This window comes from Mustela nivalis (genome assembly GCF_964662115.1).
Source record: "Mustela nivalis genome assembly, chromosome: 2".
NCBI lineage: Eukaryota > Metazoa > Chordata > Mammalia > Carnivora > Mustelidae > Mustela > Mustela nivalis.
The window spans coordinates 76,274,912-76,346,740 of NC_139021.1; the positions used below are offsets into that span (position 1 = coordinate 76,274,912).

At 39.7% G+C, this 71,829-nt stretch overlaps 2 protein-coding genes and 1 long non-coding RNA gene across 6 annotated transcripts in view; all 3 read left to right on the plus strand.

Annotated features, from left to right (window-relative positions):
- Positions 1–1,107: 1,107 nt before the first annotated feature.
- TTPA (alpha tocopherol transfer protein) lies at positions 1,108–19,919 on the plus strand. Of its 2 annotated transcripts, XM_082714008.1 has the most exons (5): positions 1,146–1,524; positions 8,120–8,273; positions 13,160–13,353; positions 15,456–15,566; positions 17,722–19,919. In XM_082714008.1, exons 1-5 carry the CDS (start codon positions 1,321–1,323, stop codon positions 17,893–17,895), a joined length of 837 nt encoding a protein of 278 aa, XP_082570134.1. In that variant the 5' UTR covers positions 1,146–1,320; the 3' UTR covers positions 17,896–19,919. The 2 variants fall into 2 exon arrangements, with proteins under 2 accessions (XP_082570135.1, XP_082570134.1); XM_082714009.1 differs by lacking the exons at positions 13,160–13,353; positions 15,456–15,566 and having other exon boundaries at positions 1,108–1,524.
- A 15,396-nt stretch (positions 19,920–35,315) lies between these two features.
- On the plus strand, positions 35,316–57,518 carry GGH (gamma-glutamyl hydrolase). The gene is made up of 9 exons (XM_082713994.1): positions 35,316–35,564; positions 38,867–38,981; positions 43,595–43,645; positions 46,629–46,713; positions 49,520–49,661; positions 51,839–51,945; positions 52,027–52,117; positions 55,278–55,415; positions 57,080–57,518. The coding sequence occupies exons 1-9, from the start codon at positions 35,462–35,464 to the stop codon at positions 57,199–57,201; spliced, it is 954 nt and encodes a 317-aa protein (XP_082570120.1). The 5' UTR covers positions 35,316–35,461; the 3' UTR covers positions 57,202–57,518.
- Positions 57,519–62,835: 5,317 nt separating this feature from the next.
- Positions 62,836–71,829, plus strand: part of LOC309854655 — an 11,968-nt gene continuing 2,974 nt past the window's right edge. The window contains exons 1-2 of one of the 3 annotated variants that reach the window (XR_014306328.1): positions 62,836–63,093; positions 63,482–63,651. This is a non-coding gene — a long non-coding RNA (uncharacterized lncRNA). The other 2 variants (XR_014306330.1, XR_014306329.1) reach the window with 2 other exon arrangements.

The following is a 71,829-nucleotide window of genomic DNA, read 5'->3' on the forward strand; positions in this document are numbered from 1 at the left end:
TTGCGCAATTCTAGCATTTACCTGGTACATGGTTATCTATTTAAGAGTTAGTAAGAATTAGTCCCATGGATTCCCCGGGGGACCCAGGTCAATTCTAGGATAGCTGCAGTGGGTAGAGAAAAGCCCAATTTGACATCCCTTCTGGTTTCCACATCATTTCCCTGATTCCTCATTACCTGGAATGACTTAGATGAGACCATACATCTTTAGATTGTCAATCGAAAGACTAGACCCAGTGGTACATAGTAATGGAGGTAGTACATGGTGTTTGCAACCTTTCTTTTCTTTTCTTTTCTTTTTTTTTGGGGGGGGGACGCACTCGCTAAACATTCATTTGTATATGTCACTAACAGAATAAAATGGCAAGAACTGAGAAGACTGAATTCGGAGGAAGGGGCCGAGATTATTGACTTTTTTTTTTTTTAAGAGTTCATTTTTTTTTTTTTAAGATTTTATTTATTTATTTGTCAGAGAGAGAGCGCGAGAGCACAGGCAGACAGAGTGGAAGGCAGAGTCAGAGGGAGAAGCAGGCTCCCTGTGGAGCAAGGAGCCCGATGTGGGACTCGATCCCAGGACGCTGGGATCATGACCTGAGCCGAAGGCAGCTGCTTAACCAACTGAGCCACCCAGGCGTCCCGAGATTATTGACTTTTTTAAGGTGGCTTTATGGAATGTGTATTTTAGAAGCCGCTGTGGCAACAGTTTGGGGTGAGAAGTCAGCTTGGAGCATTAATAAGAGTAAGGAGTGCTCAGTAATGAGTGGGCCACAGTGCCATTAAAAGGTTGTCTTAAGACTCCTGGCAGCTTCAAGATGAAAAACGGAAGGAAGGAAGGAAGGAAGGAAGGAAGGAAGGAAGGAAGGAAGGAAAGGGAGGCTGGGGAGAAAAATACAGAAACAATTTTTCTAGCAGAGAGAGACAGAGAGAGAGAGGGAGAGTGTGTGAGTGTGTGTGTGTGTGTGAGAGAGAGAGAGAGAGAGAGAGACAGAAAAATGCCCCAGCTAATCTCTATCAGTGTACGCAAACAAACTTTCTGACATCTTCCCCTTGGCAGTGAACACCAGGACTTCCCTCAACCGGAGAAAGCAAGGTTCGGCTTAACCACCCAGGGTTTCCAGAAGGAGTAGCACCGCGGCGATCCCGCGTGGCTCCAGGCGCCCGCCCACCCACTCGCGGGTGTGAGAGGCGGGTCGCGGCCGGGCGGGGCGGGAGCGGGGGTGTGCGCTGGGCAGCTTCCAGCGGAGGAGGGGCCGGAGGGTGGCGCGGAGTCCCCGCTTTTCCCCGGCGCCCCGATGAGGGCGGCCGACAGCGCGGGACCGGCATGGCAGAGATGCGGCCGGGAACGGCGACGGGGCTGCAGCTCAGCGCGCTGCCCGACCACTCCCCGCTGCTGCAGCCCAGCCTGGCCGAGCTGCGGCGCCGGGCCCGGGCGGCGGGCGCTCCGCCGACGCCTCTGCCACTCACCGACTCCTTCCTGCTGCGGTTCCTGCGCGCCCGGGACTTCGACCTCGACCTGGCCTGGCGGGTGAGCGCGGTTCCCCGCGGCATTTTCCCCGCGCGCCGGCAGGGCTGGGGACCAGAGGCATGACCAGACCTCTGTGAAATGCCGAGTTGCCTGCCGCCCCTGGGGAGGGTACGCGCGCCTAACGCACCGGGCGCTGGGCGGTGGCTGCAGGTGTTCGGAGAAATCCCGCGCCGGTCCTTCCACTTTCTCTGAGCCATGGAAACGCGAAACCTGGAAAAAGCTGGAGCGCTCTGGGCTGATGGCCCAGTTGACCCCAAACACTGGAACTGTGCTCTAGATGGATCTCCCGAACCTATCCAGTTGGGGGTGGGGGGCGGGGGATCCCTTTTCCCGTCCCTGGCGCAAAGCCAGTGATATGAAACAAAGTGACAGCTGCGAAGTAGGAAACCCAGATTTATCACGTCGTAGCAGATCACTCCACGTGTGGTGGAGAAAACAGAGTTGCCAGAAAAACTGACGTCCTGAAGCCAAATTCTAGCGAAATAGTGCCATTGTTAAGAATAATACCTAAGTGTCGGGACGGTAAAGCGGTCCAGAATATTTTGAGTGCAAAGGTGGGAGATGAGGTGGTCTTGGTACAGATGGTTGAAGAAGATGGGAAGACAGGAATCAAAAAAGAGGGATGAAACCTTGAGTTGTGTCGCTTTGGGCTGAGCATCCTGTTCTGTTAAGTAATGGTGAAAAAGCCTACCTACCCCACTGATTTCGAGGCTTGAACATTCACCAATTTAACAGAACAAGGCATACCCAGCACAGAGGTTGACGATATATATATAGTAAGCACTCAGCCATTGAACCTGATCTAGCCCTTCTGCCAACTGGCTTCCGCAGTGTCATATTAGGAGGTGGGAGGCATGGGAAGTAGAATAGTGCAGAAGAGCAACATGACCTAGTTTGAGTTTGTTGATGCTGTTAACTGATTTTTAATTGAAAAAATGAAGAGCGTGAGTGATTTAAAAAATCATAAACAGTAAAGGGTGCAAAGTAAATTTCTAAAAGAACTTAATAAAGGAGAGAAGTTCCCCACCCCAAACCTTCATTGTGCTGGTCATCTACCCAGAAGCAATTACTGTACCTGTTGATCTTTCTAGATTAGTCTGTGTTCACACAAGCATATATATGTGTTTTACATTTGGCCTTGTTTATCTGTTTTTTGTTTTTACCTAATTTATCATAGAGACGAACTTAGTTCAGTATGTGGGCATACATCTTATTCTTTTTGGGGGGGGGTGTACTATTCCAGTGTGTGGATTTATTATATCAAAATGTATTAACCAGTCCCCCATTATTAGATAGAAGAGTTATCCTCACCAATGGCAATGCCCATATATGCTGTTCATTCCTTCGTTCAATGATTATTTTTTGAACTCTTAAAATTTGCCTGGCAGTACACAAGATACAGTAAACAAGACAAGTGGGGCTTCTTCTATTACTGACTAGATATTGTTAGATATTGTTAGATATTGTAGTGTGTATACATTTGTCTTTGTGCAAAAATAGGATTATATCCCTCTAAGTTCAACTTGTGAAGTTCCTGGATGAAGTGAGGTATGCATTTTCAGGGGTGATGAATATAACTCTCCTTCAAAGTGCTTGCACTAATTTTATCACTTTTGTATTACAAAATGGTGCCCTTTCCTCCATATTATCACCTACACTGTACTGTCAGACCTTATGATCTGTGTCAACCCGCTTGGCAAGAAATTGGTTCTCATTACAATATGCATTTGTTTGATTGTTTAATTATAAGTGAGGTTAATCATCTTCCATATTTTTTAAAAATATATTTTAAATTATTTTCCAGTTCGCTGTTTTTACCATTTGTTAATTTTCTTCCATTTTGTTCACAAAAATATACATACATGTTTTTTATTCATAAAGTATCTTTATGTATTAAATAAGCCTTTGCCCTACTTGGATATCTTTTGACATTGTTTGTACTTTGTTTTTTCTGTGCAGAATTTAAACATTTTTATGTAATCACATATATCGATTAGATTGTTCTTTGATGGTTTCTGATTGTTTTAAAAGCCTTTCTCCTCCAAAATTTTCTCTAGTAATTTATGACTTCTCTTTTGAATGTTGGAGTTGCTAACCTACTGAGATTTATTTTGATGTTAGGAATGAAATAGGAATCTGGCTTTATTTTTGTTTTGTCAAATGGTTACTCAGGTATCCCAGCATCATGAGTAATAAACTAATATTTACCCAGCAACTACTGAATATAAAGACAATCTTAGGTCCTATGAGGAGTGCAGTTTAAATGAAACATATTAATGCGTAGAGATCACTAATAATAAAAAAGTGTGATTTGCTGCTTTCATTTTAGCTGCTTTTCAAAAGAAATGTCTAAACACAAGAAGGAATAAAATTTACCTCCAGAAGCTGTTATATATATATTGTTTTCTGTATTCTTTGTTTTCCTGAATTGTTTTCATTTCACCATGTCCTTGAGGAATTGGCTATCAAGACGGTCTAAATCCCCTGGATAGGGATCAAGTTTCTGTCTGTGAACTCTTTGCCTTACTTTCCTGCCAAGTGGAAAGGAAAAGGAAAGGCTTAGAGGGTGAAACTATTTTTTTTTAATTTCCTCCATAAAGGCAGATAATTCAATTCAAACTCCCTTATTTATAATAGAAAAGTCCTATAGTTTTAGTATGTGAAGAAAGCTTGATAAGCCCCTCAGTTACAATGCAATTTCTCATTCGAGTTTTTGTGTTTGAAGTTATAGTGAATTAATGAAGTTTTTATGATTCTAAAAGTTTATAGAGCACCAAGTATTGTGTAAATAGTGTTTGCGTGGATTAGCTAATTATTGTCTCATTTTAGAAGAAACTGAGATGTGGTTTCTAGTCCAAAATTAGGTAATAAGTGTAAAGGTGGGATTTGAACTTAGGTTGAACTCTGCAAAGCCTGTGCTCACAAGTATACTGTACTTGCTCTTCCATTCAAAACAATGAACATAAAACTGCCAATGTTAACCTCAGTGTGTCCTACAGATTCCTGTGAATATCTGTCTTTTATAAGTGTGTAGTTCAGTTCCCTATGTTTTTGCTCCATGTGGCGAGTTTTTTTGTTTTTTTTTAATCCTGTAAGTATTTTTACGGTTTCCCTGAAGTCTTGGAAGCTTTAAAAAATCTGACTCTTCCTGTAGCTTCTTTTGTAAAATTTATCATATCACTTGTCAGTTTCAGCGACTGTGTCAGTTTCAGTGCAAAATTGATCATATCACCTGTCAGTCCCAGGGACCCTGCTCCTGAGAGTTACTGCTCTTAAACAAGTGTGTAACTTCTCTGAGCTTTAGTAGTCTCATCCATAAAATGGAGTAACAATCATTACCTCTCAGACTGGTTGTGAGAAGGAACTGAAATGACGCCACTAAACCCTGTAAAGGCAGTACAGCTATAGTTGTTATTTTGTTTAAAAGTACATGAAAAATGTGAGAAGAGACTGACTCTATTACAAAGCATAGTTAAAACAAATCCTAACTTTTTACATTTATTTATTCCTAATTATGGCAAAAACAGGTGCCTTCCAGTAAAGAATGTTCACTTGCTGCCATTTTTTTTGTAGTTGTGGACTTTTGATGATCTGTTTGAGAATTGCTCAGTAGCAATTTATGTCATTTATATAACTTATGTCAGCCGAATTTTGAGTTTATCTGCCCGCAGAAAAATAATGATCAAAGATCCAGGTTTAGGTATTTCAATTTGCGAAAGTTAAATGTCAAAGGCAGGAGAGTGATTTGTGCATCTTTAAGGAAAAGCCAGTTTTTCAAGTATGTGAATTTGACTGGTTTACTCATGCGTTAGTTTATTCTTTCATTCAATACTTGTACCTATCTTCTGGGTGCCCAGCATTCTGCAGAGATGAACAAGTTTAGGACCCCACTTGTCACCTAAAAGATCCCTTTTAATGAAGCTCCGACTTGTATGATTCCATGGGAAATTAAAATCGTTACTTTTATATAAGAGCTAATATGCTGCTTCTAGCATTTTGCTTGGATCAGAATTAAAAAGACTTTTCATATCTGAGGGAACTATCAAAGTAATGAGCACTGTAACATTCGTTTAACACTTATTCTGATGCCCTCTAAGACAGGAGGAGGAGGAGAAACTCATAGAATGAATATATCAGAATCTACAATGTGCCTTTTGTTCTTTCTCCTTTTGGAAATTGCTATTTAGGTCACCAATTACTTCTTTGTTGGCTAATATGGGGACTTTTTTCTTTCCTACCTTGCAGTTTTATTTAACCCATGGCAACATTCTCTTTTTAAAAAAAGTTCAGAGAAGTTTATTAAATGAAGAAATGAGAGGGAGAAAACAGAGATAGAGAAAGTTAGACAACACTGGGGAGAGAGAGAGGAGAGGGAGCAGGCGGCACAAATAACTTTTTCGTCCCTTCTGTGCACCATGGTGTCGCTGCTCCTCCAGTCCAGTCAGCTTTTCTCTTTCTTCAGGCCATTACCGGTGTCCCACGTTTGGAATTTCACCCTCTGCTTGCCTTTTAAAATTTGCATTTGTAGTTTCTCCTCCGGGTCATTACGACTTTGTGATTACACCTGTTATGTTTATTTCAGTGAGTCTCAAATATGAAATTCTTCCCTTCCTTTCATCTAAACTTCCATTCCCCATTGCTAGTAGACCTCTTTTTTTTTTTTTAAAGATTTTATTTACTTATTTGACAGGCAGAGATTACAAGTAGACAGAGAGAGAGAGAGAAGAGGAAGCAGGCTCCCCACTGAGCAGAGAGCCGGATACGGGGCTCGATCCCAGGACCCTGGGATCATGACCTGAGCCAAAGGCAGAGGCTCAACCCACTGAGCCACCCAGGCGCCCCACTAGTAGACCTCTTTGAACTCAAAATAGACATATTGTTGGGGCACCTGGAAGGCATTGTCAGTTAAGTGTCTGACACTGGTTTCGGCTCAGGTCTTTATCTCAGGATTGTGAGATGGAGGACTCCCTCAGGCTCTGCCCTTAGTGTGGAGTTTGCTGGAGATTCTCTTTCCTTCTCCCTCTGCCCCTCCCTCTTGCTTGTGCTCTCTCTCTCAAAATAATTAAATAAATCTTTAAAACAAAACAAAAAAACCCTCAAACATATTGTCATGTTACAAAAATTGAGAATGATAAATATTTTGAAGAGGAAAATTAAACCATAATAGACTTTAAATGCATAATTTGATTATAGTATTCTCTAAGATACTGGCAATATCTGTATTACTTGTAAATGCAGAGTAACCATTATTGGTGGTTCTTTCAGAATGAAAAGACAAGAAGATTCCTTCAGACCATACTTTACCAAGACCTACTATCCGGGCATACTGTTCCACTCGGAATGCATACCACAACTAACAAACTTGGTTTCTGTTGTTTTCCTATTAGTAGAAAGAATAGCAATGGTACAGAGATGTTCTTTTGCATCTTTGATTTAGCTCTTTTTTGTAGGAAAGAAAATGAAACAAAAAAAAATTCTAGTTCTCCTCAACATAAACCTGCGCTAAGATACACAGATGAGCAATAAACCCAAATAACCTTCCTATTACAGCAATAGCAGTGGTAACCACTCATTATGCCCACGGATGCTTTATGCTTAACCCCACAAGGCAGATGGGGGGAAATAAGACACAAAGGAGTTAAATATCTACCCAACATCACACAGGTGATATGTGGTAGAGTCCAGGCTTTTCTGACGAAGCAGCCTGGTGATTTAACTTTTCATTACATAACATGACCTGGGTGACCCAGTTGTCACCAGCGGGTCAGCCCCAATGAGAACAGGCATTTTATTCTGCTCATGGCTGTAACCCAAGTGCCTACCCAGTGTATAGAACATTGTAGATGCTCCAAAAATATTTGTAGAGCTAATTTGTTTGATTTCTATTTTTCCTTATTTCAGAACAGACTAAAGGTGGAAGTTTCAGTTTTCTATTAGTAACAAATCACCCCCAAATTTAGTGGCTTAAACCACAACTATTTATTTGTCTGTGATTCTCTCATTTGGTCAGGGCTGAGTGGGGATGGCTCATCTGTGATCCACATTGCATCAGATTGGAACTTGGCAGAGAGCAGACTAAGATGTGCTCTGGTTGTCCAGTGCCTCTTTCCACACAGATTAATTAGTAATCTTATTCTTAGGTGGTTTCTGGGTCCCCAAAAGCAAAGGCAGAAAGTCCCAGCCTTCCTACACTAGCAAAGTGTCACTTCTGCTGAAGCAAAATGTAAGGCCGGCCAAATTCTGAGGGGAGGAATCAACTGAATCCCATCTGTAACGGGACGAATGGCATGTGTCTATCAGGAGGGGGAGGTATTATTGGTAGCTATCTTTGGAGACTACCAACCATAGGGGACAAATCAAAATTACTTAGCTTTGAATTTGTGATGAAGTCTTAGCACCTGAGATCGTTGCTGAAGGGAACTTAAGTTTTTACAACTAAAAAAAAAAAAAAAAAGGAAAGAAAAAAAAATACCCCAGATTAAAATCCTGACATAACAGATGGTAAGGGCCCTTTGTAATGCCAGAGATTTGCTTCCATTTTTATAAGTGCTTACCATGTATGTCCTATGTAGACAATTTTTATTTTATTTTCCAGTTACTGAAAAACTATAATAAGTGGAGAGCAGAATGTCCAGAAATAAGTGCAGATCTGTGCCCTCGAAGTATTCTTGGTCTTCTGAAGGCTGGTTATCTTGGAGTCCTGCGAGCCAGAGACCCCACTGGCAGCAAAGTTCTTATTTACAGAATTGGTAAGTCATATACAGCGCTGCTTACCTTTTTCTTTCTTTTTTTGGATGCCATATTGAAAGGTCTAGGTGTTCATATTTAAGAATTTGGCTTTTCAGGTTTTAACTTATATTTAATTTAGATTATAATGTCCCTCAAAAAAATGAAATGGCAATTGTGAGAAAATTAGAAACCAATGAAAATCTTGCTTCCATTCTTCCACACAGTCAGCTGTATAAAATAAGAGAGAAAGAAAACAGAGTAGAGAAATATAGGCGGGGGGGAGGGAGGTGAAAAAGATCAAGGTGAAGTCTTTAGAAAATGCTTGGTAGGAAACCAGTATGAATTCTGACCCATAATAACACAAGCTCCACGAGAGCATGGATTTTGTCTGTTCTGTTCACTGTATCCTAACACTGAAACCAGGACCTAGCACATGGTCTAGGTATCTAGTAAATATTTCTGGAGTGAGTGAGGGCTAGTGGGATAAGACCCAGGACTGAGGAGCCAGGGGCTCATTCTCTGGAATGGGGGAAGGTCCAGTGGGAAAGCAGCATCCCTGGGTAGTGCCAAAGACACTGTATTCCACATACCCCTCTTGTCACAGCTTCCTCTTTTCACCATTAGGCCTTTTTAGTGTTTCCTATAGGTTGGTGACTGCCCCTTCCCTCAGCCTGAGTGTGATTAAAAATGGCGTGTAATGAAGAAGAACTCACGCTGCTCCCAGCATCTTCTTGTGGCCTAGCGGAAAGGACAAAGATAACTATCTTTGTAAATTTACAAAGATGTAAATTTACATTTACATCTGTAAATATTCCAGGGAGCTTTAGAATATTTATAGATTTACTTTTCCTACCTGGATTATAGATAAGATACATGCCTCTAACTCAACTCTTTATGTCCTTGCCAGGAGGCTCTGCATTTATTTCTTTAGGGTACCAGAAGACCAAGTAGAATGATTCCTGTTGTTTGCTTCAGCTTATGTGTCAAGTACAATTAGGTCAGTCATGAAGTCATTGTCCATAAAACAGACAACACAATGTCTGCCCTATCCTTTCGTTGCCCTATCAGTCTTCCAGGATGATGAACGAGGTTCCCCAAGTTCTTTAGAGGAAGAGTGGCCAGAGGAAAGATAGTATGTATGTTTTATGTAGTGAGTAAACATAGATTGTATGACAATATGGTATGTCCAGCTTGAATTTGAATTTCAGATAAACAGGGTATAATTTTTCAGTGTAAGTATGCCCCATGCATACTAAAAAATTATTTGTTGTTTATCTGAAATTCAGCTGTAGCAGGGCATCTTATATTTTATCTGGGCTACTGGAAGTTTCCGGGAACATAAAACTAAAACCATCAGGGGACTCTTTCTGCAAGTGTCCTGGCTCTGTACTGGCTGGCTGGAGTTTTTTCAAGCTTGTTCATAAATTACCTGGGGCAAGTTAAGAAGTAAAAGTGATACCTGGACAGTGAAAGAGCAAACATGCTCCTTTGATCATAAATTCCTTAACACTGGGGGCACCTGGCCAGCTCAGACAGAGAAATGTGTGATTCTTGATCTCAGGGTTGTGAGTTTGAGCCCCACATTGGGTATAGAGAGTATTTAAAAATAAAAGCTTTATGAATAAGTAAATAAATAAATAAATACATACATATCTTAACACTGCATCAATTGTCTTCTATTGCTTAGAGAGAAGGTTTCTTGTGGTACATTAGCATTTAAGTATACCCTTTAACTAAAAGAGATTTTAAAATCAAGAAAACATGTAGGTTGGGGTGCCTGGGTGGCTCAGTCGGTTATGCTTCTGCCTTCAGCTCTGGTCATGATCCCAGGGTCCAGAGATCGAGCTCCACATTAGGCTTCTTGATTGGCGGAGAGTCTGCTTCTCCCTCTCCCTCTGCCTGCCACTCCCTCTGCTTGTGCTTTCTCTCTCTCTGTCAAATAAATAAAATCTTAAATTAAAAGAAAAAAGAAAACACATAGGTTAGTGATGGTTAGAACAGAAGGGCATGCAGCAAATTTCCTGTGTGTTATGTAGAATAAGATATTATTCTAGGATGAAAAGGGAAAACTCAGAAGATGTTTAGGAGTAAAAGGAAAGGGTAGGATTAAGATTCATTAATTTTCTAAATGTGATTGAATTAAAGGCAAAACTAAAAGAAGGAAATCTGTGGTAGAGCTTCCCGGTGGAATGTTAGCATAACCACCTTTCCCTAGGTACCATCTCTTTAGTGAAAGCAAAGAGAAAATGCACAGAGACCTTTTCTCTGGCTCATCAGGACAACACAAGTTGAAACTCAGTTTTTGCTATTATTTGCCTACAAGCCAGAGGATATAATTTTATGCCTTTTGAGACTATTATACTGCAGCAGCAAAAATAAAATTTAACAGTGAGTCTTAAGCTTTGACTCTGGCTTAGTTCTTAGGAATACAAGTTCTACACTCGGGTTGGAACTGCAGCTCTGCTCTGTTCTAGCTACATGGGCAGCTAGGTAACTGTAACCCCAGTTTCTCCTCTATCAAACAGGCATAGTAAAAACCTATCTCATTGGGTTACTGTGAGCATTACATCGTGGGATACAAATGAAATAAGAGCATTACCTGATGTATGATAAGCACTCAATAAATATTAAATAGATGCTGGAAAAGGAATTAAGAAGTTAAGGCATGTTTTTCTTTTGCCTTAAAGGAGCTTTGAGTCTAGACCTGTGCTATCCAATGGAATTTTCCATGATGATGAAACTGTTCTCCAATAGCCATTAGTTATGGGTGGCTGTTGAGCACTTGAAATGTGGCTTTTGCAACTAAGAAATTGAATTTTTAATTTTATTTAATGTTAATTAGTTTAAATTTTAATAGCCACACATGGCTAATGGCTCCCCCATCAGACAGCACACGTCTAGACAGCTATGTTGGTGAGCTTAGGAATTTAGGCCAGTAGCTATTTTCTTGACTGCAGGTTTTCAATTGTTCTGTTCATATTTTTCACCATTGTAGCTTTCTGCCAAGGTCTGAAGTAGTATAGTATATTTGAGCTGCGTTATCCATGAATTGATTACTCAAATTTTTACAGGCAGCTGACGCTCTTAAAAAGCAAAGGGCAAACCCATTGTGCCTTTCTGGGAATACTTCTGATTCTGGAAATACTTCTGATTCTTTTCCATCTTCAATTTTTTCCTCACCAGTAGACACTCCCCAACAACATTTAAATCTATTAAGGGTCAGAGTCTCCTTTGTCGGCATCACCACTATTGCATCTACCACATCTACCACTATTGCAATTCTGAAATTCTTTGCCGCACTGGTCTCAGCTTTCTCTCTCATGCTACTTTCTATATAGACCTAAAATAATCCCAGTCGCAGGCTGTCATACAAGCACAAACAACTCTCAGATTTCTGTCTTCACCCTACCATCTCCTGCCCCCAGGGATCCATGCGAGCAGCACCCTATTCCAACTGTGTCCAACTGGGTGTCTCTCAGTCACCATTTATACATGTCCAAAACTACTTATGATCTTTTCCTCCCACTGTTTCCTTCCACTGTTTCCTATCTCAGTAAGTGGTACCTCCATTCTACCCAGTTGTCCAAGCCAGAAACTTTGGTATTTTGAAACTTTATCATTACTTAATCATGAATCTTTTTTTTTTTTTCCTTTCACATTGTCTCCTTAGGCACTCCTTGGAACCTCCAGCATGAAGACTTGCATTTTTTTCAGCTCTGGAACATTTTTCTCTACTGTTATTCCTCTTTCCCCTCTTCCCTATTCTCTGCATTATTACCTTTCAGAACTCTAATTATTTGGATGTTGAAACTCTGGTTTCTACATGTCTCTAGCTGCATGAGTCTTTTGATGCATACTTACCAACTCCTGGCTCTTTTCAGAGAATTCCTCAGCTTGGTATTCCAAACCATTACACAATCATTGGTTATGTCTTTTCTGGGTTTGTCCCATTGACTGAGATTTGCTTGAATTATCATCTTTTTTTTTTCCCCCCAAATCTCAACTGATTCTTTTAAATAATAACCAGTTCTTATAATAATAGCCTACATTACCTTTTTTTTCCCCTCATTGAAACTATTTTGCTTCTTTTTAATGTCTCTTGCTGTATTAACTGTTCTCTTAGGTTTTAGCGCCTTTGTGTGTTGAGTGCAGTTCCCCACTTCTTTGTAATTTTTAAAATGTTATAATACTTAGTGCATGTGTATCTTCTTTTAAGATCACCTGTTTGCCTGTCCGTTCCTGTCATTTCTGCTTGCCCTGGCCTGTCCAGGGATGGTGAGGGGAGGGGAGATGACAGGTATGTCACTAGTCTTTTGTTTCTCCTGGCTATGGGCAACTTCCGGAGTGCTTCCCTGGCTCTTTGCCAAAGCCCACACTTGCTTTTTCTGGCCTGTACAGACATGGCAGCTCTGTGCTATTGCCACGGAGGGGTGTCTGACACATGAGCCTGCCAATTTGTTCTTCATGCATTTCCCTTAGCAACCTCTTTGGTTACTAGAGGGCCCTAGTCACTCTTTATAATCCTTTATCATCCAAAAGCCCTTGCTTTTCCCATTTCTAACACCTCCGAGCTGGGAGCATACGTGGGGACATTTTCATCTTTAGCCATATCCCTCTCCTGAATGTTATGGGCTGTAGCTTCATCTGGCAATCAAATCCAGTTTGCATTCAATCTCTTCTCCCTGATGCTCTTACAAATCTGTTCTTCGCTAGGGATCTGAGGATGGAGGGAAAAGCAGGAACATGTTTTTGGACCACCAATTTAATCCATTATTGAATCCATGATCTTTGTACATGTTTTTATTTCTACTGATCTTTTAAGTCTCAAAAGAGAGAGTTTCCTATTGTAAATCTTCCTGAATCTTTACACTATACTGAGATATGTTATTTTTAAATTTTTTTTTAGCACAATGGGATCCAAAAGTTTTCACAGCTTATGATGTTTTTCGTGTAAGTCTAATCACATCCGAGCTTATTGTACAGGAGATAGAAACTCAGCGGAATGGTATCAAGGCTATCTTTGATCTAGAAGGCTGGCAGTTTTCTCATGCTTTTCAAATTACCCCATCTGTAGCCAAGAAGATTGCTGCTGTTCTTACAGTAAGTGTATATTTTAACTCTTTGGGATACTAATTCCAAATAGTAGATTTAAATTTAGTTATATATTCAACAAGGCAAGAGAATAGTACATTAATTAGAAAATTAAATAATTTTAAAATGATACACAGAATTCAGTAATGCTAAGAGAAACTAAAGTGTTGTTTTTTTTTTTTTAATTAACATATGTGTTATTTGCTTCAGGTATTCCCAGGTCTGGGAATCATCAGTCTTACACAATTCACCGCACTCACCATAGCACATACCCTCCCCAATGTCCATAACTCAACCATCCTGTCCCCCCCACCCCAGTAACCCTCTGCTTTGTGAGATTAAGAATCTCTCGTGGTTTGTCTCCCTCCCTGATCCCATCTTGTTTCATTTTTTCCCTCCCTATCCTCCACAATCCCCCCCGCCTCGTATCAGAGAGATCATAATTGTTGAGAAACTAAAATATTATTAATTCATAAAAGAAAGAATGTTGCAAGAAACTGAAAATATGTTCAAAATTAGTAGCCAAATAATTTATACATTTAAATAATAACATGGTATCTTTCTCTTTCTATTACTTAAATTTTCTTCCTAAATTAAAAAATTGACTCAAAACAATATTTATAGCTATGGTATAATAAAATGTTACATTCTTGGTATAATAAAATGTTACATTCATACAGTTCTTTCAGAAATTCAAAGGTTTTTTTTAAGATGGCCATCATCTTTGATCCAGTAGTGATCCAGATCTACTTCAGGGACCTAACCAGCGAATAAGCTGAAATACAGTAAAGACTTCATATATAATGACAATAGTAGCTGACTATGTGCCAGATACTTCACTAAGTATCTCAAGTACATTACCATTTAATGGCCAAACAAACCTATGGCTATTATATTTCCCATTTTACAGATTAACTATGTCATAGGGATGACATAGCAATGCCCAAGCACATGCATTTTGTAGTGAATCAAGAATTCAGGTCAGGTCATCTGAATGTAAGAGTTGTGTTTATAACCACAATTGCCTCGGATAAATACAGTTACTTATAGCATCAATTTTTATAGATGAAAATTAGAAATAGCTTATTTATCCAGAAATAGGAAAATTATGGTATATCCATTTGATAGATTATCACAATAGTAAGACTCATGATATGGAGGCTACTGGGTGGCTCAGTTGGTTAAACGGCTGCCCTCCGCGCGGGTCATGATTCCAGGTCCTGAGATTGAGCCCCGCCTCGGGCTCCCTGCTCAGCAGAGAGCCTGCTTCTCTCTCTCCCTCTGCCTGCAGTTGTGCTTACTTGTGCTCTCTATCTCTCTGTCAAATAAATAAATAAAACTCATGATATGTACAAAAATTGTATTATGTTACTGAAACAAAACAGGGTGAAAATTATTTAGAAAGCATATTGGCAATTATGTTTAAAATAAAATTATTCATAGAAAGAACCTGGAAGGATAATCTCCAAATTAATAACACATCTGTAAAAACTATGCATAGGGGGAAAAAAAAAGAATTTTGCATGAAAGAAATTTGGCAGGAGAAATCTGTATGTTAACACATTTTGGATAAGAAAACTTTTGATGATGTGCTTTTTTTTTTTTTAACTCTTAACTTTTTAAAGTTTCTAAATAAATCAATATTACTTTGATGTGACAGACCTATCTATACCTGTGCTGAAAGTTGAAAGTTTAAAATTGTGTGTTTACTATTCCTTCAACTTCCATGAAATTTTAATTTTTTACTCAAAATTAAAATTAGGGAAATTTGTTAAATATAAATGTCCAAATGACTCATTGGTTCTTTGAAAGAACATTTATGTGTGATTGGAAAATATATTTTCTGTGTTTTACTTACAAAGATGCAAGTGTTTCTTAAAATACTTTGCCTAAGCTATAAGGTGAAACCTTTTTTTAGAGATCTTTCCTTAATCTAATTACTGTGAACTGCAAAGCAGGCTATTGTGTTGATGGAATAGATAATTCTGAAAATAAAATCCCACTTTAGGTCTGCACTAAGTGTAGCAAGTGTTTAGAGAAGGGACTGGTCAAAAGGAATATATATTGATTTATGCTTTGTTATTAGCAATTTTTTTCTTTATTTTCAAAAGGATTCCTTTCCATTAAAAGTCCGTGGTATCCATTTGATAAATGAGCCAATAATTTTCCATGCTGTCTTTTCCATGATTAAACCATTCCTGACCGAAAAAATTAAGGAACGGGTAAGTAAAACATATTCAAGTCATTATTCTTCTGTACCAAATGCTCCAATCCTTCTTATTTAATAATTGAATTATTACCTCCCCTCCCCAGTGTTTTAAGTATTTATCTAACAAACCATTTTTATAAATTAAAATTCCTTTTTAATTTTGAAAAATTAAGTTAAGCTGTGGGGGGAAACAACATCTCATTCATTGAGGTGAAAGTGCAAAATGGTCTATTCCCTATAAAGGGCAGTGTGCTAATAGTTATCAAAATTACAGCCTTCGCACTTCTGGGATTTTATCCCAGAGCTATACAAGCACATAAACAAAAATTACAGATACAAGAGGATTCATTGCAGCAAAAGACTAGAAACCACCAAGTGTTCGTCATTAGGGAACTTGTTAAATAAACAGATACATCAACACAATGGAATACAGTAAGATTTTCATGATGGCTTGTAAAGTGAAATAAAAAAAGGAAGAACAGTCTTTATGGCATGCTACCTTATGTATAAAAAGGGGAGAAGTTAGAATCTCTAGTTATATTTGCATTGAATAGATATACAAGAAAGCAACCTAACTTATGTAATAGAGTAGAGGTGTGGATGAGTTTTGAGTAGGGACCAAGGCATTTCATTGTTTATCTTTTATCTTGTTTTGATTTCTAGCTATATAAATGTATTATCTGTGCAAATAAAAAAATGTATTTAAATTAGACATGCATAACTGAAAACCACAGTACCCAAGGTATGTGACTTAATGTCACATTAATTAAAGCAAAGCTTGTGGAGCCTTATTTCAGGTGAATATCTAATATCTCTTAGGATTTTTCAAGTATTAAAAATAAAATTTAAATTCCCAAGAATGGCAACCACTTTTCTACGTTAATCTATAAAAGATAATTTGTAGAGTTACCCAGTAGGAATTTCTATCCGTATTCAAGAAGAACCACACCTGTGAAGAAGGCTACTTTTCATGTTAGTATTTTTAGAAAAGTCAATTTTGGGGGGCTCATTTTTGTCTTCCCTCAGTGTAGATTGATAATAGCTGACACATTTTGTTTAACTCTGAAAGATCTAAAAATAGGTATTTCTATATTGAGTTGTATTCTGGACAAACAAAAACAAAACCAAAAAAACTGAACCTAATGAGTAGGAGAATATGAGCAAAAAAGAAAGAGAAATTTAAAAATTGAGAAGGTAGGTGGAGTATTTCAGGGAAAGGTAATTGACATGAAACAGACTTGCCAAAGTAAGAGAGATGAGGACCCAATCAAGCCATTCTCCTCCCTTTCCCAACTTTTTGGCACTATCCTGTGAATGTTTTACTTTCCCCCTTCTGAGGAAATCATAGAATTTTCATTAGCTGATGATATTTTAAACGTTTCAGAAGAAATCAAGAATTGGAACTGTGAGGTTCCCGAGTATAAGAAACTTGTTTCATTCGTTTTTCGGTTCTCATATCCTAGCATATAGTAGCTGCTTTTAAATGATCATTGACTGTATAGATGAACAGTTTACCCTATGAGGTGGAAAAAGGAACTTATTTATTTTTAGCAAGATGTGCTTTTAATTGACGGATCTAAGTCTTTATATTAATTTCATAGTATCATATGGTCACTTTTTATAGTTTAACTATTTGAAAACTTAAGGTACTCAACCATCAACAATTGTCTCTTAATTCTGTACTAGCCAAGAGTATCCATCAACTGTACCACGTAAAATACTCCCCATATACGTAGCTGTGTGCACTGATAAATGCTTCTAATTCATGTGAACTAATACCAGGTAATATAGTTTTATCATCTCTAAAACAGATATTTTGCTAAGAATCACCTATACATTAGGAAATAGAACGTATAAAATGATTTTATTTGGAGTTTTAAAAATCTATTTTTGAAAGAGGACAGAATCTATTTTTATAAATCTTATATATGCAAATACAAATACATATTTAAAAAAAATAAGATGGTCAGACTCCTAAGCAGCACAATAGAAATTTAAGTATAATTCTTACATAAGCAGAGAAATAAAGGGCATAGCATTTATACATGCTCTCCTATCTTGAAAGTCATTAGAATACCTTATTTTATGGTGTTGATTTTACATTTGAAATATATGTAATCTAGTGAGAGACTGAGGGCATATCTTCTAAAACATTTTGGCTATTTCAGATTCACCTGCACGGGAACAATTACAAACAAAGCTTACTTCAGCATTTCCCAGACATTCTTCCTCTGGAATATGGTGGTGCAGAATTCTCCATGGAGGACATTTGTCAGGAGTGGACAAATTTTATAATGAAGTCTGAAAATTATCTCAGCAGCATTTCACAGATCAATCAGTGAGAAGAAGTTATTTAATGTGAATGACTTCCTAATTATAAATACATGAGTGAGATCCTACCTGGTTATATGAATGAAAGAAAAAAATCCTTTAAGCTAATTAGTACTTGTCTGATTGACCTTTTAAATTGTAAAACTCTTCTGACATGAGCAACATGGATATTTGGGAAACTTCTTGACTTTTTAAATGCACTTTCTTCATCTTTCAAGTAGTTAAATGTTTGTATACCTTAAAAGCTTAGAAGGGATTCCTGATTTTTATACTTGAATTTATCTCCTAAAGTAGCTGTTTCTGAAGTTTCACAAGTTATCTGACTACATTGGTTGAGTAATAAATGTATAAATAGTCCACAGAAAAGAAGTATTAGTACAAATCAACTGATGATAAAAATCTGTTAATACCCATCTTGGGTGAATGTCAGATTAGATTATAATTCAGATTAAAATCTGAACACAGTTTTACAGAGTTTTTTCTATGGGACAGCAAGATAGTTCATCTCAGGGAAGTTCTATTTCAGCACACGTGCACAACAGAAACTTTTGATTGAAGAGTATGTGCACCATAAAGTATTATATGTAGCATCTAGAGGTCTTCATGAAATTACTCATGTTGCTACAATTGATAATCAAAAATAATTTAGGAAATATTTCAGGCATAGCTGATAGTTTTTAAATACTTTTCCTGCATTTTCAAATAAATCAAGAATGTAATTGTGACATCAGTTTTTGGTTATTCTTATCATGACTACATAGAGAATTAGAAATGGAATAATATTTAATTGTCATACAGACATGACTCTATTTTTAATTGAACAATAACACAACTACACAAAGGAAAGGAAATGTTTACATTTAAAAAATCAGTCAGCTACACCTGGAACTTTTCATATTATGTATGATATAATTTGACGTTTACTACATATCAGAATATTTTAGCCAAATTCTATAATTAATGTGTACTTTAAAAAAACAGTAGTTAAAATGTGATGTTTCTATTATAGTTTATGTCAAAGAATATTTTGCTTATTAAGAAAGATACAATGTCAATATGGCTTTCAGTTTATGACTTTTTATAGTGTTTCATAATTTTTTAATTTTAAGACTTAAAATAAAAAAAACACAGGGTGCAAAATTTGTTAAATATTGTTTAGCTTAGTTGGGTTTCAACATTAATCATACAACAATAGCATCTTTGTGAAAGGATATATGAAGAGCATTTTTCTTTATAAGAAAATTATTCTAATCAGGTGAGCTGATACTTGTGATTCTCCGTCTATGAAAAAATTGAGAGCACTTGTGAATGTTCTTTAGAGAACATATTTAATTTTGACTTGGCATTGGGAAGCTAACTTTACATTATAATTTTTATTAAAAAATTACATCATGCTTGTTTTCTAAAAAAATTACATCATGCTGTTTTCTATAAAAACTATAAAAAATAAAAAATTATAAAAAAATTTTGTACCTTCCTTTAAAAATCATACAATTCACAACATTGTATAATTAGAAATAATAGCACAATAAAATCATTGAAAAGAATAAACAATAAAAACAAAAAGCTCTGGTTTACCCAACTTTTATTCCACTGTAAAAAAGGTTTATATCTGAGTTCCACTTCATTTACGTTTGGGTACTTAAAACACTTTCTTATGACACTGTGAAGTGTACGAATAAAGGGTAATATTTAAAAATGTCTCTTAGATGTGATTCACTGGCGATGTTATTAACAGTAAAAAAAAATGAAAATACGTCAATTAACAGAAGTACATTTCATGATGGGACTGACTTTTTTTAAATGCAACAATTCTTTGAAGCAAACTGAAAGAACAATGTGAAATGAGCAATATTATAAGGTTGTAAGATGAATAACTATCAAATTGTCTCTATTACTTTACCGTGATTGTGCCAGAAGTGCCTTTTATTTATAAAGTTAACGCTAACATGCGCTCATTGTGTTAGTGAACTGCACAATAATTTATATGTTTTAATATTTCTCAAAAGAAAATAAAGATCTTTCACGTAAACAATACCTGTTTCTTTTTCATTTTTAAATACAATATAAATATTAGGCATTTATTTGCAATAATTGCTTTTCTTTACAGATAAGTTTAAGAAAAACTTATCACATTTGTTAAGTTTTGTATATTAATAAGATTGACTTGGGTACATTCACAAATGCTAATTTTTCCTCTGTAAGTTTTCATTACAGGCTGGTTTTCCAGGCTGCTGAATTCAACACCATCTTCCTCTAGTGTCTTTTGCTATGCTTAAAAGGACCATGAACTCATTTCATGAAACTAAGCCATGCAGATTTACTAAGTTAAAACTTCTAAGTGAAAAAAGAGTTTGCTACTTAATCAGATAATTTAATTTTGAAACAATCTGCAGTTAACCTAGATTGTGATTTTATATTTATATTATGTATTTTAATATATTTATGTGTTAAATATATTAGTAATTAACATTAATATATGTTAATATATTAAACATATAGTATAAATATTAAGTATTTTTATACAGTATATAATATACTTATATACTTAAATATATATGATATTTATACTATGTATTTTTCTTACAGAAATAACACGAAGAACTAGAGCAAATACTGTCTTTGCCGCTCATCTAAGTTAAGCCTATATTTCACAAAACAGGTCAAACCTACGAACTAACGGAAAACTTAGTATACTAGTAGGACTGTGTTGTCTGAAACACTGTTTACTGGCCTTATACATTGAATTTTGCCACTCTTAGATGCCATGGAGAAACTGTGATTTACAAAGGCAGAACTAGAAATGGGGGTAATAAAATTAGGATTGGCAGCAATACCTCTCCACTGATTTCCTTATTAGCAAGGACACATGGCATCTTCCTCCTGTCCTCACAGCTAGTATTTCCTTGACTGCTCTCTTTTCTACCCAAGTCAATCATATTAATCTATAAAATGTCTACTTTAAAAAAAAAGATTTTATTTATTTATTTGTCAGAGAGAGAAAGAGCATAAGCAAGAGGAGTGGCAGGCCAGGCTGAGGGTGAAGTTGGCCCCCTGCTGAGCAGGGAGCCTTATGTGGGACTCAATTCCAGGATCCTGGGATCACGACCTGAGCCGAAGGCAGATGCTTAGCCACTTACGCAACCCAAATGTCTACTTTTGATAACACCATACACTGAATTAAATACTACAGTGACTGGAAAAATTAACTAGATGCTGCCTAGAAGAGAGAAAATATTTACCTAAAATAGCCAGGTAAAGTGCAGTATAGTGTACAGGTCATTAGAATGGTTCCAATAGAATGCTTTGGAAGGAAAGCTAATTTCCACATGGGATAACTGAGAATGTGTTCTGAGAAGAGGTACAATTTGAAGCAGAGCCTTTAAGGTGAATGGACTGCCCTAGAGAACAATGAGAACTGAGGAGGGGAAGGATATTCCAAGAAAAGAAATAGCATGAGCAAAGACAGGGACAAGAGAGAACAGGCCATGTCTGAGAAACAGTAAAGAGTCCTACAATTTTTGGAGGGAGGAAGGGGTACAAGAGGTAAGACTTTCCCTAGAAAGATGCACAGGAAACAAAAACTGTGGGAGGCACTGAACACCTGACGAAGGGCACTCGAACCATGGACTACTTACTCTGTGCCAGAACTTAGGTTCACATACGTTGTGTCGTTCAATCTTGGCTGAAAAAAAAAAAAAAAGGTAAATGGCATTATGCCCATTTTTACAGAAGAGACCTGAACTTTGAATGTGTCTGTTTCTGGCTCAGGGTCACAGAGCTAGTGAATGCCAGCATCAGACTGAACTCGGCAGTTCTGGCTATAAAATCCACACCCCCACACCACCACCGCGCTCCTCCCAGAGAGTTCCATGGGCCACCAGATTCCACCAGTCCTACTTGGAAATGTCTGACCTCAGCCTATTTCTAAGACTAGTCATCTCTCATCAGACCTGCTATAATGGCTTCCACATTAGATACAGTGTCTCATCATTCTTGTCCTTACCTCCCCCTTCCACCACTGCCGGAGTTCTGTTTCTGCAAGTTTTTATTCCCCTGAACTTGGAGGAAGCCGCACTGCATGTGTGGTAAACTGCTAATTGGCATGTGAGGCCCTTTACAACCAGGCCCAACCTGTTCTTCTATCCTCACTTTGCAGGACTCTGAACCCCACCTACATTCTAGGCACTCAACATTTTCACCCCCCTCCACGCAAGACATCTCAGAATCAGTAGCAAGGGAGGGGTGAGGGGAGGGAGGGGAAATGCGTGTACTGTGTCCTCTGAACCTTTCTCTTACTGTTTTCTTGGTTCCATGTCCTTTCTTGCTTTCTCCGGCTGCTTGTCTGCAGAGTCCTGCTCACTTGTCACATCTGGGAAAACTCTAACCCTCCAGAAAATTCCTTGATCCTACTTGGGAATCCTCTGTGTGGAGGTATTAAACAATCCTTACGTCACTGAATTTATTTTTTTTTATAATAATAGCTTTTATTTATTGTTTACCTGCCTGTCTCCCTGCTGGAAAGTGATCTTAAATGCAGATATTTGTTTTCACCTGTGTATAATCCATATCTAACCAGCAACTAGCACAGGGTCAATACTCACAGGATGCAGTCCTCAGTAGCATCCTTACAAACCCTCAGACTAAACCTTCTCTCTCTCCTTTTTTTCTCTCTCTCATCCCAAATGTTAGCTGTGTTACAGCAATAAGGTTCTATCCTGCTGGGCTTTATTTCTGTCTCAGACTTCAGTCCATTTCTCTATTTTAAGGAATTTAAATAATTGGGCTTCAAGCTCTTGCCCAAAAGGGACACAACATCTCTAAACATCAAACAACAGCCCATAAGTGCTATCTCATGATATCCTCCCTGAAATAGAGACTCTATTTCTAAAAAAAAGTTAACACCATTATCAATTTCCCTCTCCCCAACACCAAAAGATGACTCCCAAGGATTTCTATAATTAGTTGACTATCGCCAGAATCGATGCCCTAACTTTTCTGCCACTGCCTTTCCCTTATACATCATGGCTAAAGAGATGTCCCTGACCTCCTTGATTGGGTTCTGTGCCTGCAACTCAAAATCTCAAATCTTCTCCATCTTCTCACGCTGTTAAAGTCCCTAGTTACTGATAGCTTGCCCCTATATGAAAGGGGTAGAGACACTTCGGGGGGTGGTCCTCAACCAAAATACACTGTCTGCCTTTCCACCAAAACTACTCCAAAACAAAGAATACAACCTTGGATTCACATTACACAACTTAAATAAATAAATAAATAAATAAATAAATAAATAAATAAAAGCCAAATAGAAATCCACCTCAACAAGAAACCTTAAATTGAAGGTCTTTGGCGAGGCCTGCAGAAGCAGATGATGATGTAGGTGACAGAATATGCCACCCCCACTCCAAATATGTCAATTTGACATAAGGATTATTTTGAGCTGAAGGCAATTGAGAAGCAGATACAAGAAAAGCTCTCCACCCTCCCCCATTTACCTAAAAACAGGACATAAATGTCCCCTTTCTTCTACCAGGAACAACAAAAGTTAATCATTGGAGACAACTGCAGATCCTTATCAGTCCCAAAGAATCTATATAGTAAACTTTATTAGCCCTTACCTTCCACTAATTTTGCATATATTTTATTTGCGTTCCCACAATTTACCACTCCTAGAAACTTGAATCCCTCTTCCTTTTCCAATGTAATTTAAGCCCAAGTTCTAACCAACCCTTTGAGTTACTCTTCATTGAGATTTCTCTCACACAATGTACATTGTATAAATTGTTTTCCTTTTGTTAATCTATCTTTTGTCAGGGAACAGACAGAGTAGAAGGAAAAAAAGGAAATTTTCCTCCCCTATAATGACATGGAGTAGACTGCTTTCTCAAGAACTGTGTGATACCATAAAGTGGTCAGCTTCTAGCCAACACACCAGAATAAGATCATCCACAGGTGTTATAAAAAATATATACATATTTTCTCCTTTATAGTTCTTGTTATCCTCCTTCAATTTTTCTATTACTGACTTGCATCAAAACTTCCTTAAACCATGTCTTTCTTTTTTGCCCTGCTATACCTTCTTCTCTATTCCTTACTTTACCTATATTCAGGACCCCTAAAACCTTTGGATGGCTGTTGCAAAACTGAGATTACTCAACCTTAACATCTTTCTTTAAATTGTTGCCTTTGTCCACCCTTTCCTTCATTTTTCTTCAAATTCTTCTTCCCACCCTTAAAACTACAGCTTAGCTGTTTCCCCACACAATGCTAGGGCATTCTTCCTATATTTTGTACCAGTTAAACAAATAACCAAATCCAATCTGGACCACTTTTAGAAAAGTCATGTTTATTTCTCTGGCAATTCCACAAACAAGAATTTTCTAGGTTCCAGTTTATGTCTGGACAGTTGGCCTTGAACAAAAGGGCTTGAACTGCATGGGTCCACCTATATGCAGATTTTTTATAGTATAATACTATAAATGTATTTTTTCTAACCATATGATTTTTGTAATAACATTTCCTTTTCTCTGGCTTCATTTGTGACAAATACACAGTCTATAATACATATAACACACAAACTATGTATTAACCAACTGTTCATGTTATTGTTCTTGTCAACGGTAGGCTTTAGTAACTAAGTTTTTGGGGAGTCTAAATTACATGAGGATTTTCAGCTATGCAGAGGGTTGATGCCTCATACCCCTGTGCTGCTCACGGGCCAACTATACATCTCTTACTCTGACTACTGATAGTACTTGTAGCTATTCTTTATTTTCCTGAAGAAAATGCAATTTTATTTTTTAAAGATTTTATTTAGTTATTTGACAGTGATAGACACAGTGAGAGAGGGAACACAAGCAAGGGGAGTGGGAGAGGAGAAGTGGGTCCCCCCACCAAGGAGGAAGCCTGATGAGGGGCTTGATCCCAGGACCCTGAGATTACCACCTGGGCTGAGAACAGACGCTTAACAACTGAGCCACCCAGACACCCCAAGAAAATGCAACTTTAAATCAAACAACTCCAGCATGGGTGCTGCCATCTGGAGGCACTGAAGTTTTATGTATGGAAAAGTCCCAATCAGGATAGTCTCCTTATAGCCATACCTTTTCTCGGCTTCTATATCACAAAAATAAAATTGCCCCATTTTCTTTGGTTATTTCAAAAGACACCTATTTCGTTTATGGGAGCAGACCTATTGATATCTCCTAGCACTGGGCAGGCTCATTATTACCTAGTCAGTCTTGTGAGTCCTTACAGATATGTAGCCCAACCACTTCCTTAAAGTATTTAAATTCCTCTTTGTCCTCTTCAATGACTATCATTGATCTGGACAGTCTACCAGTAATTATGTTTCCTTAAAATGCAAAGGCTGACCCAAAATGTTACTATATTCTTCCTCTCTCTCCTGGACCTGACGACACCCTTGAAATGGAAGCCAAGAGCTTGGCAGGAGATCTTGAGGACTTGGATGCTGTGCCTGACCACATTTGAGCCACCTTTTTGTCTGGAGCATCTCCACTGTGGGCTACTCAAGAATTGAGTCAAAACACTCACATCTTGGGGTGCCTGGGTGTGTCATTTGGTTAAACATCTGCCTTGGGCTCAGGTCATGATCCCAGGGCCCTGGGATCCATCCCTGCATTGGTCTCCCTGTTCAGGAGGGAGTATGCTTCTCCCTCTCTCTCTGCCCATTCCCCTGCTCATCCTCTCTCTCAAATAAATAAATAAAATCTTAAAAAGAAAAACTCTCACATCTTCCATGTCCTGCTACAGGAGATAGCCATCACTGCAAATGATGTGATAAAGAACATTGAACTTCTTGGCCAAGAACTTCAAAAGACTCAACACACAGTGCTCCACAACTGACTGGCACTCAGTCTGATCTTTGCACCCAGAGGGGAGACATGTGCTTTTTGAAGTGACTGCTGCATATGTGTTCCCCCAAATTTCTCTGACATTTAGGACATAAACAAGAACATTCAAGTTGCTAATGAAGAAATGTACCCCATTGCCACCACAGTCCTGACCCCACTGTCAAAGGACTTTCCAACACTAATTTTCTGGAATCCACTTGAATGGTCTCTAGTCTTGTTTTTGTTCCTTAACACAATCTCTAATATTTTTTTCTAATCTTATATGTATTCCACCCCCAGCACCCCAATCATGTGCTTTTGTCCAGAATCCTTCTCAGTTCTAGACTACTGTCAGAGCACCACAGGTGGTTTGGCTCTTTCTCCAAGAACAGTGCCAACACAAAATGCTGACTTTGTGGTCCATTTACCAAACTTTGACCAAAATTCTACACGAATTAATCTCTAAGGTTGTTTTGAGACAAACTATATTTTACAAACCCAACAAACACAGACCTTTCTCTTTTGCCCAAACCTGCTGACAAAGCCAGGCACAGACCCTCCAGTTTCCCATTCTTTGTCTCATTATTGATTAATTAAGATTAGAACTATTTGTCATGATTGATTCGCTAAGATCAAAACTCTTGGTCTTTCTGAAACTTGCTAACTACAGAGAAAAATATTTCCTGTTCAGGTATCTGAGGTTTCTGCTTGCAAACAACACCCACTGTAAACCTCCTAAATGCCATGTGTTCATTTCTTTCCACAAAAATCTAAGGCAAAGCCACCACTGAGACACGGATATTCAGATTTGGGTTACACTCCAAATTGCAATAGTCAGAACAAAATAAACCTCTTTGCTTGTCCAGTTTTTGTCTCTGATGTAAGCCATGGAAACATTCTCCAATAGTCAAGAAGAGGTCTGTTTAGAATTAATGGAGGATTTCCGGGGAAGATTGTGAGCTACAATTTTTTTTTCATGGTCTCATGGATATTTATTTTACGTTTTGGATTTTAAATCAATGCTACCTTATTTATTTTGTTTTTCAAATTGTTCTAGACTTGGCCATTGGGAGCTCTTTTAGGTTGAGTCTTATATCCCGCCCTTTTTAAAGTAATGTATAATGTATTTTTTGTTTCAGGGATACAGGTCTGTGCACCATAGTACATACCGTGAATTACAATTTTTACCTCTGCTTTACTAAGCCCTTTGCTACATGAATGCTTTATACAGATTCAGAGATGTAACTGGGCCTCCTTTAGCTAACTCAGCTCTCATTCAGTTGCTGTGTTAAGATAAACTTCTCATCTGGCACAGACACACAAAACAGACAATAAAACATTAATAAATAATGTAGACTTCTAGTAAAGATTCCACTTAGAAGTGGTAAAAAGGACAAAAATTGCAGATCACACAGCAAAACCACAATGCACCTTTGAAGAGTCTTTCTCTTTAGTTTGTTGTCTTTCTCCTCTCTCCACCCCCCCCTTTCCCCTCCTCCTTTCTCTTTACCTCTCTTCCCTTCCTCTTTTTCTCCCTCATCCCTCATTATGTCCCATTTCTGGCCTCCTTTGGGGCTTCTCTAAATCCATAACGACCCCTCTCCCTTAGCAAAACAAAAGATCTCTTCTAGAATCTGTTTTTCTTAGAAAGCATGGAAATAGTGTGGGATGGATTGGGGACAACTCTTTACCTTATTTTTGAAGTTTTAATTCTAGTCTTATGCTTTTTTTTTTTCTTAAAAAAAAAAAAAAAAAAAGACTTTAAGTAATCGCTACACCAAAATGTGGCTTAAACTCACAAGCCCAAAATCGAGAGTTGCATGCTCCACCAACTGAGCCAACCACACACCCTTAGTCTCATGCTTCAAAAAAAATTAAAAAATACAAAAAAATCCATGTGGGAAGGCTAGCTCATTTAAAATCTTTTAAAAATTTTTATAGTAGACATACATTTTTTTTTTAAATTTGTCAGAGAGAGAGAGAGAGAGAGAGAGAGAGAGCAAATGCAGGCAGAGGCAGAGAGAGAAGCAGGCTCCCTGCTGAGCAAGGAGCCCAATACAGGACTCTATCCCAGGACCCCGGGATCATGATCTGAGCTGAAGGCAGTGGCTTAACTGACTAAGCCACCCAGGTGCCCAAACATACATTTTCAAGTTAAAATTAATTCAGTTTTCCCCTTTTCAACCACTTTTAAACTTTTTGTTCTCATACATGTGTTCCCACTGAGTTCTTGGCAAGCTACATTAATTTCCTGCCATCTAGAGGATATCACAATGACTCGAAAGACTTGCAAAGAAATTCCTCTTCTTTACTTTAGTGAACAAACACTTGGTTTCAAACATTCCTATACACTTTCATAAGAGAGATAGAGAGATAGAGCTAAATTCTGTTCACTCTGATTCTGTCATCTTACTAAGCTCTAGGATGGTTTATTTCTCCTTCCCAGCAGGGTCATAAAAGAAAACTCTTGAGGTTTCCTCCTGTCAGCTTCCCTCTACCCTCCTCTAAACCAAAAACTATCTAGTACAGGGTTTAGCTAAAGGCCATAGTTGTTCCTCTGGTTGGTGGTTCTAAGTCTTTGGATCCTGTTTCCAGTGGAGTCCTACTTAGGAAGATACTAGAGAAGAGTCCTTTCTTTTGTGAATAATAAACCATTGCCTGCCCCCAGAGATGTATATCCTGTTCTACTGAACTTACTGGTTTCACTAAAAGTAAACAGATGCCTAAGGAGTGACTGGATTCAACTTCTGGATGTACGTCACACTGATAATATTCCTAACTTTATCCTGTTATTCCCTCCTCGTCTTTCTTCCCTTCCCCTTCTTCTTCTAGTGGCTTGTTGAGTTCCTTAGTGGGGCCTCACTAAGTGGGTTGCTCTCCCCTTTGAAGAGATAAGCCATCTGAGATCTCCTCAAACACTCTTTGGACTAAAGAGTGAGACTAGTGCAGTTATGATGAGACCTGTTAGCCACTTCCCAGTCCTACCGAAGACTAGTGCTGGAGTATTTCTTTCTATACCACCACTACTCTTTCGGATGTCAAGGTGTATGAAGAACAGTAGAAGAGGGGGAGTGTTAAAACAAGGTATTTCAGAAGAGGCTAGGCAAATTCTAGGGTGCAGCCAGACACACTACTACTGATAGATAATTCACACGTGATCTGCAGGTAGTTGATGACTGGAGACCTATGTCATAGCTTTTAGATGAGCAGCACCTAGGACTCTGTTTTAGTGACAGTCAGTGGTACTTGTAACAACAAGTGATCTACAGGTATGTGTAGTCAAATATTGTTGGTGATTTTCTCTAGAGGCAATAAAGAATGTAAAAGTGGCTAGTAGCAAAACCTGCTCTGACTCTTAAGAAAAAACTGGTTTGAGAAACTCAGACATGAATTTTGTTTTGTAAGTAAATGATGTAAAATTAGGGTGGAATATCAAGTTACCTAATACATCTAAGCTTAGAAGTGAACAAAGGGTTGTCCCTTTCAGAGGTGGACAAAAATATATCCTCGGGCCAGTTAGATGGGATAATGTTATTATAAATGTTTAAGAAAAACATGTTACTAATAATAAACATTATCATTTCAAACCATCCCTAAGCAGATCTGAGGGAAAAAGGTAATTTTGGAGATTTTACTTATCACATCTAAATACAAATACAGTGGGGGAAAAAGTAAATACATACATACCAGCACAGTGGGAAGACAAGGTATCAGTTTTACTTCTGTTTTGTGTGTTAGCTCCAGTGGTCTGTTTTATTCTTTGACAATCCAGTGGTGATTTCTGTTGTGCTGTCTTCCTGATTTTGAAGAAAAATTCAATTTTACTCTAGGTGCCTACTTTTGATTTTTGCTTTATATTATATGTATTAAACTTACTAAGGCTTTTGTTTAGCTGTTTTTGTTAGATTACTTACAGTGCTTACAGTCTTAGGAACACACATACTAATAAAATAAGATCCATTGTTGATGTTATGTCTGTCTTGCAGTTAAAATTGTTATACAAAACAAGTAGGGGCACCTGGGTGGCTCGGTCTGTTGGGTGTCTGCCTTCGGCTCAGGTCATGATCCTGGGGTCCTGGGATTAAGACCTGTGTAGGGCTCCCTGCTCAGTGGGGAGCTTGCTTTTCCTTCTCCCACTCCCCCTGCTTGTGCTCTTTCTCTGTCAAATAAATAAATAAAATTTTTAAAACAAAACAAAACAAAGAGATATTATTCTTTAGACAAAATAATTAAAAATTCTTTTCTATACATTCTAATTTTCTGCTGAAAACTTTTCACCCATTTTTGCCTATATTTTTCCCCATTTTATTTAAAGTTAATCATATTTTATATAAAATAAAAGCTTTGTCTTCTAATTGCAATATCAGGATCATCTATGGGCCTTTGATTTTACTTTTCTTTTTGTATTACTATTATGTATTTCTGCTTCTTCATATTTTTTAAAAAATTTTATTGTATGTGGGACATTGCATTTAACTGTAGAGGCTACAGATGATATTTTCCATTAGCAATTATTTTCTCTTTTCTTTGTCAGATAGAATGAAAAACTAGTCAATCCAATCAGATCTTATGCTGGATTGCTAATTTAATAACATTTAGTCCATCTCTGGTTCATCCCCATTCTTCATGATTGTTCCTCTTGGGCTTATTAAGTAAGTAAGTAAGTAATTTTTGAGAGGGGGTGGGGCATGAAAGCAGAGGAAGAGGTAGAGGTAGAGGGAGAGAGATAATCCCAAGCAGGCTCCATGTTCAGCATGGAGCCCAATGCAGGGCTCTATCTCAGGACCTTGAGAACAGGATCTGAGCCAAAATTAATTCAGTCCTCAACCAAATGAGCCACCCAGGTGCCCTGGTTCTCTTGGGCTTTTGATTGATACCCTGCATATTCTCTTTCTTTCTCAGCCCTGAAAGGTCTACGTTTGGCAGATTTTAAACTTAGTGCCCATCTTTCACAGGTTAAAAATGTGGTAAATGCCCTGAAGCATCTATTGTGGGTTTGCTGAAGGCTCCCTCCCTCTGATGGAAGTTTGTTTCCAAAGCTCTACAAGACAAGTGAATATTTCACTCTGCCTTTCCCACTCAATCTTCCTCAGTTTCTGCTACCATCCCAGAATTCAGCACATGTCCCACGGGGACATCCAACCATGTATTTTATATTTTCCAATTTTTTTTCTTCAGTCTATATAACTACCAAAAAAAAAAAAAATCCACTACTTTCTCTTTTCCAGCTAGGATTTATCTACCTTGTATCTATGTGCATAGGTATAATTAATTATACAACTTTTATCATGCTCTTTGTTCTTTTCTTAACTTTTTCTATCTGGTTGGTGAGATTTAAATGGCACCTTTTGACTCCCACCAATACCTATACATGGTGATTTTATTTTAGTTTTCCTTTCCTCTCTCCCCCTTCCCCTAATTTTTTGACTTGCATTCTTCCTGTTGGGCAGAATATATGTTTATATTCTACTCTTTGACCCATGCCCCTACTCTTATTTTAGTATTAGCACTACAATTAAGTATATTAAATGCTCACCATCAGTTATTTTGATATATTTTCCAAGTCATTTTTTGTTTAGATGCAATTCATCTTCTAAATGGTTTTCCAAGAAAGGTGTTTGAGAACAGTTATGTGTTTCTATAGCCCTCATACTTCAGCTGCATACAGAAATCTAAGAATTTATGTGAATTTTTCTTAAAATAATGCTCCATTATTTATTGCACTGATTTTTATGTTGCTCTTGAAAAGTGTGAGGTCATGCCAATATTCTTATCCACATTAGTAAACTGGTTATTTTGCCCAGGGGCCTTCATGATTTCTTCTTTTTCCTTGACATCCAATAGTTTTACTAGGAAAAGTCCCAGAGTTGTTCATTTCAATTTTACCATTTTTCTCTTATTTACAGAAAGTCTCTTGGATTGTAGTGATGAATACTGCTTTTGTTCCATTGCTTTGCTTTCTTCTTCTTCCAGGGCTCCAATAATACATATGTTGAATCTTCTTTGCCTTCCATTTTAAGCATTTTTTTCTCAGACCTGTTCATGTCATTTTCATTCCTTTAGTTGTTTCCTTCTTTTCTTCACTGATATCTATTAAAATTCTGCTTGAATTTTTCCTGCCTTAGTGGTAATTTGTTCCTCATTTGTGAGACACTTTTGTCTTTTCCTTCAAATTTTTCCTGATTAGATCAACTCTTGTGGCTTTCCTTCCTGTTTCTGCCCACTGCTGTTCTTAGGTTGTGAACTAGACTTTCTACATACACATATATGCATATATCTAATGCTTGTTTGAGAATATTTTAGTTTGGAGCTTGGTCTTACAGTTTTGTGTGTTTTGAGGGATAATTTTAATTTCATTTTACCTTTTTTGTTTCATTTTAGAATAGTTTTGCATTGTGTTGGTCTGATTTTTAAAAATAAGTCTTTTGTGGACGATTTCCTATGTGAAAAGTATTTTATTCCATCAGTATAGTGAAGTACAATTCCTTTAACAAATAATGTTTTTGTGGTGACAGTTTTATGTAGGTAGGGGTGAGGTGGGGTGACTGGCATGACTTATTTCTCCTGTTTCTGTAGAATCCTTAATTTCCCCCCTTCTTTCTTTCCTTTCATTGCCATGTCTTTAAAAGACACTACCCACTTGTCAGTGTAGCTGATTCTTCCTCAAAAGTAATGCTTTCTGAAGTTTCCACTTCTGGTCTCTTCTTTTTAAGTTCCATCTTGACAGCCAGTGCTATAACTTACCAAGACCCAGGCTGTGTTCAGTATGTTGGTACTTAATGTTTGATATCTTCTTTCAAGGTTTGATTTTGCCTATAATTTGCTTAATCATCCATTCCCTTTTTTATTTTCCAAACATTCTCTGAAGCCCTGCCTCTTCCACTCTCAGCATCTAGATGTCTTGCAGGAGTGGAGGATGCTTTTTATTTTATTTTTTTAAGATGTTTTATTTATTTATTTGACAGAGATCACAAGTAGGCAGAGAAGCAGGTAGAGAGAGATGGAGGGAAGCTGGCTCCCACCGAGCAGAGAGCCCGATGTGGGGCTCGATCCCAGGACCCTGGGATCATGACCTGAGCCGAAGGCAGAGGCTTTAACCCACTGAGCTACCCAGGCGCCCTGGAGGATGCTTTTTAAAATTCAATTTTCTAATAATTGGATGTTTGTGGTACCCTCTGTCTCCTGATATTGCTAAAGGCTTGAATCACATATAATTATATTTGCGCTGGTTGTACATAATATTTTTTTGAAAATGTGTGGAGAGTTTCTAGTTCAGGTGGTTGACATTATCCTCTAGACCCAAGTATAACTTATCTCTGTTCTCTCTTAACAATACAGATTTATATTTGTTCATAAGCAACTCGAATTCATTCATTTTCATGCTTTCTAATAGTCTATCAATTCTTCAATTTATTACCAATTCTTATAGGTCATTTAGATTGCATTTAAGATTTCACTATTACCCAAAAAATGCTACAAAGAACATACTTATGTCTATTTCTTTGTTCACACATCCAAGCATTTCCCTAGGGTATATGTGTATGTCTGAAAAGTGCTGTCTTAGAAAATATGTGCATTTTTAAGAAGATTTTATTTATTTATTTGAAAGCAAGAAAGAGAGAGCGGGGTGTGGAAAGGAGGCAGCAGAGGAAGAGGGAGAAGCAGGCCCCCACCTGAGCAAGGAGCCAGGCACAGGGCAGAGGGCTCAATTCCAGGACCCCGATATCATGATCCGAGCTAAAGGCAGATGTTTTACAACGGAGCCACCCAGGTACCTCAAGAATACATGCATCTTCACTTTTACCAGGTATTCTCTAACTGCTTTCAATAATAGTTGTAATAAGTTACAATTCTACTAGCAGTGTTAAGGAATTCCCATTTTCTACATACTTCAATTATTATTTTCAAGGTTTACATTTTTGTCAGTCTGATGGATGTGATGACTATTGAAGGTCTGATTTGTCTTTTCATAGTCTTTGCCTAGTTTTATTTTGGGATGTTGTCCTTTCTTAGTAAGTCCTTTGTATATTCTAGAAATAAACTTTTAAAATTCTGTATTTTGTAAATATATTTTCCAAGTTTGTGCCGTATCTTTAACTTTCTTAAAAGTTATACAGAAGTTTCAAAACTATAGCACTGTCAAATCCATTATATTTCTCCAATAACATCTATATCTTTTTACACAATGCTTTATAAAATCCTTCCAACCACCAATGTCATGAACACGTACTACTATATTTTCTTATTGGAATATATTTTGTTATTACATCTTTATTTAAATGGAGTTTATTTTTGTGTAAAATGCCAGGTAATGGTTTTTTCCTCTGCAGATAGATATCTGCTCCAACGCCACAAATTCATATTTACCGAGGCTCTTCCTCTGTTCAATTATGCTCAGAACCAGCTGAGCACTTAAGGCCTTTCATAATATCTTTAACCACCTCCTTCGGGCTTATCTCTCACCACACCCTTCTACAGTAGCATTATTTTCTTGTCAAACCAGACTACTTAATGCATTCACTCTTCTTGAATAACAAAACTCTATTCTTGCTCTCTCCACAAGTCAAGTTCTCTTCCTGTCTTTTCTTACTAAATTATAAACTTTTTCCCAAAAGACGTTGTCCAATTCACCTCTGTATCCTCAATTATTCGGCACTGATTGAACGGACTTCCAATACTTGTCCAGGATTTTTATTCTTAATTTAATTTGGCCTTTGTAGGTGGGCACTTCCACCTAGTACAAGCCATCATCTATGTATCTCTAGATTTTCACACAGAAAGAAAAAGGTTTCTTTTATCTACCTCCCCACCCAAATATGCCTAGTTATTCCAAAGCTTTTTTTACAGTTTTAAAACAGAGCCCTCAAAATACTTCTAACGCCCAGGCACCAAAGTTTTCCTTTCTGCTCCCAAGTGTAGGGCAGGTTAAGTCTGTGGTTGAGGCCAACAGTAAAGGGGACGTCTCCTCTGTAGGGGATGCCGCGAGTTCACCTCCTCGACCCACTTTGGAAGTGAGGCCGCGCGCCCGAGAACGTGTTCACATCCGCGAATGTTTCCTCTTCCCTGCGTTTCCTCCGGCTGCCTCGACCCTGACAACAAACAACGGGAGGTGGAATTACCTCTGAAGTCACTGTCTATCCTGCCGTGGAACGCTGGAGTGCCCAACTCGGCTCTCAGCATTCCTAATAACACGGTCTGGCCTTTCAGGCGGGAGCTACAGTTGGCGCCAAGTTCTCAGGCGACTTCTGGAATCTCTCACGAGCCGCGCTTGCTGCCTGGTTACAAGATCCGGTCAGGCCGGGACCCAGGGGTTCCCCTTCCAGAACCTGGGCTCCGTTAGGAGTGACTGAGGTCACCTCCATAGAACTGTGGAAAGGGAAGCTTCCGCCCACCCCACGCCCACCCAGAAGTTTGCGGTTTTCTCCGCACGGGCCGCCGGGCAGAGGCAGCGGCCATGGGGTCACGGGCGGCCGACTGAGGGCCTAAGCGATGGGGCAGGAGAGGCGTCTGCGTCCCCAGAACAGCCGGCTCCCGCCCCGAGACAGCCGCGCGCGCCGGAACTGCATTTCCCACAGGCCCCCGCGGCGGAGCGCCGCCCCAGCCGGCCGCCCCCGCGCGGCCCGGAGACCGCGTACGGCGCCGCCGCCGCCTCCGCCGCCGCTGCAGCAGGCCAGGGTGCCCTGCCAGCTGTGCCTTTGAAAGGCGGCGGGAGGCGGCGAGCACGATGGCGAGACTGGAGCGCCTCCTGTGTGTGCTGGGCCTGGTTCTGTGCGGGGCGGCGAGCCCCGGGCTGTGCGCTTCTCTCGCCTCCAAGAATCCCATCATCGGTAAGGAGGCTGGGTGGGGGCCGCGGGCCTGAGGCCGGGTGTCCGTCCTGGGCACTGCCGGCTGCTGGGCTCCAGCTGCTCCGTCCGGCCTTGGAAATACCCGAGTCCGGGGTTGCCGTCTGTGCCTTCATTTGTAGCACGAGCAAGAGCCGAGCACCATTTCGATTGTGCCGAAATAGAGCTAATGCCTGGTGGTTTCCTCAGATTCATTTGGCCCTTGAAGTTGGCAGGGAGCAGGGTGCGCAGGGGAGAAGCCTGCGGATTGTTTTCTTCTTAAGCTGGGAATTTTCTTCGGAGCTAGGAATTTCCACGAACTCGCCAAACTCTGGACATACGTTAGGTTTATTAAAATTTCATGGAGCGAGGGCGTACTTTAAGACACATTGTATTATCCCTATAAAAACCGAATTGACCAAAATCAAGAAATTATGGTATACTTTGGCTGTTGTCATCTTCAGCACCGGAGGGCAGAAGTGTCTAGTATAATCCTAATGTCAGGTCTACGTGGTGTTAAAGTGAAGCATGTAATTTTTCGTGTCCAACAAATTTATGTTTTTAAAGAGTAAAAATCAGTTTGCGTTATCCGAGCAGACATTCGAGACAGGGAAGGGGAAGGCTACCCGGGAGAAATCCATCAGCCTGGAATTAAAATTTGCCAAAAGCAATTTATGTTAGACAAATAAGACTGGCTTTATTTTAGAGGTAGTATTATGCCATTCAAACTCTTTTCCCTTCTGGGAAGAGGAGCATCATATTCTGTAAATAAATGGTAAGTAAATGAGGTTTTTTTTTTTTTCCCTGTAAGTATTGCTAAGGCCTGATTTTCAAATGGGTTCTGTATCAATATTTGGAACTTGGAATGCCTTATTTCATAGCTGTTTAAAATGGTGGTTAGAGTCTCCAAGGAGAATTAACTCAAAATAAAATTCTATGTAGTGTGTTGGCAATTGTGAGTATAGAGAGGAGGGAAAAAGGAAAAAAGGGTGGGGGGATTCTTTTTCCTTTCCTAGAAACAGTGGTAGTCCAGGGTCAATTATAGAAAAAGGGAGTGTGCTTTTAGTCACAACACTTAAGACAAAATAGTTAACTAAGCACCTGCTGTGTTCAAGGCATTGAATTAGAAGTGCGAAGGAAACCACGGAGTTGTGAGGTGGCCTTAAACTATGGGTGGAATTTTGGTCACATTTTGAGGGACTTACATCTTGAGTTTTTAACCCCCACAGGTGGGAAAAGTGAGTAGCTGGGTAAAGGAGCTGGGTTGGGAAGAAGTTGGTGGAACTTCCCTATTCTAATGTACTTTTTCTCCTTTCTGGTACTTAGGTTCACATGCCCCAAACTCTAACCTTTTTTTTTGTGGCACTTCACCTTGCCTGCCTTGTACCACTGCTTTCCTCATTTCCTGTGACACGTCTTCATTCTTTCCCTGACACGTTTCATTTTCCTCAGTGAAGACCATCTTACTTATCCACAACAATAAAACAGTCTTAACAAATTTTGGCATTTGGCACGTGTTAACTGAGTGCCTGACAAATTCCAATTTTTGTGACAAGCTGGAAATCGAGAAGTGATTGGTATAGACATCTCTTCATGTCAGGTGGCCCACAGAGACTGTGAAGTGTTCCAAATGGTGAAGCAGTGAATGATACTGGCACAGGTGTATCTCCAGACAGACATGTTTTGATGTATATTGGATGCCAGTACTGTGCTGGGGCTGAGGTTTCAGTGGTAAGAGGCAGCCTGAGAGGTAGGTGGGACGTGTAGAGTTTATGAACGTCTAGGAACCCACTGGGATACTTAAACAAGGAGATGGTCCCATTGATTTGTTATCCCTGATCTCCTTTCTTATTGTTTTCTCCCCTTGCTCCTGGAGCTCTATTAATAGACTCCTTGAGATGTGACAGGCACACACCCGACTTAGGGCCTTTGCACTTGCTTTTCCCCCACCCTGGATCCCTCTTCTTCCAGATACTTTTATATGGCTTACTTCCTCATCTCTCTGAAGTTCTGGCTCAAATGTCATGTTGTACCTGCTCAGGGGGTATTGCCTGGCCTGGCATCATATGTAAGACTTTTTTGCCCTGGATGAATGGGACCAACTCTTCCCCTTCTCCAAAACACACCTTCTTACTCTGCTTTACTTCTTTTTCCTTAGCATTTACCTCCAGTCACCAGACTTTATATTTTAACTTTTTATCTTGTTAACTATTTGTCCACTCTTCTCTCCCTCCCACAAACTAGGATCAAAGCCCACAGGGGAAGGATTTTTGTTTTGTTCATTCATGTGTCTCCAGCACGTTCAGTACCTTGTATATATTATGATTCAGTAATATACTGAATGAAGAAGTTAATGAATGAATGGTGATATGATCAGATTTATTTCCAGGTGGAGCACTGGTGATCAGATTTATTTCCAGGTGGAGCACTGGTGGCAGTTGTTGAGGATTGTTCAAGAAAAGATACAGAGAAACCTTTTCAGAAGCTATTGTAATAGTCTGAAGGGGAGGAGGCAATATGTTGGTTGCTTAGATTATGTTGCTGATGTTGGAGAGATGTAGACAAGATATTTCCACTCTTCTGCTTTATTGTCAAGGAAAGAGTGTGTCTTTGAGTGTGTGGGAGAGGAGAGTCCTTCTTCTAGACTTAAGGATGTGAGATTGATTCTAGGTTGTATAAAGGAGGCTGGTGCTATTGTAAACCTGCTTTGGAGCTTACTTGGTCGCCTTGATGCGGTGAGAGAGAGAGGCAATTACTTAAAACTTAGATCAGCCTCCACTGTCTTTTCCCAAAGTCTATTGCTGTACTTACAGAAGAAGTTTTGTATTTAATTCTGTGAATTAAACAAATTAAATATTGGTATCTTTGTTTAAAGATTTTATTTGTCAGAGAGAGAGAGCATGCGAGAGTGAGCACACAAGCAGGGGGAGCTGCAGGCAGAGGGAGAAGCAGGCTCTTTTCTGAGCAAGGAGCCCAATGCCAGTCTCAATCCCAGGACTCTGGGATCATGACTGGAGCTGAAAGCAGATGCATAATGGACTGAGCTACTCAGGCGCCCCAAAATAGTGGTATTTTTATTGTGATGTGTTTCATTTTCTGAGTAAGAAAAAAAGGAAATTGCTTGAAATTAAAACTATTTTTCCTTTTCTTCTTTCTTTTCCCTTTTCTTTTTTCTTTTTTTTCCTTTTCTCCCTCCCTTCCATCTTCACTTCCCTTCCCTCCCTCCACCCCCTCTTAATTTTTTTCTTTCACTCTTTCATTTTCTTCCTTCCTTCCTTCCTTCCTTCCTTCCTTCCTTCGTAATTTAGGAGTATTAATGCAAACGTCCCGTAATAAGGACATGAGAAGCCTGGGAAAATACTATATTGCTGCATCCTATGTAAAGTATCTGGAGTCTGCAGGTGCAAGAGTTGTACCAATAAGGTATGATCCAGTATTTTTTACACTGTATAAATAAAAACTCCTGTGTTATCTCAAATAATTTTTAGCTCAAAAATTAATGTTTCCTTTGCTATGATTGCATCATTTAAATGTGGTAACATTGCTCCTGATTCTTGCCAAATCTAATGCTTAGAACCACTAAATTGTTTAAAGTAGGAAGGTGTTTGTACTTACAGTGCTATTAGAGGTCTGTCAAACATGTTAGGTAAAGAATGAAATGATAGTTTCCTATACCCCAGGGAAGGTAGAAGTCATCAGACATTTGGAAAACAATGGAGTAAAAGAATTTATAACTTAACCAGCTTTAGTCTATAATATTAGGGAAAGGAAACACTTATGCAATAAAAGAGATTTTTAAAGAAGATGACTTTTAAAATACCTTTATACTCTACTTAAAAGGTTTGTAAATGACTAACACCTCAGTGTTGCTTCAGTATAAATTACAAGAATTCCCATCTTAAAGGAGCTACATTTTTTTTTGTGATATAATACCCTAGTAAGACTAAAATGACATGTCATATTTTGATTTGGAAAGAATTGAATTTTTTAAGAGAAAAAACCTTGAAAGTATTTATAATATCTATTCACCCAAAACTAACATATTTTAGAATCTTCCAGCTCTCCTGTCTATTTCATTATAAGTGATTTCACATACAAAGCCCAGCTGGTTGCTTTGGGCAACCTGTTTATGTAATTAATTCCATGTTAAAAAGCTATAACAAAGGAAAGACACTGTTCAAATAAAACAATAATAGTCAAAATGCAAACATTACAACTGAAAGAATTATACCACAAAATGGTTTTATGTTTAGCTTATTAGGATCATCTTCTTGCTTGATCTTTACATTTAACTAACTATGTCTACCCATTTACTTTTGACATTCATTTTTCGTTTTTGTTTTTTTTATAGCAAATCTAATTTTTCAAATGAAACTTTATTTGGAACTCAGATAACACTGGAATTTTAGACCTGAGGAAGTAACGTACAGTCTTCAGAACAGCATTTCAAAGTTTTGATCATGGGAACTTTTTCTGCTCGTGTTCTTTTAGGACATTAGTGCTGATAACCTGGTTGGGAAGTGGGAGAGACACAGGCAGGTAGACCAGTTCAGAGACTGGTCTGCAGGTGTAGACCAGAGGTAGGCTCGGTGTGAAGTGACAAGGGCGTGGCTTACTTGTAGAATCAATGGAGAAGTGTTCTCTAAAAGTATTAGCAAGATTTGATGACTAATAGAATGAAAGGACATAGGGAGGAATAGCTGAGAATTACAAGTTTTGAAACTGAACAAGTTTTGAAACTTGGGAAGTTTTGAAACTGGGGATGTTTTGAAACTGAGAAAGTTTTGAAACCTAATGACTAGCAGCAGAATGCTGATATTTATGACAGAGTCACTGAAAACATGACTGTCAGCATGAAGGTAAATTTCCAGCTCGGGTTTCCAAAGTTCATTTTAAGGTACATTGCTTGGAATTAGAATCATTTAATCCTACAGAAACAATGTAATACATGGCAGCTAAATTCCCAGAGTAATCTCTAACGGATGATCCCACATAGAATGGGAATGAAATGTTCACACTGACAATGTTGACTTTATTTCTGGATTTTGGATGCTGGGAGCCAACTTCCATAGTTTAGAAGGAAACAGGAGGAGGATGGGAGACTTAGGCAAAATTCTGGAATAGATAAAGAAGTTTGTTTTGGTCTTCTACCTTCTCAGGTGCCTGGTACCCTGAGGTTATCATAAATCCCCACTGTGGGACTAGTGGGACCCATGGAGCATCCTCTTGGGGGGTAGCATGGGACAGCCCACGGGCTGCTTCTGGTTGTGAAATGTGTTTTGTTCACACACTGTTTTAAAAACAGTTTTAGGGGCACGTGCGTGGTTCAGTCAGTAAGCATCTACCTTCGGCTCAGGTCATGATTCCAGGGTCCTGAAATTGAGCCCGACCTCAGGCTCCCTGCTCAGTGGGGAGCCAGCTTCTTCCTCTCCTGGGATTGAGCCCCATGTTGGGCTCCCTACTCTTCAGGGAGCCTGCTTCACCCTCTCCCACTCTTCCTGCTTGTGTTCCCTCTCTCGCGGCCTCTCTCTATCAAATGAATAAATAAAATCTTAAAAAAAAAAAAAGTTCTAAACATTTACAAATAAGAAGACTTTATAAAAGTCTGAATTTCTGACCTTTTTTTGTTTGCTTGTTTGTTTTCCAAGACAGTCATCTGGGGCTGACTTTAAATAAAGCAAGTGCCCAGCAATGCCTGTTAACTCCTTTTCACGCTGCTGAAACTGTTTCATCTGCCGTCATCACCGGGCTTAAGCAGTTTTCTTTTAGTTAAAGAGAAAATAAACTCTTTCATACCCTACTGAGAAGGTCTTCAGTTTCTCAACAGTCTAACAACATGCAAATAATATCTGTATTCAAAGAAAAGGATCTGGCCTGTCTTTCCTGTCCAGTCTCTGGGGCATGGAGTTCATGACACTTCATCCCCTCCTCCCCTCAGCAATTAAGCCCCTTAAGAATGATCGGCAGGGTCTAAAAGTCCAGTCATGGACAGTATGGGAGCTGTTTATGTAGAATTGATGAAATGACTAAAACCAGCCTGCAGGGCTTGCTGGGAAGTCTCTGGAATGTAGCTGAGTGATCTAAATCCATTGCAGTGATGACTGTCCTGGTTTAAATGTCCATGGGGAAGATTCTGGATCCTGACTGTTTGGTTCCCTTTTTATTGACCCAGTCTGGGGAGATGAGACTGGCAGAACACTGGGAACATGGACTCACATTTGAATCTCCCTGTCACTTCTTGAGTCAGGACCACTTGCCCATTTATTCTCCCATCTAAGATAAAGGTAAGCACCACTGCAATATCACCCATTGCTTTATAGTTCGCTGCTGGGAAGAGGAGTATTGTGAACTTTTTTAAAAAAATTAAATTAATTAATTTAAAGATTTTCTTTATCTGAGAGAGAGAGAGCAAGAGAGAGAACAAGCGGGGGGGATGGGAGAGGGAGAAGCAAGGAGACTGATTCGGGGCTCCATTCCAGGACCCTGGGATTATGACCTGAGCTAAGGCAGACGCTTAACTGACTGAGCCATCTAGAAGCCCCTCTTTTGTTTTTTTGTTTGTTTGTTTGTTTTTAAAGATTTATGTATTTATTTGAGAGAGAGAGAGAGCAAGAATGGGGACAGGGAGAGGAAGAGGGAGAGAATCTCCAGCAGACTCCCCGCTGAATGTGAAGCCTAACAGGAAGGGAGATCATGACCTGAGCCAGAATTGAGAGTCCGATGCTTAACCGACTGAGCCATCCAGGTACCCATATGAACTTCTAAATAGACCCGGACTTGTAAACCCCATTTGGACTTAGAAAAGAACCTAGCACAATAAAGTACAGCGAAGTTCTGGGCATCATAAGTGTATTAGTAATGGGAGATGTGTTCTGACTCCCCTTAAAACATTCCCTGGGGCAGAAGTGGACGGTGGTTGACATTTGATCATAAACCTACTTCTTTTATGGCTGATTGAGAGGGCATCATTCTTTGTTATTCTCTTATAGAACCAGAAGAGTGTTTAATATAGGAAAATTCTTACAGGAATTTCATAACCATGATGCTCTCTTCCCTCGTTCCTGCATTTTCTTGAACTTTTGGAAGAGCAAACCCATTTTACTGTGATTTAACGAAATTATCACAGATGAGTCCCATTACTTTTTTCTGGAGAAGGGGATAAAATCATCAATAGCATGGTGATGTTAGGAGCTCTTAAGTGGTGTTCGATGAAAGGAGCTACAGAATACCCAGGCAAGTTAGCTTCAGAATAATTGCTCCGTCTACCGTGATGTGCATGTAGCCTGTCCCTAGATCTGAACTCTTCTGACTTTTGGATACACAGTGGTCTCCAGATCTTTGCAGTTAGTGACGGGAGTGGGATGAACCCGAGATTTGGCATTTGTATGTATTGTTTTTATCTGCCCAAACTGCCTGCAGTTAAGGGAAACTTAATAAATCTCTTTATTTCATCTTTATACAAAACTACTGAATATCCTTACATTTTTAAAAATATTTTATTTATTTATTTATTTATTTGACAGAGATCACAAGTAGGCAGAGAGGCAGGCAGAGAGGGAGGAGGAAGCAGGCTCCCCACGGAGCAGAGAGCCCAATGTGGGGCTCGATCCCAGGACCCTGAGATCATGACCTGAGCCGAAGACAGAGGTTTTAACCCACTGAGTCACCCAGGCGCCTACCTTACATGTTTTTGATAGTTCTCAGCGAGCAGAGAAATTACTATTGCCCGATCTCATGGTCTTTTATGTTTTCCATATTAGCACGTACTTCACAGTATTAAATGAGAACACAGCAAAACATGTTTACTTGTCTGATTACCAAAACAAGGATATAATTATGGTATGTGATGTGTATGTAGTTTGAAAAAATACCTCTAGGAAGGGAAGGGAGAGAAATACTGTCTGGTATTTAAGAATTTTTCTTTCTTTCTTTCTTTCTTTTTTATTTTTTCAATTAATGTGGGGACTTCACTTATAGCCTTACTTTTTTCCTTAGGTATGGAAATGGTTGTTTTATAACTGTTTTATCGTTTTCAGGCCTGATCTTACAGCTGAAAAGTATGAAAAGCTTTTCCAATCTATTAATGGGTAAGTTGGCAGCGTTGATTTAATCCGGGGAATGAGATGGATATAGTCTGCATTTGCAAAAACATACTTAGAAACTTACATGTTTCTGTGTAACTATCTTATTGTGGTATAATGTTAGTGTTCTGGGTTCTTTTATAGGAATTGTTTTGTTGAGAGATGACAGAGCTTGCAGAGGGAAGGCAGCTTAAGAAGTAAATGTTGCATAGTAGATATGTTTAGGTTTTTTTTTAACGTGTGACATTATCGTTGTTCTTTTAATGCTTGTCTCAAATGTTCTGAGGTCACTTTGAATGGCATGACATACTGTTTGCTTAGAGGGGATTTAGAAGTCCTAAATCTGAGTATAATAATTGGTTATCTTTCAGAAGACATTTTGAATAGAACTTGGAAAAAAGTTTTCTGTCCTCTGGCTTCACCACAAAATATGTGATTGACTAGCTCAAAAGAATAAAGCTTTTAATCACATGAAAAATGTTCAACATTACTCATAACTAAAGGTTACCTAATTATAGCAATTATAAACTTTTTAAACTAACAAGCTGACAAAGATCAGAAAATTTGTAAATATTCTATAGTGAGGCTGTGAGGTAACAAGTATTCTCATACTTTATGAGTGTATAAGTTATACAGTTTTCTGTGGTGTAGTTTTGCAATATCTGTTGAAATTTCATTTCAGAAATTAATAATGCACATACCTTTTGACCCAGGAAATCGGTCAGAATGAATTTTATTTTATAAATATATTCCCTGTTATGTGGAAACTTAGGCCCAAACATGCACATTGCAGAATTGTCTGAAATACCTACAGTTTAGAAACTGCCGGGTAGTCTATCAGTTGGGAACTGGGTTTAAAAAAAAAAAAAAAAAAAAGACAGCAAGCATATAATAGAGTATTATTACAGATTTAAAAAATGAAGGTATCTGTAGATGCTGGCTTGGATCACTATGGTCATGTGATCGATGTGATATTGTTACGTAAAAAAAAGCAAGGCACATAATGGTATTTATAATATACTCCCATTTGCTTTTTTTTTTTTTTTAAAGGTAAGGATTAGGAGATTAGCACAGTATAATCTATAAGGTAAACACACAGATTTTAAAGATTGTGGTTTTTAAAAATTTTTATTTATTTATTTGGAACAGAGAGAGAAAGCACATACCAGCAGGGACAAGACAGGAGTGGGGGGGTGGGGAGAGGGAGAAACAGACAACCAACTGAGCATGGAGCCCTGCATGGGGCTTGATCCTATAACCCTGACATCATGACCTGAGCCAAAATCAAGTATCGAACACTCAACAGCTGAGCCACCCAGGCGCCCCTAATGGTGGTTTGTTTTTTTATTGGATTTTGGGTGCAGGGAGTCTATTTTATGATAAAGCTTTTATAAAGAGTTTTTATTTTTTCCACTTTTAAAAACTGTGTTTGTTACTACTTTAAAAAAGGAAAAAAGGTGTGAGTAAAACATTTATAGTGCCCATTATGCATGTGTACTTTGGCATAGGAAAGTAAGTCAAGGTCAGAATATATGGTAGAAACTCAGAAATACACATAAAAATATATACCAGAAAATGAACTACACTCGTGCAACTTCAGAATCTCCTTCATTGAGCCCCTATTGCGCAATAGACCTCATACTGCTTTGTGGAGGAACACAGAGATGAAAAGGCTTGTTTCTAAAGGGATTTCCTAATCTGGGCAAGATAGTCAAATTTTATTTTATGAAAGGACTTTGGCATTAAACACACTAGATTTGATCAGTGGCATCTTTTTAGACCCTGAGTAAATGAAAAGGGAGAACTGCTACTGAGTTTTCATTAAACCACTTCTAATTGTAGGGTTTTCTGCATGGATCTACCTTATAGTTTATAAGTTTTCTACCAGACTATGAAAAGTTCCTCATCCTTGTCTCTCCAAGTTAATACCAAGAAGCAGAATATATTTGTTGAATGAACAATAGTCTCAAAGTGAACTTTCGGGGAGCCTGGGTGGCTTAATTGGTTAAGCATCCAGCTCTTGGTTTTGGCCCAGTTCATGATCTCAGGGTCGTGGGATCAAGCCCTGCATCAGGCTGTGCACTGAGCATGGAGCCTGGTTGGGATTCTGTATCTCCCTTTCCCTCTGCCCCTCCACCCATAATTGCGTGTATGCTCTCTCTTAAAAAGAAGTGAGTGTTCACATATCTCAAATTCATATTTAAGTATTTTCAAAATTTTAATACATTTAATCCAGCTTTTGTAATCTTTTTTGAATATCTTTAGTTATTTCAAGACCTGTTATAAATTTTAAAACTGAAGTTAATTGAAAAAGTCGATATAAAAACACAGTAAATATTTTTCTGTATCTCTCCTTTATGGGTAGAGTAAAATAAAATCAAACGTAACTTCCCCTCTTTTTTCCCAAACTTTTTCCAGAATTGTAATTTTGTTCTTTTTCAAAGTTTTTTTAATATTTTGGAAGAAATTTCAGGGTGATAATAAAAAATTAAATTCTCATGGATATTTAATTCTAGCCTACATATGTTATTATGAACAGCTTGTTCTTTATGGTTGAAAATAATTCTCCGTGAGCCAAAACTGACTCCTGATTACGGGCCTCCAGTTGATTTTGGCATCATTGATTGCTTGATTTAGACCTAGGTATACCTGGAATTTTATCTTGACTTATTTCTAGCTTTGTGTACTCTCCTTCCTTCCCCCACCTATTTATCCTTAACTTTTGCACACTCTATCTCAAAAATAAACATGTTTATTGAAGAAGTTTTGGAAGAACATGGGCTTCTAGAAGTATTGTTAACTGTGACAGTTTACAAATGTGTAGGAGTGTAAATGTGTAGGTGTGTAAATATTTTATATATTTTTTGCCACAGTTTTCTTTAATGATCTGTTGCTTGCGTGATAAGGAAAAAAATTGTTTTAAAACAAAAAATGTGTTTATTTCCTGTGGGCCGTGGGATTGAAATGCACCCTATTTGATTTTCTTTAGGATCCTTTTCCCTGGAGGAAGCGTTAATCTCGAGAAGTCAGGTTATGCTCTCACAGCCAAAAAATTTTACGACTTTGCCAAACAGGTAGATATCAGTTATTACCTATTACTCCAGGTGGGTTTTTGTAATTTTCCATGAGGATAATTCTGTCTGACTCATGTGGTTAATACTTCCCTCACAATCACCCTTTATCTTTTACCCTTCCCTTAATTACCCTTTATCTTTTGAGTTTCCTGCTCTGTAGCAGCCTATAGGGGCGCTCACCCTGTTTCCTGTGGGCTTTCAAGGGAACCAGAGCCCCGCACACTGGCCCTCTGTATTAGTGTTCATTAATAAGAACCAGGTCTTCATGCTGGCTTAATAAGCTGTTTTTTGTTTTTTGTTTTTTAATGTGTCAGGCGTTGTTCCTATGTTACTAATTCTCATCTCCTCTTGAAAGCTACTCTTCGTCCTGACTTTTGGAGTAAGGTCAGGTCAAATAGGTTGGGAAGGTCAAATAGGATGGACTTTGACCTTTCTTCACAGTTATCCTAGACCATTTTCAGTCACCAGGCCGAGCCTCTTGAGTCCTTTGCAGTGTGTCACACTGTGCCTGCCTTCGCACTCCACCTCAGATCCTTACTGTTTCGCTCCTGAACTATAATCTTGCTGGCCCTTGTATCTCGCCCTGCCCTTAAGTATTTCCCTAAAGGGACACCTGGGTGGCTCAGTGGGTTAAGCCACTGTCTTCGGCTCAGGTCATGATCCCAGGGGCCTGGGATTGAGCCCCAAATCAGGCTCTCTGCTCAGCAGGGAGCCTGCTTCCTCCTCTCTCTCTGCCTGCCTCTCTGCCTACTTGTCATCTCTCTCTGTCAAATAAATAAATAAAATCTTTAAAAAAAAAAAAAGTATTTCCCTAAAGAACTGCTTTTAGCATATGAGATACTTGTTTAAAAACTTTTAAAGTTTAGATTAAATCATCTGTAGCCTTTCATAGTCTTTGAATCTAGACACAGATTGTGTGTCCACAGCCCCATTTCCTAGTTTTTCCTTCTGCACATTATTGAAGCCAGTTTGGTATTTCTAGCATATATTGTATGTCCTCCTACTTTTAAATCAGCTCAGTCTGCTTCCTTCTGTTCCATCCGTAATTCTCAACTTGGTCCATCTTTTCAGGCCCTCATGCTGTTCCACTTCCGTAGAGTTTTTTTTCCCAACTCCAACAGGAATGGTATCCCATTCCCTCTTAACTTTTAGAGTATTTTGTTGTAGAATAGTTCAAACATCTATTTAGCTCCCACTTGGTAAGATGACAGGGTCCACGACCTTCAGGAGCTTCTGTATCAGAAGACAGAATATCTTGAGGTTAGTTATTCACATCTCAGCAGATTTCATGGTTTTAATACCCTTTGAGATATTCCTCATTTCATACAGTATGGTACCATGTACTGAGTACATGCTCAAAGGGTTTTATTTTTGAAAAAGTGAAGAAAGTGGAAATTTTATAATGTGAGTGATTTAAAATGCATTTTGGAAATAGATACGAACATTATAAAGTGGTCATTTTTCTTTTGCATACAGGGACTCGTAACCAACTTGCTCAATTAAAAAAAAAAAAAAAAAAGAGCCACCTAACCCTTAAGACCCCAAAGTCTACTTTTTGAAATGTAATTAGCTACTTGAAGATTTCAAAGCAAAGGAAAAAAGCTCTGCAACCTTGAACTTATTTAGCTACAGCCACTGGGGTCCACACAGATCTCACTGAAGGAGCTTTGAGAAGTGAAGTCTTAGATCTAGTCAGTCCTACTCTGTGTCCTTTGCTCTGCTAGGCTCCATGGAGGAGCCACAGTAAGTGAAAGATGTGGTGCCAGCAAGCGAGGACTTAACATTTAGTCGCAAAATGAAATTTGGTACATATAAAAACAGTAGTTAAACCTTCCTTTGTGTTTATTATAAGTAAATGCTGTAGGCCTTTTGACTTCATATATGCAGTTCTAACTTTTAAAAGTAAAATTTCCCAGACCTGCATAGAAAGTGTTAAAAATCCTACCTTATGTTAGAAAGTATAGGAATTAATGTAATTCTGTATTTTTTTCAGTAAGTAACAGAAAGAAAAAGAAAACACTAACCATTTCCTCATTTAGTGATTGTTAGGCTATATTTTACAATCTGTGCAGGAAAATCACCGCTTTTAGAAAAGTTGCACAACTCAGTTTTGTAACTACAGTACATATGGATTTAATCTTTACTTAACCCCAAAATTCATTCTCTAGAAGACTTTTCCCCCATTTGTGCTAGTTGTTGTGACTCCCTTTGAAAAAGCTCAATACATTTGTACTTTTTTTGTACAAAGAGTTGACAACTTTTACTCTATACAAATTTTTTTTTTTTTTTTTTTTTTACTTTTGCTTAGCCTTTTCCTTACTGACTGTTCCTCTCCTTCCAGATCATGGGTTTCCCATGATTTAAATTTAATTGGCTGAAGGTGCGGTGATGCAACTATTACTGTAAATTCCAAGATAATGAAGGAAGGACTTCAGAGTGTGTTCAAAGCAGACAATCATCCAAAGCAGCAAGATCTGTAGCAGATGTATCAATAGACTTCTGTCTAGCATTATCTTTGATATTTGCAGTCCCTAATTGCTACTTGTGTTGCTTGGTAGTTGCCTGGCAGATGTCAGTCTCGTTCCCAGCACAGCTGAGATTGAATAATTTGATTAACTAAGATGGAATGATTATGTATGAGCTTGGTCTGAGGAAAGATTAAGTGATAGGCTCCTTATGGATCCTGGAAAATTCTTTAGAAACACATGCATGACTCAGGTGCCTGTCTTGTAATGACAAATCAAAGGTACAATTTTTTGTTTTGAAACGTTAAAATAAGCTTAGTTTTCTCTTTCATTCTGCGAAGAGTTTTGATGATGGAGACTATTTTCCTGTATGGGGTACTTGCCTTGGATTCGAAGAGCTTTCATATCTGGTTAGTGGTGGAAAGTCCTTATTAACTCTCACTCATACTGATGGAATCACAATGCCGCTGAACTTCACTAAAGGTGAGAATTCTCTTTTTGACCCTTTTAAAAATATAACCTGGGCAGGATGAGTAAGTGGCAAAGATCCGTGTCAGAAACGCTCATAATGTTTACTGATTTTTAGATGACTCACACAAGCTGACGATGTCGACGACGTATTGAACTATGAAGATGGCTTAGGAGTTTTGAGTTTTGATAATTCATTACGTGTAGTAATATCAGAATCATGCATGATTAAGACCTCTAAAAATCAGACCTGAGTTTGAGTCCTAGCTTCATCCCTGTTTCCTAGGGGAATGGTTTAACCTCCCTTGACTTGAATTTCCTGATTTTAAAAGGTTTTCCTCAGAGGATTGTTTGTGACTATTAAGTAAGATACTGCTTTCCAGCTACTGTGCTAAGTGCTTGGAAGACAACTCTTACACATGCGGGCTAGGAATTATGATAGTACAGCATCTTCCCTCGGCTGTGTACTCTGAACCCTAGCTGTGGTGTACCGTGCTTTGATTCTGGTACTAGCCACTAGGAGTCAGCGCAGACTCCATAGTTATAAGTTATCTTCAATGAGTCCCTTCTTTCACATACAGCCACAAGTCACATCCCCAGGCCACCCACACTTCTGACCAATCAGCCACAATTGTGAGGATTCCCATGACCCTTCGTGAAGTTCAGTAATTCACCAGAATGACTCACAGAACTCAGGAAGGTGCTGTGTTTGCACTAACAATTTTGTTGTAAAGGTTGAGATCCCAGAGGGACTGGAGAGCTTCCACGTCCTCTCCATGTTGAGTCAGAGCACATCACCCTACTGGCTCGTCAGTGTGTTCCCCAACTGGAAAACTCCTATGAGCTCTTTTGTCTAGAATTTTTTACTGGGTTTCATTGCGAAGGCAAGATTGATAAATCATTGGCTCTGTGACTGAAGTCTGCAGTCCCCTTTTCATCCCTGGAAACAGGCTGGCTCAAGTCCTAACCTACTCTAATCATGTGGTCGATGTTTCTGATGATCAGCCTCATCCTGAAGCTACCTAGGGGCCCCCTGTGAGACCCCTTGTTAGCATTACGAAAAATTACTATTTTTTTTTTCTTAAAGATTTTATTTATTTATTTGACAGACAGAGATCACAAGTAGGCAGAGAGGCAGGCAGAGAGAGAGAGGAGGAAGCAGGCTCTCCGCGGCGCAGACAGCCCGATGCAGGGCTTGACCCCAGGACCCTGGGATCATGACCCGAGCCGAAGGCAGAAGCTTTAACCCACTGAGCCACCCAGGCCCCCCCGAAAAATTACTATTTTGCAGGAATTTCTGAGAGCGTTAGAAGCTCCTTGTCAGGAACTCAGGGCAAAGACCAGGAAAATTGTTATAGCACTCTGTGTAAATAGGAATGATTCTTGTAGGTTACCTGATCTCTGAATCCTCACAGTTGAGTGCTGTCAACTATTCCTGTTCTCCTAAGGATTGTGGATGGAAAGCAGTAGTTGTTACACATGGAACCCATAGAATGCTCTATAGTTTTCAAAACTCTTTCTTGCATTATCTTACTTAATCATTGCAAGAACTCTGTGGGAAGTACATGTATTAGGTCAGACAATTTTGGATGTATGTGGTGAAAAACCAAGTTTATATAAAGAAGATTTTTATATCGGAGGAGCAGGAATTCTCTTGGAAGCCATTATTAGCATGCTGAATGAGAGGCTTCACTTAGCAAGTGCTAGTGTCAAGATAAATTACTCTTTTTGATCTTGAGTAGAGATTTCTTGGCTTGTGTAATATTCTTTCCTACACTGTTGGTATTTTTAGATCTTTAAATTCCAAATACCTTTGAAAATATGTTTAATGTTCTGGATTGTTTCCTGAGAAAACAAAGACATATTCACGTTGTAAGTTGTCCCTATTTTCAAGAGAACTCAAGTTAAAATTTTCTGCTTACTCGATGGTGGCCTGATATTTATCATATCAGAAGGATTTTAGTAATTCTTGTTCAAATTCTAGAAGAATAGTACTTGAATATGGAACATACTTGAATTTGTATGTTAAACTTACTTTGTGTTTGACTAGGATACATGTGTGGAAATGATATGTTTTGCTTATCATTTATTCATCTTGATTATGTCTTAATAATGGCCCTTTTTGGCCATAGATCAGTGGATTTTATTTTTGCTGTGTTTAAATTATTTCTCTTGTGCTTAAATTATTTCAGGTGCATCACAGAGCAGAATGTTCCAGAATTTTCCTGTTGACTTGTTGAAGTCATTATCAACGGAACCCCTGACAGCAAATTTCCACAAGTGGAGCCTCTCCGTGACGGTATTACATTAATTAACTGTAAAATTAATGCATTTAGATTAACTACAGAAGTAATTATTTTGTTTTGTTTTTATACTCTAGAATTTTACGATGAATGAAGAGTTAAAGAACTTTTTCAATGTATTAACTACAAATACAGATGGCAAGACTGAGTTTATTTCAACCATGGAAGGTATATCTCATGGCACATATATACTTTATTTCACTTATGTTTATATATATTAATTTTATACTTCTCTTATGAATAAAATTGTGTTACTCTGGGGTGTAAAGAGAAGCTAAGGCATTTTTTGGGGATAGGAGATGTATTTTTTTCCATGTTCCAAGTCAGTTGTGATTTACCTCAGTCATCTGATGGATGGAATGATGAAGGAGAGTAAAGCATAAAGGAGAAATGGAGAAAATGACTTCTGTTTCTAGCAGTGCTATAGAGTGAGTACCATGACAGAGTCTCCTCCAACAACAACAAAAAATATGACTCATGTCTAAAAAGCTTCCTAAAAGTTTACCCCACTGTCCAAAAGTGGAGCCTTCCTATGAAACTCCTAAGCCACAAAGGCACAAAGCAAAGAGTATTCTTCTACTTTCCAGAAGTTTGCATTAAGTCACTTTGTTTTTATGAAAGACCTGCATGAGTCCCTGTTTCTGCTCCCTGAAAGAAAGTAGAAGAGTATTTTTGCTTTTATGAAGAAAAGCCGATACTGTGTTAATGTAAGTTTTCATAACAGTGAAGTAGCAAAATGTTGCCTTTTGGAAAGTGGAGGGATACCTGTACATTCATGAAGTGACAGGATACTCAGGCCAGAACCTCTGGGAGTGAAGTGGAGTACTTTTTTTAATTTATTTTTTATTTTTATTTATATATTTTTTAAAGATTTTATTTATTTATTTGACAGAGAGAAATCACAAGTAAGCAGAGAGGCAGGCAGAGGAGGAAGCAGGCTCCCCGCGGAGCAGAGAGCCCGATGCGGGGCTCGATCCCAGGACCCTGGGATCAGGGCCTGAGCCGAAGGCAGAGGCTTTAACCCACTGAGCCACCCAGGCGCCCCGGAGTACTTTTGTGTTTAAATTGAAGTGTAGTTGACATACAATATTATAGTAGTTTTAGGTGTACAACATGGGATCTGACAATTCTATATATTATGCAGTGCTCACCACGGGAAGTGTACTTACCAATCACCATACAAAGTTTCTACAGTATTATTGACTATATTCCCCGTGCTGTTTTTTCATCCCTGTGACTGACTTATTTTATAACTAGAAGTTGTAACTTGTAACCCCCTTTACTTATTTTGCCCATCCCCTTTCCCACTGGCAACCACCAGTTTGTTCTCTGTATTTATGAATCTGTTTCTGTCTTTTGTTTGTATTGTTTTTGAGATTCTACATATAAGTGAGATTACATAGTATTTCTCTTTGTCTGGCTTATTTCACTTAGCATAATGCCCTCTTGCTACATGTTTTCTCAAAGGGTAAGATTTCATTCTGTTTTATGGCTGTGTGATATTCCCTTATATGTATATGCCACATCTTCTTTATCTATCCATGTATTACTGGACACTTAGGTTGCTTCCATATCTTGACTCTTATTAATTATACAATAAGCATAGGGGTGCATATATCTTTTTAAATTAGTCTTCTGTTTTCTTTGTGTAAAATGCCCAGTAGTAGAATTAATGGATTGTATGGTATTATATTATTAAGTGAAGTATTTAAGCCAGCATTACTGTTGAATCAGGAGAACTTAGGAGGAAGCTCAGGAACCCCCTACTGTGAAAGTCCTCCATGCAGCGGGATCCTCAACAAATCCTGGCTGCTGACCTATAACAATTGCCACCTTGAACCTTGACCCTAAGGGAATGGGGATGGTGGTGAATAAGGCTTGAGCATTCATATGACACGCTAGTCACCTGTGGCCTGCATGAAACTCACTGGGAAGGTCAGTAAATCTCAAGTCATTTCAAGTCATCTCAGCCTGAGAGTGTCCCAGCGTTTATGGCAGAAGTGAATATAAATAATTCTCTGTGGAGAAAACTACATTTATCCCAGATTTTAAGGGAATTCCACATTATGAAGTTTTAAGAAAAATGAGCAATTCCTGCCCAAACAATCACTACTGTGCAAGGAAGTGAAGTACTATGAATGAAAACTTACAGAAACAATACAGTCTTCGAGTCAGTGAGAGGCCAGGGTACTGGTGGGTGTAGTTTGTGTTACTCAAAACTGGCCTTCTCACTGGCTTGCTCTTGGGGGCGGGGAGGTCAAAGTTTGAATGGTTTACGAGAAATACAAGAATTCCCTGGGGGAATTCTGGGAAAGGTTGCTGAGCCCAGTGGGAAGTGAACAGACTATCTTCTCTTTAAACGTTTCCTTCCTCTGTGTTTTGCTTCAACAATAGCATTGCCATTCACCAAATCATTCTAAGTTAGAAACTTAGATGTTGTCCTTGACTTCCTGCCCTCGTTCTCGACCTCTGAAAAATGTGTGCCACTTTCTGCTCCCCAGATGCTTGCAAATGATACCTCCCCTCCCTCCAGCTTAGCCTTGTTGTTCTACGTTAACTACCTTCCACCTGGACTCCTCGGTAGCCTCCTAACTCTCCACCAAGCCACTTTCCAGGTAGCCTGTGATGACCCCTGTGGAACACTGGCCATGAGGGTGGGAACCATTCCACAGACAGAGGGACATCATTTAGGCTGAGAAGAACTGGCTTACATAAGGACACAAAAAATGGTGGCATAGTTCATTGTCCTGTGAATACATCATTATGGGAAAGGATGAAGACGCAGGATGGTGGGAGGGAAAGAGAACTATCGTGGAAGAAACTTGTATCACTGATCACACGGGCAGCTGACTGTTGAACTGGGGTATTCAGAGGCTCAAGTATTTTACTTCCCTCTGATTACCCACGAAAGCAAATCATATTACAGACTGTACAAGGTTGAAAATCAGTGAAATGTACTGTGAATGTTCACACTGTGAATTGAAATTCTTTATTTTGTCTCTGGAAGAATGAGCATAATTTTACTCTGACATCGTGAGTTATAAAATAATATTTTACGTAGGATATAGAACATAACTCCATTGTAAGTAATACCTTAGACCGCTTTTTTTTTTTAAAGACTTTATTTAATTATTACAGAGAGAGCATGCGTGATGGGGGGAGGAGTAGAGAGAGGGAGAGGGACAAGCAGACCTGACATAGGGCTCGATCCCAGGATCCTGAAATCACAACCTGAGCCAAAATCAAGAATCAGACACTTAACCAACTGAGCCACTCAGGTGCCCCTTCGACCATTCTTAATACTTACTTGTTTGTGTTCTTCATGCAGGGTATAAGTATCCAGTGTACGGTGTCCAGTGGCATCCAGAGAAAGCACCTTATGAGTGGGGGAATTTAGAAGGCATTTCCCATGCACCTCATGCTGTGAAGGCTGCATTTTATTTAGCTGAGTTCTTTGTTGCTGAAGGTAATATGTGGGTATATAATTTTATTGTCTAGTGTAGTTTTGGAGGAAATTGCCCTTGTCTAAAGTTTCTTTACACTTCTGCTCTATAGATGTTCAGTAAGTTTAACTCTAACAAAAAGTTAAATCATGTGAAAGCCTTGAAATTGAGATACTAAGCATTCAGATAAAACCAGGACAATTATTTCAGTTAACGGTATTGGACATTCTGAAGTGCACTGAATTCCTGAACAACAATGTAAAGATTGAGTTCTTTTTTTTCTTTCTTTCTTGAATACATTTTTAAAAATTTGCTTCATTACTCTTCTTTTTAGGAATAATGCTTTAATTTTAACATTCTCTGAGAAGTAGATGTTATTTTTCCAAGAAGATTTAAATTGAATATATGCTCATCAGACTGTGATTTTAAGGCTGCCTGTGTGCAGGCATTGGCACAATGGACACAGTTAATAAGCTTTTCCTGCTCTTTCATAGAGACATTTTTGTGCTGTTTGTGGGCAAAATTGAGAATTTGGTTTTAGATACTTAAGTTTTTTTGTTTTTTGTTTTTAAAGATTATTTATTCGAGTGTGGAAGAGAAAGTAGGGGGGAGAAGCAGAGGCAAAGAGAGAATCCTCAAGCAGACTCCCCACTGAGCGAGCCCAATGCAGGGCTCGATCCCAGGACCCCGAGACCATGTATCTGAGCCAAGATCAAGAGTCGGTGGCTCAACTGACTGAGCCACCCAGGCACCCCTCAGTGCTTAAGTTTTCGTTGAGTGATACAGGTGTGAGAGCTACAGACACCGCTGCAAGGGACAGGGCATCACTGTGGCGGGTTGTGAACTCCCGCACGCTGTGTTTGCCCCCTCTCCCAGCTTGCCTGAAGTTTTATCAACCCTCCTCCTTACACAGTACTTAGGAAAGTACTTCCTCCTGAATTCACTCTGCTTACGGGCAGTTGAATGGGTCATTTCATGACAAAAACCCCAAACTGAAAACAAGATTCTCCTGCGTGCACTATGAATCCCAAGGAACATTCCCGTGTCCTGTGTAGGGGACTAAAGGAGAATCGTGGTAGGTGGAGTGTGTTGCAGTATTAGCACTTGGCGGGGCTGTTTATTTCTATTTCCCAACATCCGGCTTTCTATAACAGTACAGCAAGCCTGTATTTATTTCCACTCAAGGATAAAGTCCGAGCCTTCCCTGCTTCCCACTCCCACTTCAGCTGACTTCTCTGTGCCTCCTTGCTTGTCACATTTCCTGCCTTACCTCTCACTTCCACATCGGCCTCACCTTTGGCAGTCTCTGTTCTCTTTTTCTGGGAGCAGCTCAGTGAGGACAGACTGTGAAAGCACCACACGGTGGAAGATTCTGCATGGTTACTAGGCGAGGCTTCTTGAGTGCTAGGTCCTTGCCCTGGTTAGTTTCCATCCCCGGGCCCTGTGGCAAGTCCTGCACACAGTAGGCCCCAGTGAGTGTTTAGGTCAGCGGGGGGGTGAGCCCCTCACTGGATCTGGTGATCAATCAAGTGCTGCTTTATTTGGGGGAAATCCTATAAGGCATTGTTCCTTTTCTGGTGGTATTTCCCCTGCTTAATACTGCTGATTATACGAAGAAATGTTATAAAGTAGACTTTGGAAAATTTTATCCTATCTTTTAAAAAATTAAACTGTCTTTTTCTTGCAGCTCGGAAAAACAGTCATCAATTTGAATCTGAGGTTGAAGAGAATGAAGCACTGATTTATCAGTTCCGTCCAGTTTATACTGGAAATATTTCTTCATTTCAGCAAAGTTATATATTTGATTGAAAGCCTGCAATGTGTTAACAGAAATTTTGAATCATTCCATGATTAAACTGTTGCAATGACTTGCTACTCATGGAACAATGGAAAGCCACAGAGATTCCGTTTCTAGGATGTTGCTGGCTCTGATTCTTCATTCAGTGTCTTGGACTATTTATATCACATTTGGTAATGAATCAATTTGATAATTAAATAATTGTGGTGTATTTCATGGAAAAGCTCAAACCTGAAGATTAGAACAAAACAAATGTATTGAAAATACAAGTTATTTTTTTCACATTGATTGACTGTGGAAATAAATACCTTCCCCTAGCCATCCACCACCCCGTCCTTGCCGAAGATGCTTTTTAAATGCTTTTTAAATCCTACTTCGTTTGAGTCTTAGGAGTATTGGGGTGTGTGTGTGTATGAGAAGGTGTGTGAGTATGCATACATGAGAGAGAGAGTGTGTGTATACACACATATTTCTTTTTCTGCCTTTTCAGCGCCACGGTTAAACTGCACACCTACTGAATGCAGAGCATGGGTCTTGAACTTTCTATCTCTTACAATGTTTAACACAATGAGCTCTCAGTAAGTACTTGTGACCACTGGGGAGTAAATCTTTCCTTGGAGACAAGTTTGAAAGCTGCCATACATTTATTTGCATACATTTTAACCATTTCTCAATCTGCGCTTCCCTCACCATCCCATGTACCCTCACCAACTTCGAAATTTAGGAATTCCTTAAGGACAAAAAAAGCAGAAAAGAGGATAGTTTGAGTTGTTGACAGTGTGTATGCCTCTGTTCTCATGAGTCCTTCAGAGCTGCTGCTGGAGAAGTGGAAACACAGGAAACAGAGTGGGCAAGGTGGTGTAGGAGATGAAGGATTTTATGTATAGAAAGATGGGAACAATAACCTGAAGATACCAAAGCAAACCATAAACTTTGAGCAAATAAATCCAAACAGAACATAGAAATTGAAAGGTATTTACATGTTTAATCAGCTCACAGAACTTGAAGAGAAGTGTGGCAGATTTAATTTCTATCCATGAGCAAAAAGATGCTGTGAAGACTTGTCCAATGTGTTATAGCTAGCTAAGTTCGTGGCTCTCACCTCTAGAAAAAGGTGGCGATGTGATACACTGCCAGGGCTCTTCCCAACCCACTTGTGTTGAAATGTGATACACTGCCAGGCTCCTCCCAACCCACTTGTGTTGAAATATAAATTTCCTGATCGCAGAAGTTCCCTGTTAACCCTTAATCTTGACTTCATCATGACTCACGATGCTGTAGCATCCAACCTTCTGCCATGAAGACCAGCCTCTAATTGCTCCCAAAGTTTCTCACTTGTGCTTCTATCATGATGACCACAAATCAGAGAAAATATAAGCTGTGGTTTCTTTCATACTTAAATGAAGTTTTCCATTTTTCCAACCATGTATATAATTTTTTTTAATGTCCTTATGCTAGACACGTTATTCCAAGAATGGAATTGCTTTTAAAGTTGACAGTACTCCTGCTTTTCCTATAACACCAGCAGTCCCATCCTTGTGACAAGTGTCCCTTTCTTGTCGGTCTTGACTTCAGGCTGACCCAGGGCAGCTTGCTGTTGCTCTGTCAATGGAGGCAAGAGAGGACGGATTAAAGATGCCTGTTGATGTTACTAAGCAACAGGGAAGCCATAGGAGGAGATAGCCAGCTGCCCCTGGAGGGCTGCCTGACCATCATGTGCAGCCACTGGTAAGAGTGGAGTGACCACCTCAGGTGCTGGTGACTGGAGGCCTGAAGGCTAAAAGATGGGTGTTGCCACCTCACTACTTTTGCATTCTATAGTCCGGAAGTGACACTGTAGTTGGAAGTTGGATGCATAATGGCCAATACACAGGCCCACACATGCAGCTCTAGCCCAAGGGTTGGCCTTAAATCTCCAGTAACCTACATCCCTGAACTTGTCCTGTGTCCATCATGAGAGTCCCTTAAAATCAGTATGTCAACACCATTCTGGCCACCCAATCTCCTGCAATCCTGTGGAAAAAATACTGTGCTTACAGAAATACCCTCCTAGAACTGGAGTCTGGCCACAGGACCTGGTGCAATTGCATAGGCTGTAGAGGCAGGACATCTTGCTGACCCACAAATGCAGTAGTGTTGGACAGGACTTTGAAGGGGAGAAGTGGGAGTAAGGGCCCAAGCAGGTCTGCCTAGCCTCAGAGGGCCCTAACCCCATAACTTGGCCATGCCTGGCTCATCAGCACTGTGGAGGCACTTAGGAGAAGTTGGGACATGTGCTTCCCAAGACCAGGACCCACACAAGACCGGGTCCAGGTGTGGGGTCCATAGCCCAGACAGCACCTTTCCCTGACCTGTCAGTCCCAGGCGCTGGAAAGGGGCTTGGATAACTTTGAGGAAGGTACTCCAAAGTGGGAGCCATACCAGGCAAAGTCTGGAGCAGGGGCTTGGCTTGCCTGTGTCTAAGGGTGATACTGCCCTAGCTCCCAAGGGGCGCAGTGACGATACTGCACAAAGAGACACTAAAGAAGCAGTAGGATCTGAAGTATAGATGCTACGCTCCATACCAGGCTCATGGAAGACCCCTCTCATGGACCCAGGACCCTTGCTTGAGCCAGATCATGGCCACAGTCATCTATCCCTCTTGTGAGAGCTGGTGTGTTGGCCTGACCTTTGCTACTGCTTCTAGTTTAGAGCAGTGCTTTTCAAGCCTATGTGCATGGGGGATCGCCTGGGGACCTTGTTAGAATGCAGATTCTGAGCCAGCAGGTCAGTTGGGCCTGAGGATCTGCTCTTCTGACCAGCTCCCAGGTGATGCTGACGCCACTGCTCTGTGGGCCACACTGAGGATCAAGCCTTCTCTGTTGGCAGAAGAGGAGCAGAGGCGGAAAGACGGGGTGAGCGAGGGAACATGTGGATGGGGAGAACAAAGAGGAAGAAAGAACTAAAGGAGGAAGGATTGGGTAAATGTGGCTTTTTTTCTGTGCATTAGAGATGGCTAATGAGGATTCTTCTCCTGACTACAGCTGACGTCAGTGTCTAAGGGTTTTGGGGGAACAACTCCCAAAGTCTTTACCTCCGGCATTTCCCATCCTCTTACCCATGTGAAACATTTCAAATGGAATGGGAATGCTGGCCTCAAAAGAACAGGCCATCACTCATTTCTATTCAGCCAGATATTTTTTGAGTGCTCGCAACTTTCTGTAACTCGTGGCCTGACACAAGACATTCTCTGAAGGGATCTGGGCTGTCTTCATCTCCATGCTGCAGAGAACACAAGTGCTTGTACTTCATCAGGTTGCATTTCTGAGGTTAGCATGGTCCTGTGGCTTCTCAGAGCACAATGATAACTCCCATTAAAGTATTTGAACCCAGTACATGGCAAACAGTACCCCTTTCTCATTTCCCCTGCCTTCTCTGCAGTCATGGACAGCCCTGGGACCAGGCTGGGTTTCTCTGTCTTAACCTGTCAGACTAGCGAGAAAACACAGCACTTCTCTCACATGGGAAGAGCTAAGAGAAGAGTCTTTTGCTCCTTAGAAACAAAAGCTTTGTCATTGTTTATCTTGTAATTTTACCCCACTTAACAAATTTCCTTCTAAAATGAATAAAGTTTTCATTCCATGTAGCATTTTCATTTTAGTAGTAGTTAAAAATGAACAGAGGGGGGCACCTGGGTGGCTCAGTGGGTTAAAGCCTCTGCCTTCGGCTCAGGTCATGATCTCAGGGTCCTGGGATCGAGTCCCGCATCGGGCTCTCTGCTCAGCGGGGAGCCTGCTTCCTCCTCTCTATCTCTCTGTCGTCTGCCTCTCTGCCTACAGATCTCTCTCTGTCAAATAAATAAATAAAAATCTTAAAAAAAAAAAAAAATGAACAGAGGTATTTTTGCAGTAATGAATCAGAAACACTAGATGTCAGAAGAGAACAAGCTAACCTGAGGTTTAACCACCTGGGTTTACATTCAGCCATTTACAAGAGTAGATTTTAGGAGGTTGCCAGGAACTGAAAGAATGTTTCATAGCACAGTCATTGTATTTATTTAAATACTAATGGTTTATTGTATCGTTATGTTGTGTATGTCAATTATATGTCAGTTAAAAAAACTAACGGTTGTGTAAACATAAGCTTATACCTAATACTAGATATTTTATTTTCTGATCTATGAAAAGGTCCTGAAAAGACCTAATAAAAAGAAAGGGAACAATTTTAAGTATCTTTTAAGGGCCAGGTAGTTTCATGTACATAAATCTGTGGTCTATAGACACAATTCCCAAGCCCTCTTCCCCTTCTACCTAAACTGAGCAATGTTAAGACTAGAGGAGTTTGTTTGTTTTGTTTTTCTGCTTCGCATAATAGAGATGCTTCTGGGAAGACCTATGCTGAAGACACCAAATCAATCAAGAGGTAGTCCTTGAACATGTACGATGAGCAAGGTCCATGTAGGAGAAGCACTTTAAACAGACATTGATGTTGGATTTTTCCCCCCATAGATGAAAGTTTCTCAACATGATGTACTCTAAATCTTGTCTTAATTTCTCTTTTGGATTTAAGGAAAAATCCCTGATCATTAGTTTTTCTATTGAAATTGTTCGTTATTGCGTAAATTTAGCATATTTTAGGCTCCCAGTTCTCTCTTATCATAATTTCTCATAAACCTAATTTAGAGTTAGTCTGTAGAAACTTAAAATACCACCTAAGATCTTTTGCTGTAGTTCAGCATTTAAGTTAATTCATCTTGGAAATTTTTCAGGGAGAAGCTCAAAGTTTGAGAGAATTAGACACTCTCAGAATGGAGGAGTACTTCCATTATCCTGGTGGGCATTGGGTAGATGCCATATTTCCATTAATGAGATTTAAACAGGATTTCTTTTAGTTCAGCAACATTATTCCTGGACTACCTTGAACTGTTGGCAAATTAAAAGTCACAATTTCTTCTTCTCTGGCTTATCTATCATATCTTCCAACCAGTTCCCAGTGGGATGAGGGTGGCAAGAGTCCCGGTGTCAGAGGCCAAGGGCTCAGTCCTGTTATCTTGGGCAAATCGTACACTTTTCATACAGTCATGAAAATTTCTGCTCATTCTCTGAGCACTTCATATCCTGTAAAATTGTGCTTCAGGTTTTTCAGCCCAGAGTAGATACTTTCCTTTTTCTTTTACATTCTTCGGTACTCTAAAAAAAAATTTAATTTCATCCATTTTTATAAAGTTGAATAAGACAATAAAAGTTTTCAATCTGCGCAGTTAGAATGGCAATTACTGTCCTTTCTTTCTCTTTCAATTTTATAAAATAAATTGATGTGAAAATGATCATTACATTTTTTCTTCTCTAGTCAGAAGAATCTAAATGAGTCTTGATCCAGAAACAAAGTAGCTAATAAATAATATATGCAAATATTTGGTATAATTAACAACTATGATTGGCCCCAATGTTAGGGTAAAAGTCACATAAAGCAAAGTTTGAACTAAGAATAGATTTTAGAACAATAATAATATAACCATGATAATAGAATTACATTGAATTAAAAACGGTCACTTCCCCTTAGTGTGGTGTCACCTATTTGCAAATATAGGTTGTATCTTGCTTTTGTTAACTGGGTCAAAAACATGTTTTTTGTATTGCTGGGTGTGTGGCCATCCTAGTTGGCTGGGTCCTTGCCCTTTGGGAGGACTGGATGACCCAGTCGGGACCTCGTCTTGGCGGCTAGGATTGGCCAATGTAGGAGGTGGGTCAAGGGTTCAGACAGGGCAGGAATCCTGTTTAATGTGCCAAAGTGGGGCAGTGAGGCAAATGCAAGCCAGAGTACACAGAGGGAGTCAGAGAGCACTAAGCCAAAAGGGTGAGAGCAACGCGGTAATTGGAAGACGGAACGTGGAGTGAGGCACTGCAGTGAAGAGAGCCTGAAGTGTGAGCCAACTCCCCAGTCAGGAGCGGCCCAGACAAGCGTCCCAAGTCCAGGGGGAGATTGTCATTTACGGGACTGTGTTTTGGTGGGGGCATGCCTCATTGGTGAGATCCGGTGCCAAGACTTAACTGACTGAGATACCCCATCTGTAGAAGCGGCATTTGCCCGACTGGGGCACGGAGGATCTTTACTATAAAGCCACCCTGGCTGATACTTACACCACTTTTTTCTCAATGCCCAGGTTGCAGACCACTTTAGAGGCCTCCTGTGTAGCAATTACTCTGGGCCACCAGCCACTCAGAATTTCCTACTTCGTCTTCTGCCTCTGGTCTCTCCCCCAGAGAGGGTTTGATATTCAGGTGTTTTTCTTTCCTGTCCCAGTCCCCTTAGGTTTCTGGGTCGTTGGGGTGGGCTACCTCGTTTTGTGGTTCACTGCATGATGTAGAAGCTCGGGCTCCAGCCCCAGCCTTGGCCTCAAGCTGTGCGCGTGTCAGCTGCCTGTGGTCAATGAACCCGAGCAGAATGTCCCCATGCGTGGTGAAGGCCCCAGCATCCACTGGGTAAGTTAAATTGAGGGGGAAATGATAAGAGGCCTCATTTTGGTCTTGTGTATAGGCTATGATCTCCAATGAAGCTTTATTTCATTTTTCTTTTTAGATTTTATTTATTTACTTGGGGGGAGAGTGGGGGAAGGCATAAGCCAGGGGAGGGACAGAGGGAGAGGGAGAGAGAGAATCTGAAAAGACTTCCTGCAGGGCTCCATCCAGAAGCCCGAGATCACGATCTGAACAGAAATCAAGAGTTGGAGACCCAACCGATGAAGCCACCCAGGCACCCCCATGAAGCTTTAAATAGCAGTGCCACAATGACAGTATTTAGTCCTTCCCTGTGTGCCTGAGAAGGAAAGTTGAAGGACTAGTCTTCCTAGTCTGAGGTTCAGAGTGGTGGCCTGGTGAGGCAGGAGCCTCCTAGGGTTGGATGTGGCTGCTTCCCTGAGCCTACCCAAGTATACCTTCATATGCACCCCCAGCCGTCCGTGGCCCTATTTGCACAAATCTGTGATCTCCATGGTGTTCACCCAGGTCTCTAGGGCAGGAAAGGGGTTGCAGGTCTGGGTGGAACCCACCATCTCCAGGTTGAGGGAGTGCTAACCTCAGGGGTGCCAGGCAGTACCTCAATAAAAGTACCAATAAAAGTACCTAGCTTTTATTGTACAATGACTCCCCCTTCCCATTGCAGTGACTTAAAATAAACATTGCATTTATCTTATGATTCTGTGTGTGGTTGGTAGTCCTTTGGTCTGGCCAGGTAATGGGTTTGTACCTATACAAGACACAGATCCTTCCAGAGCCAACCCACAAGGCACTGGAAGCACTGGGAAGGATCCATTCAATTCTGCATTTGTGAACTTGTCTTTGTCCTAGTGTCAGGCCAGTTAGACACAGTGGCCTTTTCAAAGCATGGAAATAGAACTTAAAAATTTGTTAGCCTCAAGGCTGACAATCAGCCCATCAGCTACTGTCTTAAAATGTAAATTTGATTTTTTGTTCTGGTATGGCAAGGACAACAGAAGACAACTGTCATTGAAAAGATGGTTTATTTCTTGTAGTTTTTAAGAGGAAGGGGGATGTCATGCCATGCAGGGTCACACGCTTTGGTCAGGGAGAGAGAGCAAGGGAACCAGGGGAAGGAACATTTATTGCAGCCTTTGTGGGAAGGAACACTATGCAAATCAGGGTAAAAAGGCTAAGCCAGTCTAGCACTGGCTGGTTTGCATAATTTCATCAGACTCAGGGTGTAGGGGCCACCCATAGTTCTATAACGGCTGTCCCTGGTGATTAGGATGGACAGCAGTGTCCTGATGCGTAAGAGCCTGATAAAGTAGGTGGGAAGTGAGGAGAGGTTGGGAGCTCTAGGAATTAGCTAGCCCTGATAGGGGCAGCCCTTTCCCCATCAGGAAAGCCCCAATGTCAAAGCGTCAATACAGAAGCTAGAAAATGTGGTTCATAAGCTACCTGTGCCTTCTGTGCCTCAGCCAGAGGACTCTGTGCCTCATTCAGTCTCCACATGCCCCTAGGAAGTTCTTACTTAGATTTCTTTTCCTATTTCCCTTCCCTTACGGCTGTGGGATTCAGATGGCATCTTCAGAGAAATGGTAGAGCGCATGATCCCCAGAGCGCATGATCCCCCACTCCTGCCCCCTTGCTTATCCACGAAAGCTGAAGTATTCATAGACCACCAAGTCCCCCAACATCTGATCTCAGCCCGCATTTTGTGCTTGGATATTGGAACCCTTGTTGGAGAGTCAGATCTGTCTGTTTACTACTCCTCATTCAGAGACCCAAGACCCAACAGAATTTATCAGATAGGGACGGAGAGCAATCTCCATTGGACCAACTGTATGACGGGCTTGCCTGACACCATTGCTAGGAGGTAGGAATGGAAGGGCGTGCCTCTTTCACAAAGACTACGGTTTTTATGCTGACAACTTCCTCACTTCCTCTGATAAAACAGAGACTCTGGCTGCTGGTCAGTGCCTGGCACAGCCAAGGTCACTCAGAGGGACCTCCTGGATGCCCCCGACACCTCAGGGAGTGGACCCTGGCTCTATTTTTAAAATCCACATCTTCCCAAGGTACCGTGGTGTCTGACATACTGAAAGACCCCCCCTCGTCGTTAAGTAATTAACTGCTCTTTTGTTGTGTAAAAGTACCCCTCCTCCCCTTGCAATGAAAAGACCCTTCCCCCAGGGTTGAATTCAATGTAACTGCTCTTTTGCCTTTCTGTAACCAGCTTGGCTTTTAGGGCATGACACTTGACTCCTGTTTGAACAAGATACCCTCTCCTAATAGCTGGGACATGGTCACGTAGGCAAGGGGGCTGCATGGTCACATAGACAGGATGTCTTTCTGCTGAGTAATAAGGTCAAACTTCCCCTCTTTGTTTCCCCTTCCCGCCTTTCTCTTCGCGCGAGGGGGGTCTCCCAGGGCCAATCCACTAACACCAAGTATGCCTTTTTTCAAATGTTCAAATTGTCAGCCAATCGGCCCCGTCCCATCCAGAACTTGTTTGTACCTGTCTATAAAAACCCGGCACCACCCCAGCCGGGTGTGCTCAGCTAGCAGGAGCTGCTGACCACCCGCAGGTGCGCGCTGACCACCCGCAGGCGCCTGCGTAACAATAAAGAACCTCTTGCTGATTGCATCCAGTGGCAGTGTTGGATTCTTGGGTAAGGGGATCCGCGGGTCTTTCAATACAATGTTGCCAGTGTTCAGTGACACTCCTCCCTGGCTTCTGAGATGGATTCTGGAAGTCAGTAGACATGGTTTAAGCTCCTGGTCTACTCTCAAGCCTGTATGATCATGCGGGCCTCTGTCCCTTTTTCTTAGTGGCTCCCAGAAGTCAAGGGTGTGCCAAGACTGTCAGCATACCAAAGAGGAGAACGGCTGTTACCAACTAGATGCAGGCTGATTAGCGACGTGACCGTCAGACTGCACTGGGAGCATAGGTGGCTAAGTCCTTTCCAGGCAGAACCAGGGAGATGGGCATTTTCCCTCCCTCCCTCTGTCCTGAGGCCAAGTGTAGAGCCATGGGACATCCTCCTGCCCCTGTTTGAAAACTGCTTCTTTGTTTTGTTTAGCCCTTTGGGACTGGTGAATTCAAGCCTTGTAGACTATGAGAGGTAGGTGACTTAGGGGCCCATCCCTCAGTGGACGGCTGTCAATGTTGGGGCACTAGATGTGTGGACAAACTCCATCTAGGAGATATTGTCAACCTGGTTTTATTGTTGGAGTGAGCCAGAGGGAGGTGGAGGACATGCCTCCTGGCTCTTCTGGGTCTGGGACAGACTGCTTTCAGCACCCACTTGGCTGTTCATTAGAAGCAGGAGCCTCAGGCAGCAGCCTGTATAAAGTAGGCAGTTAAATTCCTTCCAGGCAAACACTGGATAATTTGCATTTTCATCGGCTCCCTCCGCACCAAGAGCCCTGGGGGTCAGCTGAGCTGAGGGAGTGTATATCTGCCCGTTAACATGGGCTTCTTTGTTTGCTGTAGTCTTGTGGGACTCGCTGGTATAAATAAGCCCCGCGGTTTTCTGAGATAGGTGATTTGCGGCCCATCTTGGGAGCCATCCTGAGAAGTTGGGGTACCAGCTGTGTTATCTAAACCTCTGCCTCCTCAGGGAGATGCTGGGAGAAGGGTTATTCCCTCCCAACTGCAGAGCACTGTGTCAGGGGTCTGTGGCAAGAGCCTGCCTCGGGCTTTCCTACTCACCTTGATGCTGATATAGTCTCAGTTCCCTGATGTATCCGAATCCATCTGCGAGTCTCAGGATTTCCCTCAGAGAGAACAGCTCTGTGTACAGTTGTGATGTTCAAGGGGTCCCTGGGAGGAGGGAAATTCAGGAGACTCTTACACTGCCACCTTGGTCCAGACCTAGATTTTTTTTTTTTAAAGATTTTATTTATTTATTTGACAGAGAGAGATCACAAGTAGGCAGAGAGGCAGGCAGAGAGAGAGAGAGAGAGAGAGAGGAGGAAACAGGCTCCCTGCTGAGCAGAGGACCCTGGGATCATGACCTGAGCCGAAGGCAGCGGCTTAACCCACTGAGCCACCCAGGCTCCCGAGATTTTTTTTTTTTTTCTTTAAGCCTAGAAAGCTCTTCCATCTTCTTATTTCTATTTTCTATTTTTTTCCTGATTTTTCTGTGGTATGATTTTTTTTTTTTTTTTTTTTTTTTTTTTTTTTTTGACTCTGTAAACCTATGGAAGTTCATTTTGGCGTGTGGCCCGAGTTTACCAGGTAATTTTTTATTCCATATTTACAAATGTTTTTTCTGGCAGCATTATCAAATAAGCATTTCTTCCCCCTTGTTGACGATGCTGTCTATAATGAAACATATACCACATTTTTATAAACACTGGTATCCATTTTGTATTATTTTGTTTCTTTAATTTCTGCTTATGCCAGTCATACTAGTTATATTATAAGGTCTTTGTAATAGAGTTCAATGTAAGGCCAATTTTCTGTTACTGGCTTTTAAAGAATTTGTTTTGACCTCTTTTTTTTTAAGGTTTAATTTAAATTCCATTTAAAATACAGCATAATATTAGTTTACGGTGTGCATGATATCTTTTCCTATTTATATATTAAGATTAAATAGAGGAATATTTTGTTGGGTCCTCAAAACCCTCCCACATCCGACATGGGTTTTAGTTGGAATACAATAAGCTTATAAATTAATTTGGGAAAAATGGGCATCTTTAGGTTTAGCTTTTCCCATATAGCAATATACATTGTATCTTTTATATCTCTTAATTCAGTTAAGTAGTTCCATATACATTTCTCATGAAGATTTTTCTTAGTTAATCTGTTTTCTATTACTACTTCTCAATGGGATTTATTCATTTACTTTCTTAAATGGAAAGTTTTCAACACACATCCCTTGGACTTATCAGAATAGCATGTCTTTTAAAAATTTTTAACAGGTTTTTTTTTTTTTTTTTTTTTTTTGGTGGGGATGTGGGGCCTGGAGTACTATATTCCACTGGTTTTTGTGGGTGAATTTGCACCTGCTCTTATAAATTCTGGTAACTAATTGATTCCCAAGGCCTTATTATAGTTCACTCATTTTATACAATATATTTATACATAAATATATATAATTATATTTTTATATAATATATTAGGATTATTACTTCCTCTTTTTCTTTTTGTACATATGTACATTTTCCATGTTCTATGTGATGATTCTTTCCCAGAAATAGAGAATTGAATGCACGTGTTAAATTAAGGCGGGCTGAATCATTTAGATTTTGAAATGTTGCAATTAAAATAGCATGGGTAGGGTTTAAAGACTTCTCCTTTATGTGAATAAAAGGCTTCCAAGAAGTGGCAGAGTAATCACAGTATATAATTTTCTGGAAGGCATTATCCCCAACCAGCCATTTGCAGGTAGAATCAGATGTGTGTGGATTGGCTGCTCTGGTACTACAATTAAGCTTTTACCTTTTCTTTGCTTTCAAACAGAAAGGTCTGACAAAAGCTGTGGTGCCTCCAGGGCCTCTTGGAAACCACACAACAGTGCCCTTGTGTTGAACTGTATGTTAAAGAAAGGACCATTGCTGCACTAATGAACCTGTGTCAAGATACTACTAGTTCAGTTCCCATCACTTCTAATTAGGGCTTCCAGAATTCTTTGAACCTTGCCAGGTCTCTGGCTGGGGCCATTTTAATATTTCCACTCCAAAGTCTGGCTGCTAATTTTGATTATTTTTCCTCTATAGGATTTCCCAAATCATTATGACATAGAAGTCATTGACTTTGCCTTTCATAACGGAAGCTTTCTTTTTAAAACCTTTTTTGTTTTGAAATAATTTCAGTCTTATAGAAGAATTGCAGTTATTATACAAAGAATCCCCATATATCCTTCACTGAGATTGCCCAATTGTTAATATTTTCCACACTTGTGTTATCATTCTCTTTCTCTGCTCTATACACACATGCACACATTCTTTTTTTGAGCTACAAGAAATTAAATTACAGGTGCTGTCTTTTACCCCTAAATTCTTCAATGTATATTTCCTAGTAACAAGGATGTTCTCTTATATAATATTGTATAATGATCAGCATCAACACAACTTACTAAAATGTTTCCATATGTCTTGCCCAGAATCACATAATATATTTAATGGTTAATGTCTTCTTAGTGTCCTTCAACATATTCCTCAGTCTCTGTCTTTCATGACCTTGAATTTGTGAAGACTATAGGCGAGTTATTTTGTGGAAGCTTTTTCCTAATCCTAAATCTTCAACAATTTACAAAGGTATGACCTTTAGCTTGCAATTGAGCCTCTGTTATCTTCATTTTCCTATCTAACCTGAAGACATTTACCTCCTACCTGTGATTAAAGAGCTCAAACGTACAAGGGCAAAAGCACGCGGAGGAAATTGACATTTGCTGAGAGCCTGCAAAGTCCCTGGACTGGGCAGTTGATAAACATCTCATTTCATTAGCACATCCATCCTGTAGTATAAATTATTATTATTGCTATTATGCACATTTTGCAAATGAGGAAGCAGATGCTCAGAGATTGTAACCTGCCCAAAGCCACACAGTTGGAATAGGACATTTTGCAGCCCAAATCCTCCATCTCATCACACACTTTCTGTGAGGGCACTTAATCTATCTTGACCTTCATCCACACTTGGTTCTATATAGACCGTGACTTCTGCAGGGTCTTCTAGCCTTCCATGGAGATTATTACTGTATTACCTTTTCCTCCATTGGAATGTGAGCCAGCTCCTGAGGGGGAAAGACCGTAGTTATTTACTTTGTAGTCCTGTGCCTAACTCAAAGCTTAGAATGTCAACAGTTCTTAAATGAAGACATTGGAGCATATAAAATCTAAGACAAATAAGAAAGGCATCTTGTGGACTCAACTTGAGTTTTCCATATTCAGGACTGTGATCACTGCCTGAGCCCTGGAGCTGGATTCTTCTTCTCTCGTTAGGAAAGGTTGACTTGCCTTGGCACCAGGAAGACGTGTTCTTTTGATCCCCTCTGGACCTTACTAGCTGTGGCTTCGTAATCTTAGTTGATTAATCCTCACCACTCTGACTGTTAAGCACTGGATTGGCTTGAGTCCAATCCTGGGACCTCTTCTCTCCTCTCTCTGCATTAACCTACTTGGTATTCTCTAGTCTCAGGGCTCTAAACACAGCAGGGCTACCTTAAAATTTGTATCCTGGCCTGGATCTTTCCTGACCTTCAGACTCATTGTCTACCTGCTTATTCTACATCTGTTCATGGATGCCTTATAAGCATCTCAAACTCAACAAGTAAAAATCGGAGTTCTGGTTTTCCTTCCACCTCAGTAAATGGAAAATCCCATCTTTCTTTGCTCAGACTGAACCTTGTAGATTCATCTTTGACTTTTTTTTTTCTCTTATACCCACACACAACCCAGCAGAAAATTCTCTCAGATTTCAGGTGCTGGGATCATGATGCAGTGATAGTTTCTTAAGCACCTTTTGAATTTTTACTGAAAATCAAAGAGCGTGCCCATCCTGAATTGTGTCTACTCAAAATTCATTTGTTGAAGCCCTAGCCCCCAGTGTAGTGGCATTTGGAAGATGGAGCTTTGGGAAGTAATTAGATTTAAATAGGGTCATGAGGATAAGGCCTTCGTGATGGAATTGATATCAGAAAGCTTGCTCTCTTTCTCTCTGCCCTGTGAGCACATAGTGAGAAGCAGGGTCTGTAAGCCAGGAAGAGAGCTCTTGCTAGAATCTGACCCTGATCTCAGACTTCCAACCTCCAGAACTGTGAGAAAATAGATTGCAGTTCAGCTGTTTAAATAGTCCAATCTCTGGCATTTTTGTTATAGCAGATCAAGCCAACTAGTCACGGACCAATCTGCGTAGTGAATGGAAAAAATACCCATGGAAACCATCTTTGAGAAAACTAGAAGACAGAAAATCTCCACAAATCTTCTCTCAGAGGAAGGACATGTTTAAATAGAATTTAGATATATTCAGACATAGAATTCAGAATTCAGACCTAGTGTCTAAACCCCTACCAGCAATAGACAGTTATATAGCAGGAGTGGTAGAAAATTAGAATTGAGATTCTTAGAAATGTCTAGTGAAAAATCTCTTCTATAAACTCATAGCATGATATTGAAGGAAAATAACTAAAAATACAAAATGAATTGAAAGAGTAGGAACCTGGGGTAAGG

Coding starts and splice junctions, on each gene's coding strand:
- GGH (XM_082713994.1), top strand. CDS start 35,462: ATGGCGAGACTGGAGCGCCTCCTGTGTGTGCTGGGCCTGGTTCTGTGC. Junction 43,646..46,628: donor CTTTTCCAATCTATTAATGG/GTAAGTTGGCAG, acceptor GATTTTCTTTAG/GATCCTTTTCCCTGGAGGAA. Junction 55,416..57,079: donor TGAGTTCTTTGTTGCTGAAG/GTAATATGTGGG, acceptor TTTTTCTTGCAG/CTCGGAAAAACAGTCATCAA.
- TTPA (XM_082714008.1), top strand. CDS start 1,321: ATGGCAGAGATGCGGCCGGGAACGGCGACGGGGCTGCAGCTCAGCGCG. Junction 8,274..13,159: donor AGTTCTTATTTACAGAATTG/GTAAGTCATATA, acceptor ATTTTTTTTTAG/CACAATGGGATCCAAAAGTT. Junction 13,354..15,455: donor AGATTGCTGCTGTTCTTACA/GTAAGTGTATAT, acceptor TATTTTCAAAAG/GATTCCTTTCCATTAAAAGT.